This window comes from Vicia villosa, unplaced genomic scaffold, assembly GCF_029867415.1.
Source record: "Vicia villosa cultivar HV-30 ecotype Madison, WI unplaced genomic scaffold, Vvil1.0 ctg.001542F_1_1, whole genome shotgun sequence".
Classification (NCBI taxonomy): Eukaryota; Viridiplantae; Streptophyta; class Magnoliopsida; order Fabales; family Fabaceae; genus Vicia; species Vicia villosa.
In genome coordinates this window covers 95,895-167,983 of record NW_026705659.1, presented here as the reverse complement: position 1 = coordinate 167,983, position 72,089 = coordinate 95,895, and the positions used below count along the sequence as shown (strand labels likewise).

The 72,089-nt window shown below is 31.8% G+C and overlaps 4 protein-coding genes across 5 annotated transcripts in view; 2 read left to right on the top strand and 2 right to left on the bottom strand.

The window, feature by feature from the left end:
* Positions 1–1,470, top strand: part of LOC131635769 (cucumisin-like) — a 4,165-nt gene extending 2,695 nt beyond the window's left edge. Inside the window, exons 7-10 of the mRNA XM_058906408.1 lie at positions 1–128; positions 209–320; positions 420–633; positions 726–1,470. The exon at positions 1–128 is cut by the window's left edge and continues 94 nt beyond it. Of these exons, the coding sequence (XP_058762391.1) occupies positions 1–128; positions 209–320; positions 420–633; positions 726–1,270 (999 nt within the window). The 3' untranslated portion in view covers positions 1,271–1,470. The remainder of the gene's footprint in view (positions 129–208; positions 321–419; positions 634–725) is intronic.
* An 18,140-nt stretch (positions 1,471–19,610) lies between these two features.
* LOC131635767 (uncharacterized) lies at positions 19,611–21,920 on the top strand. Of its 2 annotated transcripts, none has more exons than XM_058906405.1 (6): positions 19,611–19,788; positions 19,907–19,964; positions 20,772–20,911; positions 21,024–21,089; positions 21,188–21,242; positions 21,689–21,920. In XM_058906405.1, the coding sequence occupies exons 1-5, from the start codon at positions 19,651–19,653 to the stop codon at positions 21,230–21,232; spliced, it is 447 nt and encodes a 148-aa protein (XP_058762388.1). In that variant the 5' UTR covers positions 19,611–19,650; the 3' UTR covers positions 21,233–21,242; positions 21,689–21,920. The 2 variants fall into 2 exon arrangements, with proteins under 2 accessions (XP_058762388.1, XP_058762389.1); XM_058906406.1 differs by having other exon boundaries at positions 21,020–21,089; positions 21,689–21,917.
* A 4,044-nt stretch (positions 21,921–25,964) lies between these two features.
* Positions 25,965–28,995, bottom strand: LOC131635753 (rop guanine nucleotide exchange factor 7-like). Its single transcript, XM_058906392.1, has 7 exons — positions 28,673–28,995; positions 28,461–28,583; positions 28,188–28,342; positions 27,973–28,047; positions 27,586–27,876; positions 26,975–27,331; positions 25,965–26,801 (listed from the first exon to the last, which is right to left on the bottom strand). The coding sequence occupies exons 1-7, from the start codon at positions 28,938–28,940 to the stop codon at positions 26,241–26,243; spliced, it is 1,830 nt and encodes a 609-aa protein (XP_058762375.1). The 5' UTR covers positions 28,941–28,995; the 3' UTR covers positions 25,965–26,240.
* A 4,713-nt stretch (positions 28,996–33,708) lies between these two features.
* On the bottom strand, positions 33,709–36,712 carry LOC131635754 (rop guanine nucleotide exchange factor 7-like). Its single transcript, XM_058906393.1, has 7 exons — positions 36,336–36,712; positions 36,124–36,246; positions 35,888–36,042; positions 35,673–35,747; positions 35,283–35,573; positions 34,670–35,026; positions 33,709–34,493 (listed from the first exon to the last, which is right to left on the bottom strand). Exons 1-7 carry the CDS (start codon positions 36,601–36,603, stop codon positions 33,951–33,953), a joined length of 1,812 nt encoding a protein of 603 aa, XP_058762376.1. The 5' UTR covers positions 36,604–36,712; the 3' UTR covers positions 33,709–33,950.
* Between the last annotated feature and the right edge of the window lie 35,377 nt (positions 36,713–72,089).

Here is a 72,089-nt window from a genome sequence, read left to right as displayed (position 1 = left end):
TATGGGGCTGCTGGTGTAATATTTGGATCTCTTTCTGCAAAAGATTTGCCAAATAAAGATGCTTTACCAGCCACATTTATTAGTGTATGGAACCTAAGAGAAATACAATATTACATCAAATCAACAAGGTATAGATTTATATCATATTTATTAACTATATACTGAATCTTTTTCATTACATTTATCTTTCTATCAATTTAATTATCAGAGATCCAACTGCCACAATATTTAAGAGTGAAGAAATTGAAGATTCGTTGTCCCCTTATGTAGCTTCATTTTCTTCAAGAGGTCCAAACCCAGTTACACCGAATATTCTCAAGGTAACATAAAAAAGATACATAGAGTATAGAAATCATGTCAAATTATTTTTTTCGACATGTAAAATGCTAACTAGCTTCTATTATTTCTTGATGTTGTAGCCAGATATTGCTGCCCCGGGAGTTAACGTTATAGCCGCATGGACTCCACTTGACCCGATTTCTGAATTTAAAGATGACAATAGAAGAGTACGATATCAAATTAGCTCAGGAACATCAATGGCATGCCCTCATGCAGTTGCAGCAGCAGCATACGTTAAATCATTTCATCCCAATTGGTCTCCAGCTATGATCAAGTCTGCACTTATGACCACTGGTAATTTCACTCACTGATGAAATATATTTTTATATATAGTCAAATCATACAAAACAAACAAACACATGATGTGTTGTGTATAAAATTAACAGTTACACCAATGAGGCCATCTATAAATCCTGAAGCCGAATTCGCATATGGTGCGGGGCTAATTAGTCCTGTTAAGGCAACAAGTCCAGGTTTAGTATATGATATCAGTGAAGCAGATTATGTTGAGTTCTTGTGCGGAGAAGGATACACAGACAAACAACTACGAATTCTTACTCAAGATAAGAGTAATTGCAAGGGAAAAGATAATGAGAAAGTTGTATACAGCTTGAACCTGCCATCATTTGCACTAAATGTAAACGGAAAATTTTTCGGATATGTTTACCACAGAACGGTAACAAATGTTGGATCAGCAAATTCTACTTATAAAGCAAGAGTAACATCTTCACCTTTGTTGGAAATTCAAGTGAAACCTGATGTTCTGTCTTTCACATCTATAGGACAGAAAAAATCATTTTCACTAACAATAGAAGGGAACATCAACGTGGCAGTAATGTCTGCTTCTTTAATTTGGGATGACGGAAATCATCAAGTTAGAAGCCCAATTGTAGTGTATGCAGCTAAGCATGAGTTATCTCATGGGAGCTAAGCATGATATATATCTATGAGCCTAAGTGCATGTGACGAATTATAATATATGACCTAAATAAAGTTATCACACTATGGCCCTTTATAAATTAGAATGATATCTAAGTTGCTTGAATTTACTATTTTGCAGTGTGCATGTCTTTAATAAATTAAAATAAAAGAACTCAAAGTTATGTTTTTCTTTATTGTTGGAAAACTTAGTGACAGTAAATAATGTTGTAATAATTTATTAAAGGATTTGTCAAAATCCTATTATGGGAATGAATTTGAAACAACAAAATTTAAGTCTCACATTGTTAGAAACACACGTGTATTTGAGTTAATTGAGAAAATTCTATTTCCCACATTGCTTAAGTTAACCAGTATAAAAAAAAAGTTTCCTACATTATATAAGAAAATAAAAAAAAAATTATGTTTTGTTTGATAAAAATAGCAGTTGATTGATAAGTTAGCGGATAGCTTATAACTTATGACTGATGATAAAGCCACTTCGGACCAACACAAGCTAGTTGAAGATAATAAACTCTGGGATTTTAAAACTAACGGATATAGGGGTAAAATTAGGAAGAGATTAAGAATTAAATGCATTGAGACATCCTCTTTAGAGGGTGAGCTTCTTGCAAATTTGCTTATATTTGAGACCGAAGGGAGTAATTATTTTATTTTAAATTAAATTAAATTATAAAGGATAGTAATGAGTTTTAATTAAAATAATAAGCGGTTCATCTAGTTGATAGATTAAAATGACATAAAACACATTTATTATATAATTATTTTATTTTAAATTAAATTATAAAGAATAGTAATGAGTTTTAATTAAAATAATAAGGTCAAATGGAATAAAAATGATAAGCTATAAATTAAAACGCTATTTGAAACAGCTTTGAAAAATAAGATAAAAGTAAGTAAAATAAGCTATAAACTCGTGATGAAAATAATGTTACCAAATAGGTTTTTTATTGTCATATAAATTTATAAGAAATGTGCGGAAAAGGATACACAGACAAACAACTAAAAATTCTTACTCAAGATAAGAGTAATTGCAAGGGAAATAAAATGAGAACGATGTATGCAGCTTGAACCTGCCATCATTTGCACTTTATGCAAACAACACATTTTCCAGATATTTTTTTAGATATGTTTACCATAGAACGGTAACAAATGTGCGATCAGCAAAATCTACTTATAAAGCTAGAGTAATATCTTCTCCTTTGTTGGAAATTCAAGTGAAACCTGATGTTCTGTCTTTTACATATGTGAGATATTGGATCGAACTCTTGTATGGTCGAATGGTAGCTTCTTGGTTCGACAGGATTAAGCATAAAGTCGAAGGTTGTTCACATGCTTGTGTCGAAGATGCTAGGGTTGTTAGCATGTTAAATTAGGTTTTAGTGTTTGAACCCTAATTTGTTAAGTTAGCTTGTTTATTAAGTTGGCTTGTGTAATGGGCCTTGTAGAAAAAGCCCATTAGTTAGTATGTTAGGTTTTATATAAATAGCATACTAGTCTCTCATCATTGCTATGCTGCAAATCCTAATTTAGGGTGAGAGAGGTTATTTGTTATTCTTGTAAACTTGTAATCTTGTTTTAAGAGAAAGTAAAAGAATAGCAGTTATAACCAATTCTTGTGTTCTTCTTATCTTCCCTAATTCCTATTATATTTTGTTCTTGACATCGTTTTTCACAACAAATTGGTGCGGTGAGCGTGGAGAAGATGCCTTCAACAAAGTATGGCGCTTGAAGATGAAAGCCCTACAGGTTCAGCAGGGTTGTTTGGAAGCGTTGAAGGGAGAGGCAGCCATGAATGCTGCATTAACGGCAGCGGAGAAGACGACTATGATCGAGAAGGCACACAGCGCAATTTTGTTGAGCCTTGGTGATAAGGTTCTTAGACAGGTATCAAAGGAGACGACGGCATCAGGGTTATGGGTGAAACTTGAAAGTTTATATATGACCAAATCGCTGGTAAATCGACTCTACCTGAAGCAGGCTTTGTATTCATTCAAGATGGTTGAAAATAAAGTGATGGCTGAGCAGTTGGATATGTTCAACAAGCTGATTCTTGATCTTGAAAATATTGATGTAAAGATCGATGATGAAGATCAAGCGTTGTTACTATTGTGCGCTTTGCCTCGATCACATGCTCACTTCAAAGAAACTCTCCTGTATGGAAGGGAGTCCCTGACCTTTGAAGAAGTTCAATCAGCTCTATATTCAAAGGACCTGAACGAACGAAATGAGCATAAACCTTTGACTGTTGGCGAATTTTTGGTTGTTAAAGGAAAACTCTTACGAAAGGATGGTAAGTTTGACAAGAAAAAGGGCAAAAGCCAGTCGAAGTCTTACAGTGGCGAAGCATCTGGCATTCGATGCTATCATTGTAAGAAGGAGGGTCACACAAGAAAGGTGTGCCCTGAACGCCTGAAAGATCATGGAGGTAAGGATAATGGCAATGCAGCCATTGTTCAAGATGATTTCGAATCATCTGATGTTCTTGTGGTTTCAAGTAGTGACTCGAGAAGAGAGTGGATTATGGATTCAGGTTGCACTTGGCACATGACTCCAAACAAAGACTTGTTCGAGGAATTATGTGATCAAGATGGTGGATCAGTATTGCTGGGAAACAACAAGGCTTGCAAGATTGCAGGTGTTGGATCTGTGAGGTTCAAACTACATGATGAGTCAATAAGGTTGTTGACTGAAGTCAGGTATGTTCCTGATTTGAAGAGAAATCTACTTTCTCTTGGTGAATTCGATAAGAAAGGATATGTTTTCCAAGGAGAGAAAAGTATCCTAAGAGTCATGAAGGGTTTGAAGGAAGTCTTGAGAGGCGTGAAGAAACAAGGCTTGTATATCCTTGAGGCTGAAGTTGTAAGTGGTTCGACAAATGTTGCATCCACGAAACCTTTGTCGAAGACAGAAATCTGGCACATGAGATTAGGCCATGTCCGTGAAAGGGGTCTTGTCGAATTAGGGAAACAAAATCTGCTTGGTGGAGACAAAGTCGAAAAGCTGAAGTTTTGTGAACCCTGTATACTTGGAAAATCTTGCAGAGTAAAGTTCAACAAAGGCAAACAAGAACACATGGATCCCTTGATTACATCCATGCTGATTTTTGAGGGCCTGCAAGGTGTCCATCACATTCAGTAGCAAGGTATTTTCTATCCATAGTAGATGATTATACCAGAAAATTATGAGTATTCATCCAGAAGACTAAGGATGAAACTTTTGAGAATTTCAAAAGTTGGAAGACTCTGGTTGAAAATCAGACTGGCAGAAAGGTCAAGAGGTTGAGAACCGACAATGGCCTTGAATTTTGCAATGAGGCATTCGACAGTTTTTGTGCTTCCTCTGGTATTGCAAGGCACAGAACTACTGCAGGTACTCCACAGCAAAATGGTTTGGCTGAAAGGTTTTATCAAACTATTTTGGAGAGAGTCAGATGCATGTTGACTAGTGCTGGACTAAAGAAGGTGTTCTGGGCTGAGGCTGATTCGACAACAACATATCTGATAAACAGGTGTCCTTCGACAGCGTTAGGTATGAAGACACCTGAAGAAGTTTGGTCGGGACATCCATCAAATCTCGACAAACTGAAAGTATTTGGCTGCGTAGCCTATGCTCACATTAGGCAAGACAAGGTCGAACATAGACCTCTGAAATGCATGTTCATGGGATACCCTGAAGGACTCAAAGCTTATAGGCTATGGTGCCTAGAGCCAGGTCACAGGAGGTCTATCACCAGTCGAGATGAAGTTTTCAATGAAGCTGAAATGGCTTTTAAGAAAATTGATGATGTTGGTCGAAGTACAGAAACATCTGACGAAGAGCTGGAACAGGTAGAGATTCCTGTTGAGGTGGAGCATGTTGATGCTAAATTGCATATCCCTGATGAAGTCGAAGAAGAAGCAAAAGATGCTGAGGAAGTTGAGGAAACTGACGATGACTACCTATTGTCGAGAGAGAGGTCGAGAAGAGTCATCAAGGCACCTCATAGACTTGGGTATGTAGATCTTATAGCTTATGCCTTAATCTCTGCAAGTGAGGTTCTAGACGAAGAACCTAAAGACTACAAGGAAGTTATGAGGAGTCGAAATAAGACTGAATGGCTGAAGGCCATGGATGATGAGATGAAATCTCTTCATGATAATCATACTTGGGAACTGATCAAGAAACCTGTTGGGGCAAGGTTAGTCAACTGTAAATGGATTTTCAAAGTTAAGGAAGGAATTGAAGGAGTGACGTCGAAAAGATACAAGGCAAGGTTAGTTGCAAGGGGTTTCACTCAGAAAGAAGGTGTCGACTTCAATGATGTGTTTTCTCCTGTTGTGAAGCATAGGTCCATTCGAATGTTGCTTTCCATGGTGGCATAGTTCGATATTAAACTGGAACAGATTGATGTGAGGCTGCATTTCGTCAGAGGAGTAATTGAGCATGGAGAAGTCCAAGTGCTGAAGGTTTCGACTGAAGACAATGCTGCTGATATGATCACCAAGACATTGCCGAGTTGCAAGTTTTTCCACTGTATGCAGTTGATAAAGCTGCATGAAGAAAGCTAGTTTGTTCCCTTGACGTTGTAGAGTTAGGTCCAAGGTGGAGATTTGTGAGATATTGGATCGAACTCTAGTATGGTCGAAGGGTAGCTTCTTGGTTCGACAGGATTAAGCATGAAGTCGAAGGTTGTTCACATGCTTGTGTCGAAGATGCTAGGGTTATTAGCATGTTAAATTAGGTTTTAGTGTTTAAACCCTAATTTGTTAAGTTAGCTTGTTTATTTAGTTGGCTTGTGTAATGGGCCTTGTTGAAAAAGCCCATTAGTTAGTATGTTAGGTTTTCTATAAATAGCATACTAGTCTCTCATCATTGCTAAGCTGCAAATCCTAATTTAGGGTGAGAGAGGTTATTTGTTATTCTTGTAAACTTGTAATCTTGTTTTAAGAGAAAGTAAAAGAATAGCAGTTATAACCAATTCTTGTGTTCTTCTTATCTTCCCTAATTCCTATTATATTTTGTTCTTGACATCGTTTTTCACAACAACATCTATAGGACAAAAACAAGCATTCTCGCTCAGAATAGAAGAAGACGTCAATATGGGAATAACGTTTTATTCTTTGATTTGCGATGATGGCAATCATCAATTTGGAAGCCCGATTGTAGGGTATGGGAGTTAAGCATGAGTCGTTAAGCCTAATAAGGTCTGCATGTGTGACACAAGAAATTGTCCTAAGGTTTTAACTTGTAACCTTGTGGGATAGAATTCAAATAACAGATGTAAAATGGAAACTTGTGTTATCCTTAATAATAATAATAATTTATTCTTCTTCCAAGTTGTTGCAAAAAAATACAAGCAAATAATAACTGCTAGCAAGTAAATGAAATTATGTTTAGTAATAGGACTCCTATGTAATTACTTTGGGCTTATATATGGTTTGCCCCTTAATGAGACTGAGACTTGGTGTCTTTTACTCCAACAATTGGTATCTGGCCCTAACCATGATATTGTAGTGACAATAAAAAAATTCGTGCAATTTTGTTATAATTAAAATTAGTTGCAACTAACTTCTGTTTCTTCTTCTTGCTCAAAGCTCAATCTTTTTGCTTCTTAGACTCTCACTCACATGGCTGAAAACATTTCTCTTCCACCTTTTATACCAAGATTTGAAGTTTTTTATGATCAATAGTCGATGCTGATGAGAACTTGCTTCAATCAAATGAATATTGGGCATGGTGGGAAATGGTGTGGGTGTCTCCGTTGGTGAAGCCACTTCAGACCAACACAAGCTAGTTAAAGATAGTAAACTCTAGGATTTTAAAACCAAGAACTTCCTATTTCAAGCTATTATTCGTTTGATTATGAAAAAATTATTGTCAATAACATGGCCAAGGATATTTAGAATTCAATAAACAAGAAGTATTAGAGGTACAGGAAGGTCAAGCACGCTCAGTTTCCATCTTCGATAAGTGAATTTTTAGTTATTGCTATAAAGAATGATGAATCGGTTAATAGGTAATTTAATTAAACTCTTACAATCATGAATCCCATGAAGCATCAATATGATAAGATGGATCAAATCTTGATTATTGATAAGATTATTCATTCTAAGACTTAAATATTTGACTGTGTCATTTGTTCCACATTACTAATTGATGAATTGCAAAGTGTTATTCTAAGAATTATGGTCATACCACACTCATAAAATCCATTTGAAGCACGTCATTTATTTTCATATTTATTCTAAAAATCACTTTGGAAATTAGCCAAAACTTTTTTTAACCTAGTATAATCGATTAAGAAGATTGTACAATCGACTATAAGATGAAATTAACTCAATAATTGATTTAAAAACCTTAGTAATTGATTATGCCTCATATCTATAAAATCGTCCTTATTTGCTAGGCCATAATCTATTATGCATGTGCTTAACATGTTCGTCAGGGTCCTCGGACCCATTGTAGTTGGTTAGCTTTAGAGGCGTTTTTAGGGATCTCTAAATTATGCTATTAGGGATGGACGTAGATAACATGTTTCTTTTCTGTTATGCATTTGGTGCGTCTGTGTCATGCATTTCCTTCCTCTAGGGATGGCGGTCGGGGAGCAATGAGGATTATGAGCTTCGGGTGGAATGTGGCTCCACCTCCTTCTCTCATAACTAGGAAGAGGAGTTGGTTCCTCTCACTTCGGCAGTGGTTTAAAGATCGAGGAGTTTCCTCATGCGGTGTGGTTGTTTTAGAAGGGACGAGCTCTCATGTTACGATGAGATATTTGCGAGAAGTCGTCTCTCGTATAGTGTTGTTTCTTATAGGGGTATATTGTAAGTTTTCTTCAATCCTTAGAATGTAATCTACCAAGAAAAGGGATTATATTGGTGAACCAAGTTGTACGCGCTGCTCAATATGTTAGTGGATCCATTTATGTCTAAATTGGCTTGCAGGTGTTGAAGGCTTGGGAGCATCTCTTGTCCAAATACTTGAGGTTGCAAGGGATGTCTACTCGAAAGTTTGCCTTGGCAAGGTTGTTACAAAGGTATGGATGTTTGAATTTGTTTGAACGCATTTTGACCAACTCTTGGAGGAGCCTGATCTCGCACATTGGATCCTCTACCTCTCAACGAAAAGGGTGCTTTATGCTAGCTTAAGCAGCCGTAGTGGAGAATTTGGAAGATCGAGTGATTTTAGACGTCACAGTCGCTTGAAGAATTTGATATCATATCTATTTAGGAAAGGAAATCAAATATCTAGATCTTTGATGAAGAAATAGTGATTCTTCGTGGCACTTCACGGGAATTAAAAGTCGATTCTCATAGGTGGCGTCACTGTTGTTGGAAATCTACCAAAATCTATGATGAATTTCTATCAATCTTGATGAACAAGATTTTTATCACCAACCGATAACAATGAAAAAAGAAAAGAAATTTAAATAAGAAAAGAGTTTAGGGTTTCTGCTGAGTAACTCTCTTCCCAAAAACTGTGGAAAACTTTATTATTCGCTTGCAACTGCAAATTCTATGAATACAACTCAATTGACTTGATTACAAAATAATGAGGGTTACTCCCTATTTATAGATTTAGGTTAGCTTGCTCCCTAAGCCAAAACCCAAAACTATAAAGCCCAAAATACATATTTTGTAACTAAATCAAATCTAACCTATTTTAAATCTAAATTAAATCTATCTAGTTCTATAACAAATCTGTGTGTAAAAAATTATCTCCACACTTTTAAACAAAATAAATCTTTTTGACACTCCCTTGTCTCTGTCGAACAAATTGCTTCGACACAAGGAATTACTTTCAACAACTGTTATGCTTGGAAGCAGAAATGGTTGATGGAGTGATGGAGTAAATTTTTTAGTGATGGATCGAACAAATGGTACGGTGGCGCGGGGGTGGACTTATAAGGTTATCACTCCAGCACTAAAATTAGTGAAGGAATTAGAGGTAATATGAGAGTGGAGATGAATGTGAATAGTTGAAATCACTACTACAAAATATACTTTTGGTAACACCATATTACTACAGTCATTTAAACTACTGCAGTAATAACTCAATTTCACTCACCAGAATTATTTATTATTTTATTATAAGACATTTAATCATGATCCTTCATATCAACCATTGTGATGGATGAAAGGTTACTTTCTTCATTTCTCAGCGCCAACAAGTTTGTACATTTTCATTACAAAAGAACTTGTCCTTAGAGTCCCATAAATATATTAATATTGAAATACTTCTTACCACAGTTATTACTATAAACCATTGTAAATATTACTTACAAAACTCTGACGTCACTCTGACGTCTCTCTCTCTTCTACATGCAACGAACTCGTCCTCATATACTTCTTAATAATAAAAGGTAATCAAGTTCATACGTTTTATCTTTCTTCTTGTTGTTCATAACCTTTCTTCCATGTTACTCATTCGCTTTCTTCCATTTTTATGTGTATAGGTGCTTTCTTTTATCTTTCTTTTTCATATGTTCTCTTCTTATCGTTCCATTTCGTATTACAAAGAGTATATGTAACAACCCGAGTTTAAATAATTATTTAAATTAGTTTAATGGACTTAATTAAGTGATTATATGGGTGTCTTCCCGATTTATTGTTATTATTTAAATTATTCTATAATATTGAATTATTCATGTGTTTTGTGGGATTTAAGGGTATTTTAGTAATTTAAATAATAATAGAAATGTACAACTATTTGAGAGGGATGAAAAAAATATAATTATTTAAGTTATTAGAAATAATTAAATATTTTAATTATTTAGAAATAATTAGAAGAATTAGGCATATAAATATAAAATAAATATTTTATAGTTAATTTGTAATATAGAATTTTTCTAAATAGTTATTGGTGAAATTTTTGTTTAGTAAAATAAAATTAATTTGTTATTTTAATCAGATGTTAGAGGGGGGTGAGTGAGAGAGGTGTAAGAGCTAATTTTGACTTTTAGGTTTATATATATATATATATATATATATATATATATATATATATATATATATATATATATATATATATATATATATATAGTTAACGTGATGGAACTAAGATGTTAGGTGAAAAAATAGAATTTGGGAAAAGTGGCGGATCTGATTTGGGAAGAGAGCGGTGTCGGAGCGATCGTGAGAAAAGGGGGATAAATCCATCAACCTTCAAAACTTTTAGGTAAGGAGGACTTCTTTACCAATGGGTACTTATAGACATTCAGGATAGTGATGGATTCTTACCCTCTTGTCTCTGTCATTTAATTCTATGTTATTTTTATTCTTGTTTGAGACCAAATGGTTTGGCCAAAACCCTTGAGTTAACCAATTGATAGGTTACTATGTATCTTATGCTTAAGAGTTGTGATGAAAAATTGTATGAATCTATAATTTTTGTATTACGCCCTCTTGGGATTTTTGTGACAAATCGTACTGTATATGTATATATCTATCAATGTTTGTACGATCCCTTTTTGGTTTGTTTTGCCCAGTTGTCGTCAACGTCAGATTAATCAAAAAAGTAAAAAAAAAAAAAGGATTTTTATCGAAAAAATTGGAAATCGAGTCAGGAAGGGGGAGGGAGCTCGGTAGAGTCGGGGCCGGTGGCGCACGGTGAAATATTGCACAAGAAAATTGATGGTGGCGACATGAGTTTAGGAAGCCACAAGGCGGCACACGCATAGCGTTACTGCGCGACGCATGATGTGATTTGGCGCTAGAGAAGGCTGCATGTAAGGGAGTTGCGGTGCGGCGGTTATACGGTTGCAGATTCATGGTAGACCGGCGGCTCGAGTCAGCAGTACGGGCGGGTCGGGGGCGTTTTGGAGTTTCCGAGCAATTTTAGTGGGAGTGACCTTTTTTAGTAACCTTTGAGCTACTTTTGAATCAAGCTGCCAACCCTTAAGAGTTTAGTAGAGTTATCACTTGTGAAATTGTTAGTAGAACATTTTTTAGTACTTTTGAATACTCAAGGTTCATTCTAGAGTTATATGGATTGTTGTTGAGATGTTTAGAGTTCCCTTGAGAACGTTGTTGAATTTTATATATATATATATATATATATATATATATATATATATATATATATATATATATATATATATATATATATATATATATATATGAGCATATCAAGTGAGAGCATTTTTTAAATGAGAGATGAGAGGAAGAAATATCAACCATTGGATTCATCAAGAGAGAGAATGTTAATACATTAATGAGACTATTAATTTCTCTCTCTTGATGAATCCAATGATTAGGGGTGGGAATAGGCTAGGCCGAGCTAGGCTTTGCCAAGCCTGAGCTTGGCCTGCTATAATATTCAAAGCCTAAGTCTGGCCTGTAGCCTATCATAGGCTTATTTTTTTGGCCTGGCCTTTTTGAAGGCCTGATTGGCCTGATAGCCTACTTAAAAGCCTATTACATTTGAAAATTTGTAAATAAGTCATTCAACTCGTCTTTATATAGACTAACAAATTAAAAGATCGGTGAAATTAAATGTTTGTTTGCATTAGTTTATTTGAGTTTACCTAGTAGCATAAATTTTGTGATATTATTTGTTTGAGAGAACTTATCGAAACAACTTATGACATTGTTCATAAGATTCTTTTCATCTTATTTTCATAATTTCTTCAAGATAACTAAAATTTATTTTTATAATTTTAATTCAAAGTAAAAATATAATATAATAATAATAAAATTATTCATATTTATTTAAATAGGCCGGCCTCTTAGGCTTAAAAGGCTTTTTATGTGGCCTGTGGCCTAGCCTTTTTAGCTAAATAGGCTTATAAAAAAGCCCAGGCCTTTTCTATTTATCTAAAAAGCCTGGCCTGACCTAGGCCTATGTAGGCTGGACCGTAGGCCCCTGTTAGTCGGCCTGGCCTATTCCCACCCCTACCAATGATGGACATTTCTTTCTCTCATCTCTCATTTAAAAATGCTCTCACTTGATATGCTCCATATATATATATATATATATATATATATATATATATATATATATATATATATATATATATATATATATATATATATATATATATATATATATATATATATATATATATATTTATATATATATATAATCTTTTGAGAAATTGAGAACATGAATAAATTAATAATTAAATCTGTTGTGATGTTTTGAGTATATTGGTTGCGGTGTTTCGAGCTATTGAGTAATAACACAATTTTACTCTATTGTTGATTATTTTGAGAAATATATAATTATTAAATTTAATTATATATATAATTTGAGTTGAGTAATTCAAAGGAATTACAGTGTGGCCATATATTGGTGAAATTGCATTTCTGAGAATAACATGTTTGAGTATGAGTTTTTTAGAACTTTTTTGTTATTGTTGTTTTAGTATGTGATTGTTGTTACATAATCATGCATACATGTATATTGGAGTTAGGTCTGGTCCAGTAAGGTCAGATTTAGTTAGAAACCATGACGATCCCATGTCCAAAGAGGAACTCGGTTCAGGGAGGAACTAGAGACATGAATAAATCAGTAATACACCTCTGATGCCTAAAAACTTAGTACCACATGCATATTGGAGGAGGAGTATAGTGCATATTTATATTGCATTATAATTATTATTGTTGTTGTTTCTATGTGAGAATGATTTAAATCTTAGGATAATTGTCCTACTGTTTATTTTCACCGCTATCATTTGTAAAGATTTTTCTCAATTTTTTATGTTTGTTTTGTGTGACTTTGTACAATGTGTATAGATACTCAGGAGGAGTAAGTGTTGCTATGAGTTGGAAGAAGGATTTGAAGCTCTCTTCATTTATTTACTATTTTTAATTATTAGATGGTTTTTTCTCTGATCTGTAACATCGGGGAACGAGTCCTTGATTTTTTTATGTTTGATTTGTTAATTTCTTTAAGTTTTCCTTTGAGGAGATATTGGAAGTTTATGTTAATTATTTGAGTTCCGCAACGAGTTTTGAACTATTTGGAAAAGTATGCTTGTATGTTTTAGTAGCATCCTAAAATGACGATTTTATTCCTTTAAATTAAGAGTTGGGGTCTTCGGGTGTTACAATATTCACCTTGCATGATTTTTTCATTTTTTTTTTGTGTTATCTCAGTTTCATGTATGACACTGTTTATATTTATTTTTTAATTTTTTTGCTTGAAGGGTTCATAAATGGTTTGTGTTGCTAAGGATAAACAATTAAAAGAAGAACGACTTCATTTTCCATGAAGCTTTTCAATAAAATATACATACGTGAAACATTTTATATGTTGATATGTTGTTGTTTTTTCTATTGATAAATGTTTCGTAGAACAAGAACAAAATATTTCTAAGTCAGAAAGAATGGGTGTGTTTCAAAAATGGTTTTTGTTGCTATGGAGAAAAATACTATTAGGATGACGTTATGGTGGAAGTTTTATCCGCCTTATATTTTTTCTTTAAAGAAACACAAAGTATATCAACTTTTGTTCATTTTGAGACAAGTAGATAATTTTTTCATCTTTATGTTCCATGAATCCTTTTCAATAAAAGGTATGTTCAGGAAACATTTTATGAGTTGATATGTTTTTGTTGTTGTTGTTTTGTTTACAAGAACAAAACATTGCTAAGTCACATGAAAAAATCTTCTTGCGACTTAGCTACATCAATTTCTTATGTAAATTGACAGAAGATCCAGTTGAGTTTATTGTATCGTATGTAGATTTCTTGTTTCATAAACCCTTAACTGAACATGCATTCATTTAAATTGATTTAGAAAATAATAATATAAAAATTAAGTTATATTTGAAAACCAACTTAGATCATTCAATCTTTTTCGAATTGCATGCATCTCGTAATTCATAATTCGCTCTTAAACATAGATAATTTGGTCCAACGTCCTAAGTTCTTCATAGCAAAGATTTTTCTCTTCTATTTTATTTTAAAAAGCATCAATTTGTTGACTAATTCGGACTCATCGTCATCACTATCATCATCATTATAATTTTTTGATTATTACGATGACAGTGATGATGATGAATTCGAATTATTCAACAAATTGATGCTTTTCAAAATAAACTAGAAGAGAAGGAACCGTTGCTATAAATAACTTAGGTTATAGAATCAAATTCTTTATGTTAAAGAGCGAGAGATGAGTTACGAGATGCATGAAATTCGAAAAATAGTGGTTCGTTTAAGTTACTTTTCAAGAATAATTAAAATTTTCAAATCATTATCTTCTACATCAATTTGAATGGATGTTTAGTGTGGTGTAGGAAAAAACCAGTAGTTCACATATTTTATAATAAACTCACGTATATATACCACAACGGTTATCTTTTATAACGGTGTGAAATGTTAATTTTTTTCTAATTAAACTGCAGTTGTTTGGTTTCAAACTCATAGTAGAAAGAAGCATATATACAAATCACACGCTACCTAACAACGGACATACGACCATCATTATATACATTTCACAACCGTTGAAAAAAAAATGGTTTTCGTAGTAGTGAATGACATGTTTTCTCCTGCACGAGTAGTTAAAACCGTATGTGAGTAATGTGATTCGAGGGCGGATTTGGCTGTCTCTAGTGATTCGAGGAGCCACCTTTTCTGTGTGTGCGTTCACTATTTTGCTTGATGTTTGCTCTTAATCCTCTCGTTATAGGTCTTGTGAACGGTTCAAAACAAAATTGTTAACTCGTTTGGCCATACTCCACATTTATTTAATCTTGCAGTATGAGTTTTTCTTTTTCGCAACAATTTTTTTCATCAATTTCAGTTATTTACAATAATACAAACTAAAAATTAAATATTTTAGGATCATTTTCCAACTAACTATTTTCTAGGTTTAATACATGTTTTAGTCTCTTAACTTAATTTGATATTTCAATTTAGTCCCTTAACGAAAAAAACGTTTCTTAATTTCACTTTTGTTATCCTATTTGACCCACTCCGTCAATTTTTGACAAAAAACTTTAAGTTCTGGTGTCGTGGATGTACAGTAAGACTCAACGTTCAAATGTGTCTCAGCATTTGTACTATAACGTAGGGTTTCTACTTAATGTAGCCTTATTGTGACCATATTTATGGCACCTACTCAAGTGGAAGCCCTACTTTATAGTACAAATACTTAGTCACATTTGAACTTTGAGCCTTGTTGTACATTCACATCACCAAAAATTTAACTTTTTTTTGTCAGAAATTGATTGAGAGACCAAATAAGATAACAGAAATGAAGTTAAAGGACTAACTTATAACGTTTTCTAGTTAAGAGACGAAAGTGGAACATTAAATTAAATTAAGAGACTTAAGGACTAGTTTTCTCTATACCTATCAAATCTATTAATCACATGTAAAATTGTTGCTAGCTTTGTTAAATAGATGGTTAGTTTAGATTTCATTGAAAATTATAAGAGTAATTAATAATTGAATTAGTCATAATTGTATCATAATAAGAATAATCATTCGTTAAGTTCTGCACTTTCATCAAGTCTCACAATCACATTACTTCATCTATTCCATTATTGACTAGAAAGTTACAAGCATAAGCTCAATTATTTGTGGACCAAAGTAAACTATTGTTCTATCCAAAATAGATACAAATGGATAATGTTTAACATATGCAAATTGACCCAACAAATTGCTATTAGATTCTAGACATTCACTAGTGGGACAAAGGATAGAGATACATAACTATAAATTCGTCATACCGTGTTCAAGTTGCATCTCGAATGTTGACAATCTAAGTGTACATATATATATAATCTCTTTTTTAATAACGAATATGATATATAAATCAATGAGTATCGCGGATATTCATATTCATCACAAGATCAAAAGAACAAATATGGCGAATCAAAGAAGAATTTTTTTTTGAAACACAAATAGAACTGATCATAATTACTAAATTGGGCTTGCAAAGTATTTAGCGAGGAATATTATACAATCTGTCACGAATTGCAACAAAACATGATCCTGTTACAAAATATTTAAGTAGTTTATTGCTAACAATAGTCCAATGTGTTTTTTACCCAATAATAGAGAGTGTGTTAGGAAGCTACTTTAGAACCCTAACAATTCAAAAAAAAAAAACTAAGAGAAATAAAAGAGACAAGTAAAATAAACTAAAATAATTAAAGACTTTTCATTTCATTTGATATCTCAAATGTGTGAAAGACACTGCATTATATGACATTCATAATGAATAATAAAACTAAAAGTTCAAATACAATTAGAGCCCAATAATAATAATAATAATAATAATAATAATAATAATAATAATAATAATAATAATAATAATAATAATAATAATAATAATAATAATAATAATAAATAATACTATAAATACTATTATATCCCTCAACCATTGTTAGGAACCTGATTTGAAACCCTAACAAAACTAATAAAACCTGTAAAATAAAAGGCAATAAAAACCAACTAGGAAAATTAAATTTCATTTCATTTCTTTGATATCCCATGTTAGTCAAAGACACTACATTATATAACATTCGTAATGGATAATAAAACTAAAAACCAAATACAATTAGAGCCCAATAATAATAATACTAATAAATAATACTATAAATACTATTATATCCCTCTATCATAGAGTGTGTATTTTAAATAATTTTTACTAAAAATGAATATTTACATATTGTAAATATTAATAGATGAGAATGAGGAAGAATATATTTTTAATAAAAAAATGAAAAAAAAAATCTATATTTTAAATAATTTGTACTAGAGACAAAATGTTAATGTTGTCTCATGAAAGGGATATTGTTAGATTCATGGATTGTGCTATAATGTCTATGTATTTTTTGAAGGAAAAAATTGTTCTATTTTACAATTATAGCAACAATTTATTTAGTGCTAAATGATGTACAAGTGCAAATATGGTATCTTGAATGTATTGTGATAATAATCTTATTAAGGTTTTTTTTTTTTTGTTACAATCTTATCAAGCATTTTATATTTCATAATTATTTTGTCGCAATGAAATGCTATTAATAGAATATAAGCCGCTAGTGGCATATTTTTTAGGAACTCTCATGTTAAGTTCATTAGGAGACAAGCTAATGAAGTTGCTCATGTCTTGACTCGGACGGCTACATCATTCGCTAGTTTTTAGGTTTTCAGTGATGTACCAACATGTATACATACTTTTATTGATAATGAAATGCAGTAATTGTTTTTTCCCTCAAAAAAAAATATTATTTTAAAATATTTACATTTTAGGGTTTAGTGTATTACAATATCTACATTGACATCCGTGTTTTTTAATTAGTTTTTAGTTTTATTTAACATAATTTGTTTTCTCATATACGCAAAATAACTTTAACATTTTCCTACAAATATTATTTATTTTATATATATACAAGCCCGACCCACAACAGGTGCAGCCACTGGGCCTCAAAATCCTGGGGCCCCAAACTTATCATTATTAGTGAACAAAAAAAATTGAAATATGAAACATCAAAGTTTTTCTTCTTCCTCTTTAATTCTTTTCTCTTCTCAGTATCGTTAAACAAGCAAAAGCGGAAAACAAAACATGCCCTATTCCTATTTCTCTCAGCGCTACTTTGTTACTAAGTAACATTAATATTAACACCACTGTAACGAAACACCGTACCACCGTCTACCACAAGTTTACATTACGACAATGTCGGCGGATATACGACAAAACAAAAATAGCGTAAGTCAAGTCATGTGTTGTTTTTCTTTTCTTTGGTTCTTTCAATCACTGTTTGCTCTTTTCTTTATTTCTCCAATCACTATTTTCATAAGTATTAGAGGGCTTTGCTGCCGCTTGCGATCGACATTGAACTCTTCGGTCTTCCCATATGAAAAGTTGTTTTCATAAGTATTAAAAATTGATTTTTGCTGTGATTCATTTGAAGGTAGAAAAAGAGAGTAGTAATAGTTGGAAAACGTTGAATAGTTAGATAAAGTTGTCTGTAGTTTAGTATATAATTTTGAAGGTAGGAAAAAGGACTGTAGTTCATACTGTTTCATGGATAAGGATAAGTAAGCATCATGATTATTGATTAATATTTTTGTGATTATTTAATTTTTGAGTTTAATTGATATACACTGTCAGTGTAAATTTTTTTACACCATTATTAGATCCTGAACATCCAATTGTATTACTTTAAAAGAAGTTAAAATAAAAGTCAAACCTTTTATAATTATCAATGGTTGTGATTGACTGACAGTGTAAAAAATCTTTACACTGTCAGTGCATTTCAATTAAATTCTTAATTTTTTTAGTTGGAAAAGTTCAATAATATATTTTATGGATAAGAAGCATGAATTAGTCATATTAAAATTTAGATGGATAAGTTATTTTTTACTAAAAGAAAAAAGAAAATGATTGAATACGTGGATATTATATAATATATTATTATATTAGTTATGTTTTTTTAGTTTATTCTTAATTTTTATTTTTAATTATTAATTCGATATTATTTTGATTATTAATTCTTAATTTTCTTTATTAATGTAATTGATTTTTCTTACTAATATGTAGGAACACAATCCCACCCCAGGACTATTAATAGATTGTTTGGTGATAAATACTACGAAATTAATCATCAGCTAACACAATAAACATAGGGAGATATTTCAGATTTTTATACTATGCTTCTAAGAATAGAAAGTATAAATGTGAAAATGATAAGTTGTATAAAATGATATTTATAATTTAAATAATATTTTAAACTTTTTAGTGTTTCATTTAGTTAATATATAATTATATTTTCCGTGCATTATTTTTAATTATTAAAATAATATATTTTTTAAAAATTTAGACCCATTTATAAAATTAGAACAGGGCCTCCGAATCGGTTGGGCCGGCCCAATTTATTTAGTAAATATTTCATTTTTTATTTTAACATGATTTGTTTTAATAAATTTTGTATATTATCTTAAATCTTTTTTTTTAAATTGATAATCAACTTTGTATTCAAATATCATATTTTAGGTACAAATTCACTATTACATTAACAAATATTTAATTTTTTTATTAAATTATAATTATATTTAGCATAATTTGTTTAAATAAATTCCTATGTAAATATTATACTTTTTCTATATATCTTAATTACCATATATATTCTTTCTTTTTATCAATGATAATATTCTTATTTTCTAAAAATATTTATATTCTTTAATAAATATTATACATATAATTCGGATAACACTAACAAAATACATTAGTTTCTTTTATGATAGACTAATCAAAAAAATATTTAGTTTTAATGATTATTCTTTTCTCATTAATACCTATGATACAAAAATGGGATCTTTTTTCTTAATTGGAAAATTCTCCGCGTAAAGAGATTGAACATAGTTTTGGCATTATAAATAGCACTCACACCATTTCTGTTTTCTCAAAGACAACAAAGCTTGATAACATATCTACAAACATGGATAACAAAAAACAAACACGTTCTTCTTCATCATCAACCAAGAAATTCGATCAACTTTTCGGCCCGAAAGAGGCTTCGCCGACTTCTTCTTCCTCCGTCTTTGGCTCCATTTTTCCTCCACCACCACCGTCCTATGTATGCATGGCTATTAACTCCGTTTGTTTCCAAGGCTTTATTTTAATATATTTATCATTATATTACATGCATGAGTTTTACATATTATAATGACCATAACATGTTTTTAATTTGTAAGGTTGAGGGAAGAGGATCAAGAGCACAAGAAGTGGGAAGCAAAATTCTTGGAACACCTGGTAAATTATTTAATATATGCATTTATATATAATTTAAAATAACTTCAAACTATATATATCAAATCTTGTCTTACCACTAGTAGTTGGGGTGGCAAAACATACTTGATATGGGATATAGTGTGTTTTGTCTTTATTTTTTTTTGGTAGATCGGAGAAGATTTTAGACTCCCACGCACGGTCATTAAAAAAAAAATTATAAAATTTTTAATAATTTGGGTGTAAGATGTATATGTCTACCCATTCCCTCTTTATTTTCTTTGTTAGACGGAACAAAGATTTTCGGTGCAAGACCTTCAACTATGTTTGTTCCTCTCTATTCTATTTTTTTCAAACTTTTGCAAGACGGATCAGACATGTCTGTTTGTAACTCCTAGTCACTAGAAGCATATATGGCTATAAAATAACTTTAAATATATCTACCTATATTTAGTAAAATGTTGGTTTTAGGAAGTTCTAATAGTAACAAAGAATACTAGTAGCAAACATTAGAATGATTTTTTGATCTACACCTTTTAATATGTCAACCCATCCTACCTTTATTAAAAAGAATTTCATTGAGAAATTCTTTTAGTGTGCAAGGTCAGTATGCCCGCTTATATCTTATCCTCATTTTTTTCATAGATAAAATTTAGGCCACAACAGATAAATTTTAGGCCAATTTATCCGTCTCTTATTTTGAAATTTTACGAGATAGATCTAAACGAAACAGATATGTTTGACATACCGACCATAAGCATATATGGCTTTAAAATAACTTTTAATATGGCTACTTTTATTTAGTAATATTTCTGTTTGGATTCGTTTTAGGAACTTCCAATAGTAACAAAAATACCAGTAGCAATTATCAGAATGTGACAGGAGAACCTAGCTACTTCAGTTCTTCAATCCACTATGGTGGCCAAGAAAATTATTCCTCACGAAACAGGACCACTGAATCCCACCATGTTGTGAGTGCCATCATTTTCATCCTTTTTTTCATTTCAAGTTTATTTGATATTCAAGTATTTATATAATGATTCTGTGGCTAATACTAATTTTGACCTTTGTAATTGAAGAAAGATAAGAATCATGGTGATCTCAATGGCAGCAATTCAAACAGTGCCTCAAGAGGGGACTGGTGGGAAGGTAGGAATAAGAATCATAATCTAAAAACTAATAATTCAAAATGAACTATTACTCATTTTCATGGTTAAATTACATTTATATTATTTGGGTTTTGACAGGTTCCCTTTATTACTAAATCATTGTGGCATGGTGTGAAAACTTAGCACCTTGCAGGTAAATATTTCTTCCCATGGTTAATAAAAAAAATTTAATCTCAAATAGTTAGTGACTAATTATTAATATATATATTTATACATTTTAATCTCAATTCATTTTAATCCTTAACTCAACTGTTTTAAGGCGGTTGATGATAAATTGATCTAAAAAAGAAAGTTCATACTATTTCTCTAACGAAACATAGACACTATATCGGACACAACACAAATTTGTCGATATTAATAATAATTAAAAAATTAATTGATTAAATGTAATCACATGTTTTCATGTCTTGATATGTTATTATCGGAGATCGGCACATATCAAACAACAAGCATATATATTTATTCTAAAGTTTCGTGCTACATTTATATTTAAAATGATTTCTCTGATGAAAGACTTGATTTTGTTTTTTTTTTATATTTAAAATTATAACAAAATGTGATTTTGTTTATATGTTGCAGGATGAAGATCAACCATATAAGCTAGAGTGTGCTCTAATTAGTTCTAAGTTTAAAGAAAGAAATAAATAAATATGTTATAATCGTATGAGTTAGTATCCTTAATTTCATCCAATAGTTGGGTCTTTTTTTTCCTAATATCGGGTATAATTAACTAAAGTGTTAAAGTAGTTTGGGGCCTAAACTACTTGTGGTTTGTAGTTTTTTTTTATATAAATAAAGGTTTTATTTTAGACTTTGTTACGATGATATGTTGATATTTCTTTATGATGTCTTATAATATTTATCATATTTAATTGTTTTACATATGTTGAGAGTATATATAATAAATAAAAAAGAAAATAATGATTTTACTTCATTACTGATATTTAGTATTATTATTATATTTTTATTATCATAAACTCGTAGACGAAAATAATTATTTTAAAATCATAAGCATGACTTTTTTTATTAGCGGATACAATTTAAAAATAACAGTTTAAGTTAATTTTTCTAGTATATATCAATAAGGCTCAAAGTAGTTAAAGTGACTTTAAAACTACTAGTAACAATATTTTTGAGACATAAAAAATCATGTTGAAACATTATCAAATTTGTCTAACAATCCTAAATTTAACTAACTTCATTTTTTTTAATAATCAAATGCATCATTTTGTTACCTCTGTTTTTATTTAATGATATTTTGAATTTTTTGTAATTAAAACTCAAAAAGTAAAAAGAACTGAAATATTATTAAGACAAAACATACAAAACGATCCAATGCATTTGACTTTTTTTTTATTACAATTAAGAAGAATAAAACATATAGGATAATCTAGATAGGCGAACATTCTCTAAACTTTAATTCCTTCACATAGCACTAATCCTATCTATAATGATATTTTCTTTTAAAGATGAGTAAGTGGGTTTTTATTTTTAAAGATGAGTAAGTGAAATTTAGTACTTAGAAAGATAATTGGAAGCTTACTCTATAATAAAATATATTTTTAATGAGATTATGAAAACAAAACGAAATAATTTTTTTGAAATTTTGAACAATAATATAGGATATATCTCTTCGGTTGGCTTGTGGACTGATAGAAAAATGTTTTAACTTTTTCGTACTTTTCAAATTCTTTATCTCGAAATTATATTTTATTTTTACTTAAAAAATTTATATACCTTAGACTATCTCCAACAGAAGGGTCATTTGTATAGTTCGCTAGCCGTACACTAACTTTTTAAGAAAAAGCAAAAATTGCAATTGTGCTAGATGGAGAACGTTGCATTGCAGTGCAACGATTGCATGGAATAAAAAAATATTAAAAATTATAAATGTGGTGTGTTTCAGCTTTAATATGAATAAAATATTAATATATAAAGTAAAATTGTGGGATTCAATAGGTGTCTTTTAGAGTTGCAACATTGGAGTGATAATTGAGTGAATTATTTCAAGATGGTGTGGCTTAATGGGTCACACAAAGAACTTAAAAATGAGTTGCATCATTAGAGATGCTCTTAGTTAGGAGTTGAACTGATAGCAAAACATATAGTTAGGAGTTGAACTGATAGCAAAACATATAGTTATCACTTTGAATGCCACGTGGAGCGACATAAATCCATTTAGCTATCCCCTCGATTTCCACCTGGACCGATAGGAAAAAGGCCTCATTTTATCTTTACTCCATGCATGTTAACCACGGGATCCTCCATGGACTATTTTCTTACGCTTAACTGACGTATAATATTGAGCTTTTATAAGTTATGCCCATGAACCCTTGATACAATTGAATCGAGAGATTTTAAATTGGATTATTTCCCCAACCAAAAGATAGCTTTTCCCTAAGATGAACTCACGAACCGAGTAGAGATTTCACCAGTTGGTCCCAATAACTAAACAAAACTTTTGCAGGATGAGACTTTTAATGGTTGATCTCAATAACCAAAATGAATTCTATAAGAGTATCACAATATTGAAATGGAAATAGCGGAACAACGCCAATATAACTCTTTCCTTACTGGAAGTTTTCACTCACAAGGAACTAAGACAACTTTGGTGAAAAAAATATTTAAAGAGAGAGAATGGAGAGATAAATCGTAAATAATTAGGAAAACTTCAAATTATATATTATGTGAAATAAACTGAAGTCCTCCTTTATATAGAAAACTTTTTGGCTTAAAATGGAAACAATCCATGGGCCAAGTTAATGGTCTAACCGATTAGGCTTATTGATTAGGTGCTTCAAATGATTGATTATTGTTGGCGAATATGGATGGTTTTGATATAGAGTCGTTTTCAATCATTAAGAGTATGTCATTATCGATTAGAGATTCAATTCGGCATCATCTAATCGATTCGACTGCTTGAAAAAGTCTCATAATCAAACAGACAGTTCCCTAATTGATTATCTAGGCCTTAAAAATATTTTCAGGAGACTTTGTCAAGTAAAAAGAGGCTTTAAAAGTATTTTAAGTATGTGTGTGTGTGTTATTTGCCTCAGTATCTTAGGAGTTACTATCCTACTTTCATAAGATACTAGTCACTCAGATAGAAACAACCAAACGAGCTTTTACACTTTCTTTATTTCACAAATCTAAAGCTTTCAAGTTCCTCTGTTAGATATATTGATCATATAATCACTTCACTAGAAATGTATAACAGCATTGGCGTATAACTCTAATGTAGAAGAATTTATTATAATATTCCATACATCCATTATTTTTTCCACTATCATGTCTGCTTTGACCATTTTTACCATCTTCACCCTTAATTTATTTCCTCTCTACCGCAGGTTTATCCCAACTTCTCACATTCTTTGTTATGTAATACCTACAAAGTAATATGTAAGAAGTTCAAAAGACCTTTGCAACCAAACTCATCAAAGCGGTGTCGCGGTCGATGATAATTACTTCGACATGTCTTCTTTGTCCTTCAACATTGTCTGAGACACCTTTAAAGCCCAAGTAACATTTTTCTCTTTTTTGCACTCTAGAAATGCAAAGCTAATTGAATAAGTCTTCTTAGTATAGGTAAAACCAACAATTTCCAATAGTGAAAGAATGTACTGGTTGGTCTTATACGTTAAATCAATGATGAGCATAGTAGGAAACATGTTGAAGAACTTGCTGGAATCTGGATGTGTCCAAAATATATCTCTAACGCTTACTCCATCCTCATGTGTTCGATACCTAGATACATAATTGTTATCATCCATAAATTTCAACAGTTGTTGCATTTCAGTTCTACCCTCCTCAAAACCTTGTTATTAAGGGCTTGAATATTGTAGACTTGCTTGATATTTGAGATATTTTCGGGTCTTTTCCGTTTCCAAGTTGCAAGTATGTTTTTCGGTTGCACCATATTCAATGGCATGTCTGAAACGATTTCCTTCTCTTCTGGCATGAGGCGCATACAATTGGATGTTCGACTAACTTTTTACACATGTCATGGTTATGTAAACCACAAATCACATTAAATCTCCATTTGTTATTTCACGATAAATAATCACTTAACTTAAAGGGACACTCACATTTTCTTGAATCAGTGTCATCTTGTTTGAATTTCCATTGAGGAGTTTTATACTTCCCACTTCTTTTGCATGTTATTGTCATAAGTGCAACTCTTTTATCCGAACTATTACTAGACCTTTCGATTACGACACCAAACCCTAATTTGGATGTCTTCGTATGAATCCATTGAAGCATATGATCGCGAAATTCAAACTATTGTCCATTTATAAATTAGTTATGAACATCAAAAATGGTTATGGAGTTTGACCATGCAAGGTGCTTATTATTGAAAATCACATTTGATATTCCCTAAAATGCATCTCTGAAAATGACTGACATGCAAAGGTAGTAGATTTTCAAATTCTTGTTTCACAAATCCGAAAATACACTTGCGAAAAAGTCATTGAGTTGCTAAATTAGAAATAAATTGATAAGGTTTGTTCGCAAATGCATCTTCGAAATAAATTTTGAAAAATATATGGGCCGATGAATAGTTGGCATGTTTAAGTGAATTTCGAATATACATTTTCAAAACTGAGAGGCACTTTTAGATTTTTTATAGGGTGTTTTTCCAACTACAAGGATGGGATTAGCAATTTCTTTATTGTTTTGCAAATTAAAAATAAATTGATTGGATTTGTTCAAAGATGCATACCCATAACAAATTTTGAAAAATATATGGGGTGAGGATCAGTTGAACGTGTTTAAGTGAGACAAAAAATTCTTTCAAAAATGTATTTCAAAAAATGGAGGACAAATTTAAGTTACTCAAACTGACATAATTGTTACACTTTCTTAGGTAAAATTTCAAATTGATCATGAATGGATCATTTTTTAAGAGTCCACCTTGAATCAATCAATAAATAAATAAAACAAATAAATAAATAATACACAAACCATGTTCTCGACCTATAAACAAGACCATTGAACTCACTCTCAAAGAATTCTACTCATACAATTGGTCCTCTAAATTGAACCTTTCAGATTTCAACCATACTTTTCTCTTCTTTTTTTTTTCATTGGACTCTATAAACTAATGATACAATGAAATAGCACTCTTCACCCATCATTTTGTCTTGCTTTTCATAGCACACGTTTCTCTCTTCCTCTCTTGTTCTTCTGTTTTACTCCAACTTGAATTTGAGCTATTCACCTCATGACTTGTTGAGTTGCTAAACACCTTTGCTGCTTTAACCTCTGCTCCAAGATAATTCGACAACACTCTCTTCACACCGAAACCGCGCCGTTGAGGCTTAACGATTTCGTTTTTGTTGCGTATAAAAGGAGTTATCTCTACCTTTAAAGGACTAATCAGTGACACAGGTGAACTACTAGGTGTGCCAAATTTTGTTTTGTTGTGTTGAGTGTCTGAGACAGACACTAATAATTGTTGTGAAACCTTTTTCTGTCCTCTCCTATGATCCTGGAGCATTTGACGCACGTTGGTGCTCTCGATTTTCCCAGACTCCTCAACAGAAACCATGTTAACCATTGGAGCCAATGGAAACCTATCTGAATGTTTGGTTAAGTCATCAACATATAGTAAATCATCGATACGAGCTACTATGTTAAATGCCATACTCTCCAAAACTCTTGAATAGCTTTCAAGTATTGATTTTCCAACATCCTGAAATGTTTGAAATGAAAACATGTCAATGTGTTGTAACATGAAGATTGCAATTGTAATACTTCCTCTGTTTTATAGATTGTCCAGATACATTAATTATTCAAAATAAATTTTTTCTTATAAATAAGACCAGAGAGAGAAGAGAGCGTATAAGAGAAAGAGAAGCATGGAACCTTGTTGCATTGGATCTTGGTGCTATCCAATGTAGTTTGGCTTAAACCAGGAAACCGCTGTTTCAAAGAAAGTAGAATGTTTTCAGCTCTTTCTGCAAGTAATTCTCTCTTATCTCCATCAACTATGAAGTCCTTGACAATGTCCCAAGACGACTTTGTAGTCGAACGGACAGGATAAAGTGGCGGTCTAGAGTGAGATCTTCGGTGCCATACGAAAATTGCGGCTTCCAAACGGTTAGCAATCTCTAGTGCAACATGTTCATTGGAGATGTCTATGCAATCAAGCAAGCACTCTTGAGAGAATTGGTCTGATGTGATGTATCGGTAAATAAAATCGCCTAAGCAAGTTCTTCCATTCTGAAAGTTCAAACAATGTATCATATAGGATCAACAAAAACAACAACCAAATTAGTTTTTCTCAATAGATGAGATCGGCTACTTAGATTATACGACAAAGAGTCATCTTTAAGGGCATACAAGACAGTCTACCGTACAGATCTAAAAATTGTATAGAATCAATAATGTAACAGTCATTTTCATATACATTTTTTTACTATTTCTTTCAATGATATAAAGATATAGTCGAAATCTATGTATGTGGAAAATCAAACCTTAGGAAGGGATTCCAAATAGGCCTCAGGAACTTCCATATCAGCTAAAGCAATGCTGTTGATAGACATGGCTGCTTTAAGTATTTGGCTAGCGCATTCGCGTGTGTGATTCAACTTCTTTCTTGAATTCTCACTTAGACCGGAAGGCGGGACACGAGGTACAGGGAGCCACCACTTCTCCTCTTGCCTCTGATTTCTTTTGCGAAAAGAAGCCGTTCCATCTGCATCTGGCGCGACAATTCCTTGGTCCACATACCAAAACTCCATGGCTGTGCAACTATCTAAAATTTCCTGTTACAAATGAAAAAATGTGTATGAATGTTTCAGATTGCGATTACTATACCAAGAACTAGCATACAATGGAAGAATCAAATTGAAAAAACTTACAAGAAGCATGTTGTCGAGTTTACGCAGAGCTGGAAGATTCATACAAATATCTGATCTTGGTCTGCAAGTCATTATCTGCATAATGCCACCATGTTAGAAAAACTTCTTAATTCTGACTTCTCTACTAAATATATGAAAATATCACAGTTTCGAACTCGAGCCCTGCACATTCAATGCAGGGTCGGTCGTCTTTGAGAGCGTGCATGACAGACTACCTCAAGCTTACTACCATCCGGAAAAGTTTGCCAAGAAGGCATTAACTCAACAATATGATCACCAACACAAAGAAGCCAATCCATTTCTCTCTGCCACATCTCTTTCTTCTCACAAGGCACAGGCTCTAGTCTCCATAATTGCCCAAATACAGTTCCTACATGTTGCATTAATTCCCAATCAAATAAACAGTCACCAAAATATCAACAGTTCAAACCACATCAAAACATTTAAAGCACTTTCCAATGCAAAAAAAATAAAAATAAATAACATACCACACAAATTAGTAATAGCATTTGAGATAGCCAAAGCAGTGCTAACTCCTTTTCCACAACCTGACATATCTTCACCAAGCAGTAGTTTCGCAAACCTTTCCTTCATCATATCTACTCCCGATCCTTCAATTTTCATAACCATTCAACATCAACAAACAAACTCCAAAAGGGTAATTTATAGAAGCATCATATGAAGAAATTTAACAACTTACCAGAAACTTTTGAACTGATATTAGCAATTTTCTTATCCTCAACTTGAGAAACAGGTTCATTTTCTTTTTCATCTGATTTACTATATTTGAACACAGTAGTAGCTTTCCCAACAGGAAGAGATGTTTTTGCATGTTCTGTCAAATCCGAAGAACATGAACCAGTAGAACTAGTTAACGCCTTGTTCTTAACTACTTTACCAGAAGAAGAACAACACGACCCATCTCTTTTCTTGTGAGAATTTTCACCATTGTTGCTTAAAGTCTCCATCTTTTGAGGATTATATTGAATCTGTTTCAACGTGTGTTGAAAATTAGGAGGAAGAAGGAACGTGTGAAGTGGGTTATATAGTTGATGAATGAGTTGAATATTGAAGTGAAGAGACCGTTGAGATTGCTAAAGTACGGAAAAAATAAAACATCTTGGAAAAAGACAAGATAATGAACAACGTTGTAGCTTTTTTTAAGAAAAAGTTTGTTCAAATACGATTCCTGATGTCACATGGTGTTCCAACGTCTCTTTGGCTTTCGGTATCAGTATAGTTTAACCCAAAAGCTACGTTCAAAATAATAGTAATTTATTTTATTTATTTATTTATTTATTTAAAAAGGGTAATGAATATCTAAGTTATTAATTTTTTGTTATTTAACATTTATTAAGTAGTTAGTTTTTTAATTTAACATATACTCTAATTAACTTATTAACTCTAATTAACTTATCAGTTACAAGATTTTAGTTAAAAAAAATTATTATGAGCAATAAATTATCAACTAGCTTTCATCTATTTATTATTAGAAAGGATTAGAAAAAATATTTTTTTAACTTTTTGAACAACTTTTTAATCTAATTAATGGAGTTTTTAAAACTCGTTTTGAACTTTGTTATATCAAGAACAGGGGGCTAGAGAGATCGGATAAGATTATAGGATCGTAGTTGTAATTGACTTGATACAAACTGATGAATTAATCAGTTAATCAATCAGAACAATAAATCAGCTGCATATTTTTTAAATGGGTCATGCTAACATGTGACCTTAGGGCACATGTTAAGTATACTATAATTAAAAGGGTCATGCTAACATGTGCCCTTAGGGCACATGTTAAGGATACTATAATTAGAAAAAGTTAAATATAATTAAATACAATAAAGTTATATTTAAAGTTTCGATACATTGAATGCACAAGTTCCAAAAAAAATTTCTGTAAATATCTCATTAACTTGTGCCCTTGGGGCACACGTTAGCTTTTCCCTAATTAAAAACGTAAATTTCTCTTTCCAAAAATTATACCTTTCTCCATTAAAGGATGTGGGTTTGTTTAGCAAATAACTTGAAGTCATTTTCTTCCTGGGATGATTAGTCTTTAACGAGATTTAATTTCTATTGCCACTTGTTGGACAAGTCACTCTAAGAACGAGAAAGGGTGTGAATTGTGTTATTCAAAATTTATGATTAATTTATTGGTTTTATTACTTAAAAAACCAATTGTACCAGTATCCTCAAGATCAGAAAGAAAAGTAGTGGAAAGAAAATAAAACACTAAGATAAATAACAAAATGTAATGAGATAAGGGTTATAGAGATTACTTTAGAAAATTATCCAGGTTTGGTCGAGATAAGGTAACAAAAATTTTGCAGACTCAGTTTTATAACCAAGCAGAGACTTTTAATGGTTGATCTCAATAACAAAACTCAATTCTATAAGAGTATCACAATCTTTAAAATAGCAACAAGGGAACAACACAAATACAACTCTTTCCTTACAAGAAGTTTTCACTCACAATGCACTAAGACAACTTTGGTAAAAAAATTATTTAAAGAGAGAGATAAATCGTAAATAATTAGGAAAACTCTGAATTCTGATGTGAAATAAAGTGTGGAAAGTCCTCCTTTATATTAAAAAAAAGGCTTAAAATGGAAATAATCCACGGGCCAAGTTAATGGTCTAATTGAATAGGCTAATTGGTTATGTGCATCAAATAATCGATTATTATGGCCGAATATGGATGGTTTTGATATAGAGTCATTACTAATCATTAAGAGTCTGTCATTATCGATTATAGACTCAATTCGGCATCATCTAATCGATTCGACCGCTTGAAAAAGTCTCATAATCAAACAGACAGTTTCGTAATTAATTGTTTAGACCTTAAAAAAAATTTAGGTGACTTTGTTAAGTAAAAAGAGGCTTTAAAGTATTTTAAATATGTGTGTGTGTGTGTGTGAGAGAGAGCGAGAGAGAGAGAGAGAGAGAGAGAGAGAGAGAGAGAGAGAGAGAGAGAGAGAGAGTGTGTGTGTGTGTGCGTGTGTGTGTGTGTGATGTGCCTTAGTATCTTAGAAGTTACTATCCTAATTTCACAAGATACCGGTCACTCAAACAAACACAACAATGAGCTTTCACACTTTTTTTATTTCACAACTCTAAAGCTTTCAGGTTCCTCTATTAGATATACTGATTATATAATCACTTCACTAGAAATGTATAACAACATCGGCGTATAACTCTTTTGTAGAAGAATTTATTATAATATTCCATACATCCATTATTCTTTCCACTATCATGTCTGCTTTGACCATTTTACCGTCTTCACCCTTAATTTGTTTCCTCCCTACCGCAAGTTTAACTCAACTTCTTACATTCTTTGTTATGTGATACCTACAAAGTAATACATAAGAAGCAGGAAAGATCTTTGCAACCAAACTCATCAAAGCGGTATCGCGGTTGGTGATAATTACTTTCGACATGTCTTCTTTGTCCTTCAACATTGACCGACACACCTTTAAATCCCAAGTACATTTTCCTCTTGTTCGCACTCTAGAAATGAAAAGCTAATAGAATAAGTCTTCTTAATATAGGTAAAACCAACAATTTCCAATATTGAAAGTTTGTACTTCTTAGTCGTATACGTTAAATTAATGATGAACACAGTAGGAAACATGTTAAACAAATTGATGGAATATGGATGAGTCCAAAATATATCTCTCATGGTTACTCAATCCTCATACGTTTGGTACCTAGATACATAATTGTTATCATCCAGAAATTTCGACAGTTCTTGCATTTTAGTTATCCCCCCCCCCCTCATCGCCTTGTTATTAAGGACTTGAATATTGTAGACTTGTTTGATATTTGAGATATTTTCGGGTCTTTTCTGTTTCAAAGTTACAAGTATGTTTTTTGGTTGTACCATATTCAATGTCATGTCTGAAATGATTTCCTTCTCTTCCGGCATGAGGCGACATGCAATTGGATGCCCGCCTAACTTTTCACACATGTCATGGTTATGTAAACCACAGGCACATTCAATCTCCATTTGTTATTTGACAATAAATAACCACGCAACTTAAAGGAACCCTCACATTTTCTTGAACTAGTGTCATCTTGTTTGAATTTTCGTAGATGAGTTATATACTTCCCACTTCTTTTGCATGTTATTGTCACAAATGTAACTTTTTTATCCGAACCATTATCAGACCTTATGATTACAACACCAAACCTCAATTTGGATGCCTTTATATGAATCCTTGAAGTATATGATCACGAAATTCAAACTCTTGTCCATTTGTTAATTGGTTACCAACATTAAAAATGGTTATGGAATTTGACCATGCAGGGTGTTGTTTTATTGAAAATCACATTTGATATTTCCTAAAATGCATCTCCAAAAATGACTGCGATGCAAAGTAGCAGGTTTTCAAATTCCTGTTTCACGAATCCGGAAATGCACTTTCAAAAAAGTCACTGAGTTGCTAAATTAGAAATAAATTGATAAGGTTTATTCGGAGATGCATCTCCAAAATAAATTTTAAAAAATATATTGGTTGATGCTCTGTTGGGGCAGGTTTAACTGAGATAAAAGGTGCGTCCGGAGATGAATTTTTAAAAACTGGGATTTTTTGGATTTTTTATAGAGTGTTTTTCCACCTCTAAGGATAGGATTAACAATTCCGTTATTGTTTTACAAATTAGAAATAAATTGATAGATTTTTTCTCAGAGATACATATCCAGAATAAATTTTTAAAAATATAAGAGGCGAGGCTCAGTTGGACGTGTTTAAATGAGATAAAAGGTGTCGTCCAAAAATACATTTCTAAGGGTGTTTTTAAATGTATTTTTGGATTTCAAAGATGTTTCTCCACCTCTTTGGGTGGAATTAGCAATTCTCTTAAAGTATGTTTGGATTAAGCATTTTAATGAGGTAATGTATTGTATTGAGGGAATTTAAAATGATTTGCACATAATTTATTGTTTTGATACAAAAATAAAGAATTGTTAAAATAATGGAAATTTATTGAGTATTTTATATAAATTAAATTTAATCATTTTGAAATAACACCAAAAACTAAAGAATTTGAAATTCCTCTCATACTCCCTAGAATGTATTTGTTACAATTATTTCTTCAAATTTTGCTAATTAGTCCTCATATTTTTCAAAATTACAAAATTGACCCCAAAAATTTTCAAAAAATTGTAAATTGGTCCTTCATAATTTTAAAAATTTACAATTTGGTCCTTCAAATTTTTAAAAATTACAAATTGGTCCTTACTTTTCAATTTTTTAATTTTGTCCAAAAAATTTAAATTTTAGAAAAAATTACCCCAAAAATCTAACAATGAATTATCTTAATACTCCATTCAAACAAAATAATTTAAAAATAAATTTCAATTGAATCATTTGAATTGCTTTGAATTCTAAATTTTTTTAAAATTTCCAATTACCTCGTCCAAACAGACTCTAATTATAGTTTTCCAATTTTAATTTAATTAAACTGACACAATTGATAGAATTTATTTCGGATATGCATATCCAGAATAAATTTTAAGAAAATATGAGACAGACTCAGTTGAATATGTTTAAATGAGATAAAAGATATCGTCCAAAAATACATTTACGAGGGTAGCATTTTTAGATTTCCAACATACTTCTCCCACTCTTAGGGGGAATTAGCAATTTTGCAAATTTAACTTACTCAAACTGATCTTGTAAAAAAAAAAAAAAAAAAAACTTACTCAAACTGAAACAATTGTTATACTTTCTAAGGTAAAATTTCAAATTGATCTTGAATGGATATTTTTAAGAGTACACATTGAATCAATAAATAAATAAATAAATAATACACAAGACCATTGAACTCACTCTCAAACAATTCTACTCATACAATTGATCCTCTGAATTGAACCTTTCAGATTTCAACCATACTTTTCTCTCTCTTTTTTCATTGGACTCAATAAACAATACTATATACTAATAATGATACAATAAAATAGCACTCTTCACCCATCATTTTGTCTTGCTTTTCATGGCACACGTTTCTCTCCTACTCTCTTGTTCTTCTGTTCTATTGCAACTTGAATTTGAGTTATTCACCTCATGAGTTGTTGCTGCTTTAACCTCTGCTCCAAGATAATTCGACAACACTCTCTTCACACCGAAACCGCGTCGTTGAGGCTTAACGATTTCGTTTTTGTTGCGTATAAAAGGAGTTATCTCTCCCTTTACAGGACTAATCAGTGACACAGGTGAACAACTAGGTGTGCCAAATTTTGTTTTGTTGTGTTGAGTGTCTGAGACAGACACTAATAATTGTTGTGAAACCTTTTTCTCTCCTCTCTTGTAATCCTGGAGCATTTGACGCACGTTGGTGCTCTCGATTTCCCTAGACTCCTCAACAGAAACCATGTTAACCATTGGAGCCAATGGAAACCTGTCTGAATGTTTGGTTAAGTCATCAACATATAGTAAATCATCGATACGAGCTACTATGTTAAATGCCATACTCTCCAAAACTCTTGAATAGCTTTCAAGTATTGATTTTCCAACATCCTGAAATGTTTGAAATGAAAACATGTCAATGTGTTGTAACGTGAAGATTGCAATTGTAATACTTCCTCTTTTTTTATATATTGTCCAGATACATCCGTTATTCAATATATTTAAAAAGTAAATTTTTTCTTATAAATAGGATCAGATGGAGTATAAGAGAAAGAGAAGCATGGAACCTTGTTGCATTGGATTTTGGTGCTATCCAATGTAGTTTGGCTTAAACCAGGAAACCGCTGCTTCAAAGAAAGTAGAATGTTTTCAGCCCTCTCTGCAAGTAATTCTCTCTTATCTCCATCAACTATGAAGTCCTTGACAATGTCCCAAGACGACTTTGTAGTCGAACGGACAGGATAAAGTGGCGGTCTAGAGTGAGATCTTCGGTGCCATACGAAAATTGCGGCTTCCAATCGGTTAGCAATCTCTAATGCAACATGTTCATTGGAGATGTCTATGCAATCAAGCAAGCACTCTTGAGAGAATTGGTCCGATGTGATGTATCGGTAAATAAAATCGCCTAAGCAAGTTCTTCCATTCTGAAAGTTCAAAACAATGTATCATGTAGGATGAACAAAAACAAAAACCAGAGTAGTTTTTCTCAATAGATGAGATCAGCTACTAGATTATACGACACAGAGTCATCTTTAAAGGCATACAAGTCAGGCTACCGCACAGACCAAAAATTTTGTATAGAATAAATAATGAAATAGTCATTTTCATATAATTTTTTTTTACTATTTCTTTCAATGATATAAAGATATAGTTGAAATCTATGTATGTGGAAAATCAAACCTTAGGAAGGGATTCCAAATAGGACTCAGGAACTTCCATATCAGCTAAAGCAATGCTGTTGATAGACATGGCTGCTTTAAGTATTTGGCTAGCGCATTCGCGTGTGTGATTCAACTTCTTTCTTGAATTCTCACTTAGACCGGAAGGCGGGACACGAGGTACAGGGAGCCACCACTTCTCCTCTTGCCTCTGATTTCTTTTGCGAAAAGAGGCCGATCCTTCTGCATCTGGTGCCACAATTCCTTGGTCCACATACCAAAACTCCATGGCTGTGCAACTATCTAAAATTTCCTGTTAAAAAAGAAAAATGTGTATGAAAATCTCAGATTGTGATTCCTATACCAAGAACTAACTAGCATACAATGGAAGAATCAAATAGAAAATGCTTACAAGAAGCATGTTGTCGAGTTTTCGCAGAGCTGGAAGATTCATACAAATATCTGATCTTGGTCTGCAAGTCATTATCTGCATAATACCACCATGTTAGAAAAACTTCTTAATTCTGACTTCTCTACTAACTATATGAAAATGTCACAATTTCGAACTCAAGCCCTGCACATTCAATGCAGGGCCGGCCGTCTTTGAGAGCGTGCATGACAGACTACCTCAAGCTTACTACCATCCGGAAAAGTTTGCCAAGAAGGCATTAACTCAACAATATGATCACCAACACAAAGAAGCCAATCCATTTCTCTCTGCCACATCTCTTTCTTCTCACAAGGCACAGGTTCTAGTCTCCATAATTGCCCAAATACAGTTCCTACATGTTGCATTAAAGCCCAATTAACTAAACTGTCACCAAAATATCAGCACTTTCCAATGCAGAAAAAAAAAAACATACCACACAAATTAGTAATAGCATTTGAGATAGCCAAAGCAGTGCTAACTCCTTTTCCACAACCTGACATATCTTCACCTAGCAGTAGTTTCGCAAACCTCTCCTTCATCATATCAACTCCTGATCCTTCAATTTTCATAACCATTAAACATCAACAAACAAACTCCAAAAGGGTCATTTATAGAAGCATGATATGAAGAAATTTAACAACTTACCAGAAACTCTTGAACTGATACCAGCAATTTTCTTATCCTCAACTTGAGAAACAGGTTCATTTTCTTTTTCATCTGATTTACTATATTTGAACACAGTAGTAGCTTTCCCAACAGGAAGAGATGTTTTTGCATGTTCTGTCAAATCTGAAGAACATGAACCAGTAGAACTAGCTAACGGCTTGTTCTTAACTACTTTACCAGAAGAAGAACAACACGACCCATCTCTTTTCTTCTGAGAACTTTCACCATTGTTGCTTAAAGTCTCCATTTTTGAGGATTATATTGAATCTGTTTCAACGTGTGTTGAAAATTAGGAGGAAGAAGGAACGTGTGAAGTGGGTTATATAGTTGATGATGGAGTTGAATATTGAAGAGACCGTTGAGATTGCTAAAGTACGGAAAAAATAAAACATCTTGGAAAAAGACAAGATAATGAACAACGTTGTAGCTTTTTTTGAGGAAAAGTTTGTTCAAATACGATTCCTGATGTCACATGGTGTTCCAACGTCTCTTTGGCTTTCGGTATCAGTATTGTTTAACCCAAAAGCTACGTTCAAAATAATAATAATAATTTCATTTTATTTATTTATTTAATCATGTTGACTCTAGTATTCTCATTGTTGGTTTTCAATTAACTTGATTTATTTCTCATTACCCCAAAAATTCAGTAAATGTATTTATTTTATTGGAATATTGTTTTATGCAAGTGTACCCATAAATTTTTGACAATATCTCAATTCACCCAAATTACTTTCAGGTACACAAAATTTTATTTTCGTCCCTGCTTCCGGAGGTATATCTCCGAAAATATTTTTTTAATTTAACATTGAATTGCTCCGCCGTTTAAACAACGTTAAAAAAAAGTTTCTTAGATGTATTCATGGAACAATTCAACGTTAAATTAAAAAAATGTGTTTACGTAGATACACCTTCAAAAATAGGGGATATTTTTGGAAACACGCATGGTGCATGAGAAACTCTATGGGGTGGGGTGAGAGATTCTCTAAATTTTCTCTATATTTATTATATTTAATTTTTCAAATAAATTTTAATTGACAAACTCTCTATAAGAGATTTAGCACTGCTGCGTTCGTAGGGTTGGATTCAAACTCATGATCTCTTGTTAAGCTGAAAGAGACTCTCACCATCTCATCGAAGTGTTCTTGGGTTAAAATTTATTTTTTTGTTAAAAATTAAAAGGGTAATGAATATGCTGAGTTATTAAATTTTGGTTACTTAATATTTATTAACTAGTTAGTTTTTTAATTTAACATATACTCTAATTAACTTATTAGTTATAAAATTTTAGTTATCATCAATAAATTATTAACTAGCTTTCATCTATTTATTATTAGAAAGGATTAGAAAAAAAAATATTTTTTTAGCTTTTTGAACAACTTTTTAATCTAATTAATGGAGTGTTTTAAAACTCGTTTTGAACTTTGTTATATCAAGAACGGGGGCTAGAGAGGTCGGATAAGATTATAGAATCGCAGTTGCAATTGACTCGATGAAAACTGATGACTTAATCAGTTCATCGATCAGAACAATGAATCGGCTGCATATTTTTTAAAGGGTTAGTACCTATTTTCACCCCTGCCATATGGGCTTGGTTTGAAAACCCCCTGCCAAAAAAAAGTTGCAAGAATGGCCTCAACAAATTTCAAGAGTTTCATTTTGGCCCTTTATCAGGCCACATCATCAAAAAGTCTGATGTGATAGTGTTTTTTCAACTTTTTAATGAATGGAATTTCCACATCATAAATTCAGCTAGTGCAATGACATTAATACCCTTATTAGGGTTTTTAATCTATTCATCTTTCTTCCTTCTCAACGTGCATTCGTAAGAACAAATTTAAGTGCCTCTTTCCTTTGTAAGACAACAACATTCAATGAATTTATTTTTCAAAAAACAAATTAAACAACCAAGAAATTCGATTCAGAATCTTATGACTCATCACCACCAACCAATCACTATCACCACACCATTTCCATTGCAAACAAACAATGTTGTGTTTGAAAACACACCTCTCTTTTCCATTCCGCACCCCTTCATCACCGTCTCCAAAACACCTCACACACCACCTCCGTTCCCCGTCGTTCAGATCCACGATCAAGATGTCATCATCACATGCTTCACAGTCGGTACAAATCGGAAGAGGATCTCGAAGCTTACTCTGCGCATTCGAGTCATATTGGTGTCGTTAGAGGAAGCGTTTCCCGACTATTGATGATCTAATGGCGGTGGATTGGGTGGCGGAGGATGTTGACGGTGGTGAATTGGTTCCGAATCCGGGGTCGGCGATTTGTGTGACGTTTTTGAAGTTGAAGGAGGGGGTTGTTAGCGATGAGGTTGTGGTTTTAGGGTTCTTAATCTCTTCATCTTCCTTCCTTTTCAAGTGGTTTTAGGGGCTTGATAAGGAAACTCATTTAAATGGAGAATGGTTGCCTACATGGAGCAGTGGTGATTTGTGGCAAGTCCATCACCCATATAATGGGTTGCAGTGGTGATTTGAAATGAAACTACTCCAAATGCACAAAATTCTGAGTTTTTGTTGATATAATAACTAAGGGTATTAATGTCATTGCACTGGTTGAATATATGAGGTGGAAAATCCATTCATTAAAAAGTTAAAAAAAACACTCTCACATCAAACTTTTTGATGATGTGGCATGATAAATGGCCAAAATAAAACTTTTAAAATTTGTTGAGGCCATTCTTGCGATTTTTTTTTTTGCACGAGGTTTTTCAAACCAAGCCCATATGGTAGGGGTGAAAATAGGTATTAACCCTTTTTTAAATTTATAATTACGAAATTCATGTCAAGAATTTTATTTCATTAATATTTTTTATTTTTTAATTTGTATAAATTCGATGAAAAGTCATTTGGTCTGGCCATTTGTTAGCTGGAGATTTCGACAATCAGAGACAAAGTATTTTAGATGATATGTTTCGAAGAGAAAATATGAAATGGTCATGCAAAGCTATTTCTCAAAGTTTCTTCGTATGAGAGCTTTTTCTCTATGTTGAGTTGGAGCTTACACTGAAAAAGTCTTCGAAGTCTTAAAAAGTAAGGATCGAAGATAGTTCAAGATATTTTGAAAGATATATATTTCGATAAGTCACGTTGGTTGCGTTCCAGAGCTTCGAGCGGGAATATTTGAATTTTGAAGTAATTCTTTTTAGCCAAAGGGACGCGTGGAAGCCTCAGAAAATTAAAATACATGCAAAGGGGCAACGTGGCATTTTGTTAGGAAAAGATCGTTAGGGTCGAATTAGTATAAATAGGAGTCTTAATGTTAGGATTCAGTGGTGTTCAATTTGTTTAGAAATTACTCAAAAATACTCAAGTACCAATCGTAAGAGAAAGAGTTTGCTGAGAATGTACGTGTAACACCAGTATCATTTTCAATGTTATTTTCATTTTATTAATACAAGTCATTTATATACCTTCATCGAATTCTTTCATATTACAGTCGAAGCTTTTAACGTTTTTACTTCCCTTTCATATGTTCTTTTACTTTCCTTTTCTTTTATGTCCTTTTCCTTTAAACTTAAATACTTTTGTCAAATCAAGTAGATACTCAGTATGAGTTTAATCACAAATATAACATCACCTAGACACATGTTCTAGGATCAATCTAGTTGGTCCTGTAAGTTACCAAACATATAAAAATTTGGAGGACTATCGGTTATTTACCAGAAATCACCGTAAATACCAGTGATTCATTGACCATATCAGTAATCCAATAACACAATAGCTTGACCGAGTCGATGAACTATTCAATTTATAAAACATTAAATAAATGACCAAGTTTTTCAAATGAATTTCTGGTTGTTTCTGGTTGTGCATTACTATTAGAGGTTACTAGTCGAGGTCAATCTTGAAGAAGATTTAGAGGGAGACTTAAAAAGGTATTTGAATCACTTACGGAAAGAAAAAGTGCCTCCTGAAATTCAAACTTGTGGATGGAGGTTGTTTTTAAGATAGATTGTCAATTAGGGAGCGGCTTAGTCACCAGGAGATTATCCAAGGGGAGAGAAACAATGATTGTGTGTTTTGTTTTGAAGAAGACTCTACTACAAAATATATCTTCATTAATACTATATTACCACAGTCAATTAGTCAACCATAGTAATATCTAATTTTTAACGTGCATGATTTTTTATTTTATTAAAAAAACTTTGCATCACGGTTGTTAAAAACAAATGTGCTCATATAATTTAAGTAACAAGTTTCAAATCCCAGCATCAACATTTTTCCATTTTTTTCAGTTAAAATAAGCGCGTGTCCCTTAATATTTATTGTTATTTAAAAATTGAAAGTAAAATAACTACAGTTTTTACATTCAACCAAGGTTATATGTTTCATATTTCACTACTTTTGATATAAATTTCTGAATTTGTTATGAATCGTAGTTGGATGAAAGTTGACAGATTAGGTCTTATGTATGAGAAATGAGCTATTGAATTCCTTAAATTTTCCAAACAAAATCTTCCTAACAATATTGGTGTATTTTATTGTCCATGTGTTAATTGCGGGAATATAAAAAAATCGGTCAAAGAAAGAAATATTGCATCACCTATGTTGTGGTGGAATGTGTCAAAATTATACATAGATGTGGCATGGAGAAGTGGTTAAAAATGAAAATGCAGCGTCACAAGTGAATGAAGTTGATGAAGATATGAATGATCGACTAGAGGATATGATTCGTGATATTTTAGAATCATCTTATATGAAAGCCCATATTTATGATACTTTGTGTAGTGACAAAGATCCGCATTTATATAAGGGATGCACAAGTTTTACACGATTGTCTATGTTTTTAAAATTGTTTAGTTTGAAGGTAAAAAGTGGATGGTCGGATAAAAATTTCACAGAATTGCTTGATTTGTTGAAACAAATGCTACCAAAAGATAACAATTTGTTGGATCATTGTTATGAGGCCGAGAAGATATTGTGTCCAATGGGTTTATAGAATATCAAAATACATGCATGCCCTAATAATTGCATATTATACAGGAATGAGTATGAAAATTTGGATCAATATTCATAATGTGGCGGGTCGCTCTACATGTTGAGGGAAAATAATGGTGATGAAAATGACAATGTTAGTAAGAAGCGTTCCCCTACTAAAGTGTTATGATACTTTCCAATAATTTCAAGTTTCAAGAGACTTTTTACTAATGCAAATGATGCAAAGAATATTATATGGCATGCAGATGAAAGAAAATGTGATGGAAACATTTTCCATGTAGCTGGATTTTGACCTTGAGCCAAGAAACCTTAGGCTTGGGCTTGCCACAGATGGAATGAACCCCTTTGGTAATATGATTACTAACCATTCTTTGTGGCTTGTTCTTCTCACGATTTATTACATGTCTCCTTGGTGAGCATGAAGCGCGAGTATATGATGTTAAATATGATGATTTTCGGACTAAGACAACCTGGAAACAACAAAGATTTTTATCTAAGTACATTAATTGAAGATTTAAAACTTTTGTGGGATAAAGGTGTAGACATTGATGATGCATATTCTAGTGAAAAGTTTGAGATGTGTGCAATGTTATTTTGCACAATCAATGATTTCCTGGCATATGTTACTTTGGCTGCATACAGTTTCAAAGGACATAAAGCGTGTCATATATGTGAATCTAATACCTGTTTTCACCAAATTGAGTTTGGAAAAAAAGAAGATTTACTTTCGGCATCGGAAATTTTTAAAACCCAATCATCCTTAGCATGGATTGCGGAAGGCTTTTAACGAATAACAGGAGTTTGAAATTACTCCTAAACCTTTAACTGGTGATGAAGTTTATCAATGACAAGATTACCAAATGAGCCCTTATATTTTTATCCCTATTCACAAAATGAATCGATCCATTCCTAAAAGAGATTAGGGTTTTACAAATTCGGTCAATAATCTTCCCCGTCTTTGTTATATCCATTTCCCCTACATCATTCTAGAATTTCTTAACCGATGTTTCAACCACCTTGCTGTTTGTGTAAAATTCTACCTTGTTTGTTCCCAAATAATTTGCAATATCAAGAGCATTGGCTATGGCTTGAGCTTCGGTAGATGTGGGATTTTGGTATCCCATCTGATTCCAGATTGCTTCAGCTTCAGTCTCTCTGTTTTTATTTCAAAGAGTTACTCCAAGGTTCCACTCACCGCTAATAGCTAGACTAATATATGTATTAATGTAGATTTTCATATCTTTCCATACATCCTTTTGTTGATCCTTCAGCGTTTGGTGTGTATCTTCCTTCGCTGCATTGTTCCTGTGGTTGTCGCTATGTTGATAATGGTACTTTTGATGTAGGTACTTTTCCTGATAATCCTTTACATCATGAATGTTCTGATGCTTGTGGTTGCTCACACTTTATCTGGAATATGTTTCTGCTATCATCTTCGTCTCTTCATTCTGTAAGTTATAGTCTTTTAATTTTCCCATGTTGTTGACTATTTCACTCTTCTTATTTTCTCATTACTTTTGTTTTTATGCTGATTTTCTTCCAAATTGGTGTGATCCCTGTCGTAGTGACTCATTATCTGCTGCAAGGGTCTCCCCTACTTCTTATTTGGGTCATCCATATCGTCATTGACATTGATGTTTCTTTCCATGTGCTTGTAGACACTAGAGGATTCTCACACTTACCAATCTCCTTTATTAATGAAGATACAGTCTTTATTACCTTCACTTTTACCTTGACTTGTGATTGTTACATTCTGGCATTTCGTAATCACAATGCTTTGATAATCATTCATTTTCAGGTACTTCCATATTTTTTTGAATTGCCAATTGTCATCATCATAGTTATCTAAGTTAAGCTTTACCTTCCCTCTATTTGTGTGCTTTTGATGCTCTATAATCTTGTCTTCATTCATATTATTTATGGACTTGATCTGTTTCCTTTAGGTGTTGTCATTATTCAGATTACCCTCTATCTCAGGTATTCTAATATTTTTCGTTGTTTCATTCTCTTTTGAATTACTTATTTTAGTGCTAAAAATATTTGTGATGTATCTGTTATGTGTTTTATCTTCAAGGTTATTCATCACCTTGTTTTGGTTGCTTATCCACTTAATAGGGTTAGTGGACTTAACCTTCTTACTAGTAGAATTCTGGTACTCGGTTGTTTGTCTGTGATAATATATGTTAGCTTCATTTTTTTTTAATTATGAGTTCATGATAATTCTGACTTGTGTCACTCTACTGACCATTTTCCATTGAGTTGGTACCCATTTACTTGGCTTTACCATGCATGTTGTTATCCTGACTGACGATATTCTCTGCTAATCTAATAGTGTCTGCTATAAGGGTTTGCACATTGTCTATATTGGCACATAATCTACACCATTTATTTTAAAAGTCTAATGGTTCAGATTCGTTCTCATGTTCTCATATAAAAATGACATTCTCATAAGATACGTCCCATATATGGTTACTCAAAGAGTAAATTTTTTTAACTTCTTCCAAATTATAGCCTTTAAATTGAATCTAATCTAATGTTTAATTAGCATCGTTATATAATTAACCATTAGCCTATATATATATATATATATATATATATATATATATATATATGATCAACTTACTCTAAGACTAAGTTTTTTTTATATGTTTATTATTATTATATATTTATTTTAAATTTTGAATTAAAATATAAATTATTTACTTTTTAGTAATTAAAACTTATTAATTTCTATTTATTTTTTGCACTTTTAAATTTATTATTATATATTAGAATTGAAATATAATATGCTATATATAAAATATTTTATATATATATATATATATATATATATATATATATATATATATATATATATATATATATATATATATATATATATATATATATATATATATATATATATATATATATATATATATATATATATATAAATGTAATATGTTATATAGTTAAATTTTATAGAATGTTAAAAGTTAAATTCAAAATTAGAATTTAATTATTTTAAAAAATTTACGAAAATAAATTAAAAATACTTTATCAAGAATGTTATTTTATTTGTTAGTTTATTTCAACACCAGTTGAATTTCTTATTTATATATGATCAGATAAATTAGAGTTTTGACTTTTGAATAGTCTAAGACATTATTAACCAATTCTTTCAACAGACGAAACTTTATTCCAAAAATAAACCTATGACAAATTATGGATAAAGTTTAGGCCTTGACATTTTTTTGTTAATCAGACTTATGTTTGACCATGTTTAACTAGCCTAAGCTTATTCTCACCCCTTTAATATTGGAGGTTTTCTAACAAATACATATAGATATTTAATCCTCTCTTTTATTTTGTTTAATTTGTGAAGAATGAAAAAAATAATCGATGATACACTACAAAAAATTGTCTATAGTCACGTGATTTTCACGACACAACGTGACAAATTAAGTCACAACAAGTAATAAGCGACGTGGAAATTCACGCGGCAGGAACGATGGTGGCAACTATGTTGCGACGTGAAATTCACGCCACAAATTTGCCACATGATATTCACGTCACAATAGTTTACCATGTGATTTTCACGTCACAAAATTTGCCATGTGAATATTACGGCACAAGATTGAAAAGTTTTCACATATTTGCCACGTGATTTTCACATCACAAAATTTAAAGGTTTTCCTTTTTTTGGCGCGTGATTTTCACTTGGCATTAATTTTTTTAAATAAAAAATAATTACTTATTAATAAAGAAATGAATAATTATTAATAATTATTTTATTTTAAATAATAATTTAATAATATATTAAAATGAATAATTAATAAATATATTTTATAAAATTCTAAAATATTAATTAAAAAGGTTTAATATCTTACAAAATTAAAATCTAAACATAACATAAAAATAAAATGAATCACTTTGGGTCGGGAAACTCGTCACTGTCCTCCTCATCCATCGGTTCTTGACCACCAACTCCTTCATTTCCACCAAACTCTTGATTACCGCTCCTTTGTGATTGCATAAATTGTCGCATTTGCTCCTTCATCCCAGATTGCCTCTTCGCCATTGCCTCACGTTGCGCCGACTCGTATCTCACCTCAGTTAGTGTCGGTTGTCTTATTGTTTCTAACATTTCTGGTGTCAATTATGGTGGCCTTCCCCATTTTCAACTCTTTGAAATAAAGTTCTATCCCCTTTTCTCAAACTGCCGACAAATAAACCAACACCAGAAAATACTCATTAGGTCCCTTTCCGCCATTTACTAAACCCCAAATATAAACATTCACAAGTGAATTTTTAAATAATAATTTAATAATATGCTAAAATGAATAATTAGTAAAAAAATTATAAAATTATAAAACATTAATTAAAAAGGTTTAATATCTTACAAAAATTAAAATCTAAAAGTGACATAAAAATAAAATAAATCACTTTGGGTCGGGAAACTCGTCACTGTCCTCCTCATCATCATCGGTTCTTGACCACCAACTCCTCCATTTCTATCAAACTCTGGATTACCACTCCTTTGTAATTGCATAAATTGCCACATTTTCTTCTCGATTTCAAATTACCTCTTCGCCATTGCCTCCATTTATCACATTTGTTCCTCAATCCCAGATTGCCTCTTTGTTATTGCTTCCATTTGAGCATTTAGCGCCGCCTCAAGTTGCGTCGACTCGCGTCTCGCCTCTGTTAGTGCTTGTTGTCTTACTGTTTCTAACATTTCGGGTGTCAATTATGGTGGACGTGATGTTCCTTCCCCATCAGTAACACTTTGAAATAAAGTTCTACCCCGTTTACTCAAACTGCCGGCCAATGGACCAACACCAAAAATATACCCATTAAGTCTCTTTCCGCCATTTACTAAACCCCAAATATAAAAATCCACACGTGAATTTTTAAATAATAATTTAATAATATACTAAAATGAATAATTAATAATATTTTTATAAAATTACAAAATATTAATTAAAAAGGTTTAATATTTTACAAAAATTAAAATCTAAAAGTAACATAAAAATAAAATAAATCACTTTGGGTCAGGAAACTCGTCATTGTCCTCCTCCTCCTCATCCATCGGTTCTTGACCACCAACTTCTTCATTTCCACCAAACTCAAACTCTTGATTACTGCTCCTTTGTGATTGAATAAATTGCCGCATTTTCTTCTCCATCTTAGATTGCCTCTTCGCCATGGCCTCCATTTGCTTCTCCATCTCAGATTGCCTATTTGTCATTGCCTCCATTTGGACCTTAAGCGTCGTCTCATGTTGCGCCGACTCGTATCTCGCCTCGGTTAGTGCTAGTTGTCTTACTATTTCTAACATTTCGGGTGTCAATTGTGGTGAACGTGACATTCCTTCCCCATCTGCAACTTTTTGAAATAAAGTTTTATCCCTTTTTCTCAAGCTTCCGTTAGTAAACTCATTAGGTCCCTTTCTGCCATTTACTAAACCCCAAATATAAAAATCCACACGTGGATCAAGCGGATCTGAACCTCTCGGAGTATATTGAGGATTTTCAGCAAAATATTGTGCAAGCAATGTCTGATAATCCTCCTACACATACAAAAGAAAATAAGTTAAATATATAGTTTAAACAACTTAGTTATATACAAGAATTAAATTAAATTAAATATCGAATGAAATATAGCCACATAATTCACGCCACAAACAACAATATCTCAGTTGCAACGTGAAAATCACGCCACAAGTTTGCCATTAAATTAAAAATATATAAACAATTTAAATAAAAAAACTTACCAAAGCATGTGTAGTAAATCGACGCTTGAAGCATGCGCATTACTAATCTTTGGTACGCTACTCGGCAGTTTTTCTCCATTTTATGTCCAAACCCAATAACTTCCAATGAAACCCCTTCTCTTCAAATGACGTTCCACTTTCTCTGGGTCACTAATTAAATATCTACATTCACATTTAAAACAAGGACATCTTACTCCTCCTTCGCTTCTACAACACTCTTGAGCAAATGCCCACGTGATAAACCCTTTAACTCCTTCCTCAAAATTTGGTTTAAGTCCACGTCTTCCTGAATACAACCTATCGTACATCCAACTACGATAGTACCAATAATATTTCATACTGCATATTTATACAATAAATTTTAAACGTAAAATTATATTAACTACAAAGTGCTTCTCATACAAATAAATTTTATAATATTTAATATATAATATATACTCAATTAATATATTAATTACAAATAAATTTTATAACTAATCTTAAAATATATACTAATATATAATACATACGAGTAGTGCTCTCTCTCTCTCTCTCTCTCTCTCTCTCTCTCTCTCTCTATATATATATATATATATATATATATATATATATATATATATATATATATATATATATATATATATATATATATATATATATATATATATATATATATATATATATATATATATATATATATATATATATATATATATATATATATATATATATAAAGGATCAAATTACACCCTAAAGACTTACACTACGAGTTACACTCGCTCATAATTTTATTTTTAATAAATATTTTTTAAAATCAATTGTTGGATTGAAATATAATAATATATATCATACCTATAAAGTTTGAGATTAATCTACAATGATTTACTATACCATCAAGATATCTAAAGATTATCATCAAAATGAATGTTCATATAATGTTAATTTTGATGTAGTTCGTTGACATAGTAAATCATCATAGATTAATGTCAAACTTTATAGTTATGATTTATATGATAGTATATTTCAATCCAACGGTTAATTTAAAAAAGTATATATATATATATATATATATATATATATATATATATATATATATATATATATATATATATATATATTAACAAGAAAGAGGTGAAATTATACATTTGAATTGAAGATGGAATGAAATAGAAGAGTAAATTGAGATAATGAATGGAAGAAGAGAGATTGTTAAATATGGGTGAGGAAGAAGAGAGATTGATGTTTTTTTTTTAAAATAATTGGTTATTATAGATGAACAAAAATTGAAAAATATATAAAGAATGTAGCGACGTGAAAATCATGTCACAAAGTTGTGACGTGAAAATCACGTCACAACCCTCCAAAGGTAACAAAGTTGTCACATGGTAATCAAGTTACTAATTAAAGTTGTCAGTGGACTGCGCCCCATTTCTTCCTTGTCAGTCAACTTTACCACTTAATTTCTTAAAATTTGAAATTTTCAAAATTTCCCCCATGTGAACGTTACGGGCTTTTTATTTTTTCGTTGCGACGTGATTCCCAAGTCGCAATTTTATTCGCATGCAAAATTTTTGCCACGTGATTTTCATGTCACTTATTTGTGACGTGAAAATCATGTCACTAAATAATGTCACAGCTCTGTGACATGAAATAACCAAATCATTTATTTTTATCGAACAAACCAAATCTATAAAATAACCAACTTTTTTTCAATATTATATATATATATATATATATATATATATATATATATATATATATTATGTTATATTTTTATTTAATTTATATATTATAAAAAATAAATTTCAAATTTTATTATATATTTATTTTGATAATATACATAAAATCTTAAAAAATTAACTTTTAAACTATTATAAAATTTGTTTTTATCAATTTTGTATATAAAAACACAACAATGAATTAACAACCAACAACTCAATAAAAATTTGAGAAGATAAATAAATGAAATTGCAAAAATACTTCAATGATACTTGATTAATACCTTTGAGTTGGGATTTTGAAGCTTGAAAAAATTCACCTTCAAAAACAGAAATTAGTGACTAAATTAAGAAATAGGTGAAATTATAACTTTGAATTGAAGATGGAATGAAATTGGAGAGTGAATTGAGATAATGAATGGAAGTTATCACGTCGCAAAGTTGTGACGTAAAAATCACGTCGCAACCATCCAAAGGTAATAGAGTTGGGATGTGGTATGCTGTCACTAATTAAAGTTATCAGGTGACTACGCCCCATTACTTACTAGTCAGTTAACTTTCCCACTTAATTTTTCAAAATTTTCCACTTAGAGTTGCGACGTGACATACACGATCCAACTTAAAATTTGAAAATTTCAAATTTCCCCCATGTGAACGTTACGTGCTTTTTATTTTTTTTTCCGTTGCGATGTGATTCCCATGTTGCAACTTTTTTTTTTTGAAAATAAAGTCGGACTTTTCATGTGCTAATATTAGTTGTATTATTTTAATATTAAAAACATGTAGTGGCATTATTATCACGTCGCAACCACACTTTTTTGCCACATGATAATCATGTCACAAAATCACTTCGCATGACAGAGTTTTTCTTGTAACATTTCACGCCACAACTTAAATTTTGAAAAATTCAAACTACTTCATATGCAAATCTGACACCTTTTTTATTTTAGCTTTTTAAATTGCGACATATTTTTCACACCACAATATGTTCTTTAAAAAAATTTCTGACTCCCCCCATTTCCTAATGTTACTTTTTTTTTTAATAATTTAAACATGTTACGACGTGATAAACACGTCGCAACTCCCTTTTTTTGTCACGTGTTTATCACGTTGCTAATTTCGAGCGATGTGACTTTTTTTCTTGTAATGATAATTATGGTTAGTAGGTGGAGTTTAAAAAATTTATAAAATTAGTAGTTAATCTAAGTTGATAATCATATTATTTTTTTCAAAAATAAATTATTTTTTATAAAATGTATTTAATGACCATTTTACATTTGTTTAGAACATATTGTTAAATTTTGGCCGATTCTAACCGGGTCTGGGGCCAATCGAAATCCAAATCAATTAATATTGTTTTTTCTCTAAAAATATGGATCATCCTCCTGACTGGTAGCACCCCTAATAATAAGTGTTTAGGTTCCATTTTAAACTCCTTTAAACTGTGGAATTATTATTAGCATTATTAGTTTATATATCAATGTATATAATGCCTTGGGAAAAAGAAAGTAAAAACACTTCCTCTTTTTTCAACATGGATCTAACTTTCCCACCAACAACGGCTAGAACATTGTGTTCTGAATATTTTACGCGAGAATAAAAGTTCAAACTTCAAATCTGTGCAAGAAAAGCTTCATTATATCCGTTTGGTGAAAGTGAAGGCACCGTTGAACTTTTGCATGCCTCATCTTTTTCAAATCGTTCCTTTTTACTGACTTCACTCACAGTACAATTTGCAACAAAATAATCTATCATCATTGATATGGCATTAGTATGCATGGACTAGTCAATCATTATTCACTTTAGGATACAACTTAATTTTATTAACAAAGTTTGCAATGGCTTATAAAAAATATATAAACAAAGTTTGCAATGACTTTAGGATACAAATTAATTTTATTAACAAAGTTTGCAATGGCTTATAAAAATAAAATATAAACAAAGTTTGCAATGATACAGTGTATATGACCAATCTCATTGTTCAATTAGCGGTGACTCATTTAAAATCAAAGTTTTAATCTATAAAAATTATCTCAATACGAAATTATTAACATCTAATATAAAATCTAAAAAAAATTTAATTTTAAGTCTCAGATTTTCACCATTAGTATCATGTGAAAAGTTATTAGTGAGAAGTGAGAACTCTTCTATCTTTAAATATAATTTTTTTTCTTCATTTTTTTCCTTTAATATTAAGAATTTGTTTGATGAGACTAGCCTTTTAGTAACTTTTTCGTTTAATCGTAATTTTTATCTTTTTTGAATTTTTGTTCCTTCATTTCAAAATTCTATTTTTTCGATCTCTCTATTTCGTGTTTTGAGGAATTTAATCCCCTTCTAATTTGAGGTCATTACTGTGCTTGTTTGGAGGAATCATCATAAATGAGAAAATTTTCTAATTGTTCTTTAGCAACTCAAGATGAGTGCTTTCCTATTCCGACTTACCCAGAGTCTCCGCCGGATCTAGTGTATCGTAATGGATTCTCTTCGAACCGAGATGCTCTAGCACTGCTTCCTAAGAGCAGCGTGTCTACCAAAAATCATAATAACCAATTCTTTAGTCAATCGTCGAGCTACTACATACTTGACACAATTAATCGTATCATAATAGATAAATATCTTTTCAACATAGGTCCAACAATGCACTTTTCGGACCGAGAAAGAGGCTGATGACATGTTATTGCCACATATACACATATTAGTTACATGTTATTTTAAGTTACTAATTAAAGTTGTCAGTGGACTGCGCCCCATTTCTTCCTTGTCAGTCAACTTTACCACTTAATTTCTTAAAATTTGAAATTTTCAAAATTTCCCCCATGTGAACGTTACGGGCTTTTTATTTTTTCGTTGCGACGTGATTCCCAAGTCGCAATTTTATTCGCATGCAAAATTTTTGCCACGTGATTTTCATGTCACTTATTTGTGACGTGAAAATCATGTCACTAAATAATGTCACAGCTCTGTGACATGAAATAACCAAATCATTTATTTTTATCGAACAAACCAAATCTATAAAATAACCAACTTTTTTTCAATATTATATATATATATATATATATATATATATATATATATATATATATATATATATATATATATATATATATATATATATATATATATATATATTATGTTATATTTTTATTTAATTTATATATTATAAAAAATAAATTTCAAATTTTATTATATATTTATTTTGATAATATACATAAAATCTTAAAAAATTAACTTTTAAACTATTATAAAATTTGTTTTTATCAATTTTGTATATAAAAACACAACAATGAATTAACAACCAACAACTCAATAAAAATTTGAGAAGATAAATAAATGAAATTGCAAAAATACTTCAATGATACTTGATTAATACCTTTGAGTTGGGATTTTGAAGCTTGAAAAAATTCACCTTCAAAAACAGAAATTAGTGACTAAATTAAGAAATAGGTGAAATTATAACTTTGAATTGAAGATGGAATGAAATTGGAGAGTGAATTGAGATAATGAATGGAAGTTATCACGTCGCAAAGTTGTGACGTAAAAATCACGTCGCAACCATCCAAAGGTAATAGAGTTGGGATGTGGTATGCTGTCACTAATTAAAGTTATCAGGTGACTACGCCCCATTACTTACTAGTCAGTTAACTTTCCCACTTAATTTTTCAAAATTTTCCACTTAGAGTTGCGACGTGACATACACGATCCAACTTAAAATTTGAAAATTTCAAATTTCCCCCATGTGAACGTTACGTGCTTTTTATTTTTTTTTCCGTTGCGATGTGATTCCCATGTTGCAACTTTTTTTTTTTGAAAATAAAGTCGGACTTTTCATGTGCTAATATTAGTTGTATTATTTTAATATTAAAAACATGTAGTGGCATTATTATCACGTCGCAACCACACTTTTTTGCCACATGATAATCATGTCACAAAATCACTTCGCATGACAGAGTTTTTCTTGTAACATTTCACGCCACAACTTAAATTTTGAAAAATTCAAACTACTTCATATGCAAATCTGACACCTTTTTTATTTTAGCTTTTTAAATTGCGACATATTTTTCACACCACAATATGTTCTTTAAAAAAATTTCTGACTCCCCCCATTTCCTAATGTTACTTTTTTTTTTAATAATTTAAACATGTTACGACGTGATAAACACGTCGCAACTCCCTTTTTTTGTCACGTGTTTATCACGTTGCTAATTTCGAGCGATGTGACCTTTTTTTCTTGTAATGATAATTATGGTTAGTAGGTGGAGTTTAAAAAATTTATAAAATTAGTAGTTAATCTAAGTTGATAATCATATTATTTTTTTCAAAAATAAATTATTTTTTATAAAATGTATTTAATGACCATTTTACATTTGTTTAGAACATATTGTTAAATTTTGGCCGATTCTAACCGGGTCTGGGGCCAATCGAAATCCAAATCAATTAATATTGTTTTTTCTCTAAAAATATGGATCATCCTCCTGACTGGTAGCACCCCTAATAATAAGTGTTTAGGTTCCATTTTAAACTCCTTTAAACTGTGGAATTATTATTAGCATTATTAGTTTATATATCAATGTATATAATGCCTTGGGAAAAAGAAAGTAAAAACACTTCCTCTTTTTTCAACATGGATCTAACTTTCCCACCAACAACGGCTAGCACATTGTGTTCTGAATATTTTACGTGAGAATAAAAGTTCAAACTTCAAATCTGTGCAGAAAAGCTTCATTATATCCGTTTGGTAAAGGTGAAGGCACCGTTGAACTTTTGCATGCCTCATCTTTTTCAAATCGTTCCTTTTTACTGACTTCACTCACAGTACAATTTGCAACAAAATAATCTATCATCATTGATATGGCATTAGTATGCATGGACTAGTCAATCATTATTCACTTTAGGATACAACTTAATTTTATTAACAAAGTTTGCAATGGCTTATAAAAAATATATAAACAAAGTTTGCAATGACTTTGGGATACAAATTAATTTTATTAACAAAGTTTGCAATGGCTTATAAAAATAAAATATAAACAAAGTTTGCAATGATACAGTGTATATGACCAATCTCATTGTTCAATTAGCGGTGACTCATTTAAAATCAAAGTTTTAATCTATAAAAATTATCTCAATACGAAATTATTAACATCTAATATAAAATCTAAAAAAAAATTAATTTTAAGTCTCAGATTTTCACCATTAGTATCATGTGAAAAGTTATTAGTGAGAAGTGAGAACTCTTCTATCTTTAATTATAATTTTTTTTCATTTTTTTCCTTTAATATTAAGAATTTGTTTGATGAGACTAGCCTTTTAGTAACTTTTTCGTTTAATCGTAATTTTTATCTTTTTTGAATTTTTGTTCCTTCATTTCAAAATTCTATTTTATCGATCTCTCTATTTCGTGTTTTGAGGAATTTAATCCCCTTCTAATTTGAGGTCATTACTGTGCTTGTTTGGAGGGATCATCATAAATGAGAAAATTTCCTAATTGTTCTCTAGCAACTCAAGATGAGTGCTCTCCTATTCCGACTTACCCAGAGTCTCCGCCGGATCTAGTGTATCGTAATGGATTCTCTTCGAATTGAGATGCTCTAGCACTGCTTCCTAAGAGCAGCGTGTCTACCAATTTCACCATAGCGGCTTACTCAAAATCATAATAACCAATTCTTTAGTCAATCGTCGAGCTACTACATGCTTGACACAATTAATCGTATCATAATAGATAGATATCTTTTCAACATAGGTCCAACAATGCACTTTTCGGACCGAGAAAGAGGCTGATGACATGTTATTGCCACATATACACATATTAGTTACATGTTATTTTTTTATTTAATGACTTATAATTAATTTTTATTTTAATATAATAATATCAATTATTATATTAAAATAAAATAAAAATAAAAAACGTAAATTAAATTATTATGAACTTATAATAGTTTTTTATATGTTTTTATAATTATATTTTTTTTTTTAAGATTCATAGAATTAATTAACTAAAATTTGCAAAAATAAAAATTTGTAGCTTGTAGGGGTTGAATGTCTGACCTCACTAAAGTATGCCTAATGCACCATATCTACAATCTGAATTCACCATAATTTCATCTATATTGCAGTCAACAACACTAATATATAAGTCGCATTTTAGATTCTACATTAACATACTTTGGTAATAGGTATCAATATCATCCATTGGCAGTTTATGCAAGAAGATTCTACATCCTACTGATAGATTTGAAATAAAAACCAGAAAAACCAACCATACCAGCACTAAGTTAAAACATACGGTTAATGTTTTAAAAATCGGATCAGTTATTAAACTAGTGAGAATACTAGGTTATTAGTTTATTGGTCGAATTACTGGATTACTGGTTGAACCGCAGCATTAAATTGAGTTAAATCGAATAACTCGATTGAATAAATCAGTCTCTATGACAAAACTATATAGTATTACAAGTCGAACCAGTTAACTCAGTCTCTAAAAAAAATCAAGACATCTATAAAATACCATAAAATTTGAACAAAGTCTAATTGCAACATAAATTGAATTACAAAATAACTCTATTGTCTAATAAATTTAATTTCAATAAGGGAAAGATGTTCCAAATAAGTTTTGAACAAATTCTACTTATATTTTAATTTTATTTAAAAAAAATTATCAAAACAGCGTCGTTTTGTCCGAGAAAAAGAGCAAGCATTTAACTCGCCGATATTTCAAAACCGCAAGTTCATTATTTTTTATCGATTTTGGTCGGTTCTAGTCAGTTTCCACAATTTCAATTCACTCTTCTTCCTCGCATACTAACTTCAGCGTTAGAGAGTTAACCTTGCAAGTCACCCCCACTTCACTGCACCGGAAGCTCAGATCCACCATCACTTTTGATCCTCACTCCGTTCGTGGTTCTAGAACGGAACAACTTGTATAAAAATTAGGAAGTTTGTGTGTCAAATTGAATGCCTACAAGATAAGATTTGGTAAAGGATGACTCCAAATTTTAAAATTCGGACAAACCGTATTCATTTTTGTGTTACTTTTTCATACGTAAAAAGGTCACTCCATAATTCAATATCTAGACAAACCATAAATTGTACCTAATTGACTCCAAATTTTACAATCCGGAATGACACCTGAGACAATATCGCTTTTGTATGGTCCTTATTTCTCTAAAACTTGTATAAATATGCCTCTTTTATATACGTAACTATAAAAAACACCACATAATGTCTCAATATTGGTATCTCACATTTGTTTATTTCAACAGTGTGAGTCCTCCTCTTAAATTTAGGGTATCAAAGGACACATCTCTTAAAGTTCTGAAATCAAAACGGGATAATCTCTTAAGATATCTAGACAATTGAGGATGGTTAAGATCGAGTATCGTTCATCCTAGATTGATAACAAAGGAAAGTTGAAGTTTAGAAACTTTGACTTGAAGACGAATGAAGATTTAAGATTTATGTGGAGTAAGTTTCCTTGTTACAAAATAAAGGGTGAGGTCAAAGTAGTTGCGACAGTGGCAAGATCGATCGATGATATTCTAAAGATGTTGAAACTGTTGAATAATTATTGAGATTGATATTTTATTCAGATATTAGATACAATATCAAATATAATTCAATCTAATAATATCAAATATAGTCCAAGTTGTGTAAGCTCAAGCCCAATTAGGATTGTATATAAATATTCATAGTTTGTATTATTATTTATACACACCATTACAATTCAAGTGAATATAAATCCTTATTTCCTTATTTTCTCTCCTTCTCTCCTCTCACTAACAGTGTTTCACGTACTAACAAACTGATATTCAGAGCTTCCGATTATTATTCTTGATCGAGTTTTGAAGAACTTCAAGTCAGAGATCGTATTTCCAGGGCAAGTGAATCAACCGTTGTGAAGATGACAGGTGATAAGAGAATTTTGGCTTCTCTTCCAAAGCTTGACGGAAAAAATTGGATCTAATGAAAAAATAAATGCAACCTTTGTTTAGATTCAATGATACCCTAGAAGTGACTACCTACGGCGTTCCTTCACTAGCTGCAAATGCAATCGAAGCACAGAAAACTTCCCGTAACAAAGTCAAGAAGAAAGATCGCATTCAAACGGCGATCGATATTGTTAGCTTCGATAGAATCTATCATGCTCAAATGACGAATGAGTCATGGGATATTCTAGTCAAGTATTATGAAGGAGGTGAGAAAGTCAAGGTTGTCAAGTTGCAGACCTTGCATCGACAATATGAATTGTTGTCGATGGGAGAAGACAGAAAAGTTACAGAATATGTGTTAAAGATCCATAAACTTGTCCATCTCATGAAGGGTTATGCTGAAACCGTAACTAATAAGATGATAGTTGAGAAGGTAATGCGAACATTGACCTCTCACTTTAATCACGTTATCGTAGCTATTGAAGAATCCAATCATCTTGAAACCCTAAAATTGGAAGATTTGGTTGGTTTGTTGAAAGTACGTGAGATATGGATTGTCAAAAGGAAAGGAGCTCAAGACTCGATACAAGCTTTGAAGGCTCAGTCATAGAAAAAGAATGTTAGTCCCAACAAATTCAAAGGTAAGTTCGACAAGACTCTAGACAAGAAGCCTTGGTCGAGTCCCCACAAGCATCAGGTTGAAGATAGAGCTTCTGAATCCTCGAAAAGAGGATGAGGAAACTTTCGAAAGGACAAAGAAGATAAGAAAGGTATGCAGTGTTATAACTATGAAAAATAAGGTCATTTGGCTAAACAGTGTTGGTATAGGAAAGAAAATGGATCGACAAAAGTCAAGGACGAAGGAGAGAACCTTGCACACCAAAATTCATATGATTCTTAAAGTGGTATTGTGGTTATGGCTGCAATCACAAATAACCATGTCGAATCCAAGATCTGGTTCCTCAAATCACCTGGCTGGTCAAAAGGTGTGGTTGGAAGATTTTGAAGAGTCGGAGAAGAGAAAAGGTAAAACTTGTTGATAATAGTTTATTGCAATCAGAATGAACTAGCAACATAGTTTTTCAAATGAAGAATGGAAGGAAAGCCATGATCAAAGATGTGCTCTATGTACCTGGAATAAAGTGCAACCTGCTAAGTGTTGGACAACTAGTCGAGAAAGGTTTCTCAGTTGTCATGAAAGATGGAGTTTTAAAATTGTTCGACATCCAAAATAATTTGATCTTGAAACCTTCTCTGTCGAAGAACAGTAAGTTTAAGACCATGATCAGTTTAACTAAAGTACAATGTCTAAAAACTGTTGCCGACCACAAGCATAGTTGGTGATGACATTTAAGGTTTGGACATTTTAATTTTTTATTACCCAATCAATTGATTACTCAAAATATGGTTATTGATATTCCAAGTCTTGAGATTCTTGACAAATTCTGTGAAGTTTGTTTAGGTGGAAAGCAATCCCGAAATTCTTTTGCTTCGACTATGCCAATGAGATCAGCCTGCATACTCGAAATAGTACACTCAAATGTATGTGGTCCATTCAAATAACATACCATTGGTGGAAACGGATATTTTGTTTCGTTTTTCCATGAGTTTAGTCGAAATATATGGATCTATGTAATCAAGAGAAAGGACAAAGTATTTGAAATCTTTAAGAGATTCAAGATACTTGTCAAAAACCGGGGTGAGAAGAAGATCAAATTTTTGTGAACAGATGGAGGCGCGAATACACTTCCAAGATGTTTGGAGAATTCGGTGTAGTACATGGTATTAATCATGAGAAAACTGCTCCTTATATGCATCAACATAATGGAATTGCATAAAAAAAAGGAACAGAGCCATATTAGATATAGCGTGATGCATGCTTAAGAAGAAGAATATGCCAAAATCCTTATGGGGTGAAGTTGTTTAGACTGCACTTTATATCCTGAACAGGGGCCTTACCAAGATATCTAAGAACAAGGTTCCTAAAGAAGTATGGAGTGGCAAACGACCATCAGTGAGTTATTTGAAGGTGTTTGGCTTTATGTGTTACAAGCATGTTCCTCATGCAAGAAGAAAGAAGCTTGATGACAAGAGTGAACCTATGATTCTGGAAGGATATCAAAGGACTGGTGCATACAAGCTATTCAATCCAGTTAATGAGAATATTGTGGTAAGTCGAGATATTGTCATTGATGAAAATTCTGCCAGGGATTGGAATTTTGGTGATGCAATCAACAAACCATTCATGAGCTATGGTTTCGATAAAGAAAATGAAGAAGTCGAAGTCAAAGTAGAAGCAGTTGCTGACATTCCCGAAAATGTCGAAGTCGAAGAGGGTGTGGCTAACACAAGCCAAAGACCTCAAAGAACTCAAATTCTTCCAGCAAGACTTCGAGACTATAAAGTGGCTGGTGATGTGAAGTTACACCAGATGGGGAATTAGTTCATTTTTATTTACTTGCAAGTGTTGAACCAATCAACTATAGTGAGGCTTTAAATATTAAACAATGGAAGTATGCTTTGGTAGAAAAGTTACAGGCAATCGAAAGAAAGAACACATGGGAATTAGTCGAATTTCCAGCACATACAAAAGCTATCAAAGTAAAGTGGGTATTTAATTTGAAACACAATGCTAATGGTTCGATAGCAATACATAAAGAAAGATTAGTAGCTCGAGGTTTTCTTTAAAGAGAAGGACTCGACTACTCTAAAATATTTGCTCCAGTAGCAAGATTGGAGATTGTTCGACTAGTGGTATCCTTGGCATGCAACAAAGGTTGGTCGACATTTCATTTAGATGTGAAATCAACATTTCCGAATAGTCCTTTAGACGGAGAGGTCTATGTCACACAACCTCTAGGGTTTCTGATTCGGGAGGAAGTGAGTAAAGCATATAAATTGCACAAAGCGCTTTATGGTCTCAAGCAGGCACCTAGGGCATGGAACAAGAAGATCGATTCAGACTTAGTCGAATTGGGATTTGTAATATGAAAATATGAGTATGGTGTCAATATTCAAGTTGTGCAACAAGATATAACAATTATCTGCTTATATGTCGATGACTTGTTGGTAACTAGAAATAGCTTTGAGAATTTGTCGAAGTTCAAAGAGCTGAGATGAGAGAATTTGAAATATCGGATCAGGGAAAATTGTCTTATTTCTTAGGCATAGAATTTCAAATTTCAAAGAAAGGTATTGTGTTACATCAAAGGAAGTATGTCAAAGAGATACTCAAGATATTTAGGATGGATGATTCGACTTCAGCATCTTCACCTGTCGAACCAAATTTGAAGTCGAAGAAGCATGAAGAGGGAAAAAAGTCGATGTAAATTTGTTTAAACAAATAGTTGGATCTCTGATGTATATGTGCAACAGTCGACCTGATATAGGTTTCGCGGTCGGATTAGTGAGCAGATACATGAGTGAACCAAGGGTGTCACACATAAAGGCTGCAAGAAAAATCGTAAGATACTTAAAAGGATCAATAAACTGTGGAATCCTATTTCGAAGAGACTCTAAGAAAAAAGAAGCTACTATTACTTGCTACTTATATGCTGATTGGTGTAAAAACAAGGAAGATCAAAGAAGCACAACTTGATATTTTTTTTATGGTTTTCATGGTTTTCGAAGAAACAACCTGTGGTAGCATTATCGTCGTGTGTATATAAATCTATAGCAGGATCTTATGTTGAATGTCAAGTAATTTGGATCATATCAGTCAAGGTTGTTAAAATCTCGATTTAAAACCTAAACTCTATAGGTTTCGCGTTTCTAGGTCAGCATTTCGTGTTAAATCGCAGGTAAAAACCTTTTAAGGTAAAATCGTATTCTAGAACGATTTTAAGTGATTTAAATCATTCTGAAATCGGTAAAATCGTGTAAAATCATGTAAAATCGTTCGATTTTACTCTTTGACGTGATTTTACTTTTTTTTTGTCAAAATTTATAAATCACATTTTATATTTTACCCCATAAAATTTTCTCTACTGATTTTTAATTTTATTGACATTTTATAATATTAAAGAATCTTTAACATTTGGAGATAGATTAAATCAAGTCGAATATGAATGTTCTAATGAAGATGACGTTGTACAAGGATTGAACTTTTGATTAACTTGAAGATGAAGATTAAAATATTTATTTTTTTGAACTTGAAAAACTTATGAAACTATTGTTTTTTAATAATCTTTTGGATGTTACTTTTTATGATTTGGTGGATAATTTATGCATTTTAGTACAAGTTTGTGAATATTACACTTTATTATGATGATATAGTATATTTTTGCTTTATAATTAAGTTAAAATTTTAAATAATTAATGCATTTAGAATATTATATAAGTATATATATGTCGTATATATAAATTTAATATAATCTTAATATGAGATAAACTCTATGATTTTACGTTTCGATTTTACCTAGGTAAAACGATTCAAGGTAAAAACTCGATTCTGACAACCTTGATATCAGTACTTGAAGAAATGAAGGTCAAAGTGAAAAAACCCTTGTGTTGCAAATCGACAACATGTTAGCTATAAACCTGGCGACGAATCCAGTTCTGCATGGAAGAAGTAAGCATGTCGAGGCTAGATTTCACTTCTTGATGGAAAAGGTAAATCAATGTGAACTTAAAGTAAGGCATTGCTCAAGCGAAGCACAATTGACTGACATTTTCACCAAAGGGTTGAAGATCGACAAATTCCTGAATTTGAGAAAGAATTTAGGAATAGTTTAGATCGACTATGATTAGTGTAGGATCAAGAACTTGGATTATAGAGGGGTATGTTGAGATATTATTGAGATTGATATATTATTGAGATATTAGATATTATATCTAATCTAATCTGATAATATCACATATCATCCAAGTTGTGTAAGTCCAAGTCCAATCATGGTTGTATATAGATAGTCATAGTTCAGTATCATTATTTGTACCCATCATTACAATTCAAGTGAATATAAATCATTATTTCCTTACTTTCTCTCTTTCTCTCCTCACACTAAAAATGTCTCACGCACTAATAGAAACGTCATCAACCATCTTTAGATCATGAAATTTATGATGTTAGATTTTATGTTAGCAAAGATCTATGCAATGTTACATATTTTATGTATGTAATAACAAATATTATATTAATTTGTGTTTTCTTCTTCTTGTATGAAATTGCTTTCGTTTTATGATAATATAGGGTATATTTCGGATTTCTCAATTTAGAGAATCTCAAGGCATGGTTTTGTTTTTATTTTTGAAATTAATTTTGATTTTTTAATAACATGATATATTATGGATTTCAAAATCTGGAAACCTTCTTGGATAAATTTATGACATGGTTAACTAATAATATCAGAGAAGAATCCGAATTTTAAAAACACTGTCTTTAACGAGTTTTAGAATATGATGTGTATTTCATACGAGTACGAATTTAAAAATCCATGATATAAAATTAATTTTAGAATTTTGTTAGAGTGCGCCAGTAATCCATGAGATGTCTTGGATAAACTTCATTTGTTTATATTGAGCAAGGGATGGTAACCCCGTTTGGTTCGGATTTTTTCACCCAAATTTAAATCCGCAGCAAAATATATTTTTCCAACAACTTTCATATATATATATATATATATATATATATATATATATATATATATATATATATATATATATATATATATATATATATATATATATATATATATATATATATATATATATATAAGCGGGTGTGATTTTGGGTGCGAGTTTCACACTACTGAAACTCGCACCCAAAATATCGGGTAGCACCCAAACACAAATTCAAACTTAGTCAACTCAGATCGGATGCGGATGAGCCCCGCAGGTTTGAGTTTGTTTGTCATCCCTACATTGAGCAGGAACCATTCCCCGAAGAAAAACAAGCCGAATGACAATTTTGTTAAATTGTTGTATTCTTATGTAAATCATACTTCATTTATGTGTTCTAAATTAAAAATCTTTTTTATTTTGTCCGACTAATAAAAACTGTTTCATTGTAAATACAAAAATTAAATTGATAAAAAAATATTTTGGTGATACTTTTATTGAATTAAGTAGAATAAAATTATTTAAAATTCATTCAGGAAAAGTTATTTCACATGGGCCTTTGTAGAGAATAGGGCTTAATAATAGTAGCCCACAAAGCTGACTAACCCGTCAACTTAGCTGTACTCAGGTTATTCGATTTGATGGCACTCATAACTAAACTAGGACTAGAAAATTGGATTTCTTACCCTACTCTTTGATTTCATACACCTCTCGTTTTAAATTTTGTATTTCTGTTTACTAGAATATAATACTCTCTAAAATATAATAATCTCAAAAAACTTTCCGGTTATTTTAAAAAAATTGTTTCTTTCACAATTTATTACAAAATTCACCTTTTCTATTAATGATTTATGTTAGAGTTAAATCAACAATGATAAATTATGTATTATTATACATGTTCATAAAGTACGATATATATAATTTTGTGCGGAGTTATACACATGTTTAAAATGAAAGGATTTACAAATTAATTTTAAGAATATCTTAATCTATTTAGAAAATTTTTGTTGGCTCTAAACACGGTCGTCTTTGAGAGAGTGCAAAGTAGGTTATCGCACAGGGCCTCCAAATTTTTACAATTTGTGCCTAAATAGACCTCATAAATGTTTATAATGGTTCAACTGTGATTAAAGAGGACCTCTATTTTTTCCATAATTAAACTATAATTAATCTACATAGGGTCCCTAAAAAATTGAGAAGACTCTGGCGGTAGGGTTAAGGGTTTTCGTTCTTCTTCCTCCTGTTGGAAAGAGATATCTCTCCTTAGAATAAAAGAGATATGTAGCTCTGATTGGTTTTCTAATGACATTGTTAGGAACGTGAGATCGGGTCTTCAGACTTCTTGTTGGGAGGATCTTTGGTTAGGGATTATCCCATTAGGCTTTGTTTAGGAGTTTGGAGGGGGAGAGGACTGAAAGACTTCGAAAAGTAATTTTTGTTTTAAAATATAAATAAATCCTTAACATTTTTGAAGACTTTGACGGTAGGGTTAAGGGTTTTCATTCTTCTTCCTCCTGTTGGAAAAAGATATCTCTCCTTAGTATATAAGAGGAATGTAGCTCTGATTGGTTTTCTAATGACATTGTTAGGAACGTGGGATCGAGCCTTCAGACTTCCTGTTGAGAGGATATTTGATTAGGGAACATCCCCTTAGGCTTTGTTTAGGAGTTTGGAGGGGAGAGGATCCAAAGACTTCGAAAAATAATTTTTGTTTTAAAACATAGATAAATCCTTAACATTTTTGAAAAAAAAATTATTTAGAATGATAAAAGATTGATTATCATTTAGATATTTTTAATTTTTGGAATACTATAACAACATAAATTATATTTGATCAATTTGCCCAAGTCCTCCAAAACCGTCCAAATCCCTCATCCAATACAAATTTTTTACTTCCCAAAATTCGGGAGTTTTTTGTTTTGAATAAAATTAAATCTTCTAAAACTCTCTCCACCTAAATCCTTCTATTCTTTTCACCATTTAATTTTTTTCAAAGCCATCCCCTCTCTTCCCCTCCAAACTCCCAAACAAGCTTAAAGCCTTAAAGAGAAGGGTTGAGAGAAAAGAATAGAAGGATTTAGTTGGGAAGCATTTATGGGAGATTTATTTATATTCAAAAACCAAAATCCTCCTAATTTTGGAGAATTAAAAAATTGTATCGGAGAAGGGGCTTGAATAATTTTGGAGGACTTAGACAAATTATTCAAATATAATTTATGTTGTTATAGTATTCCAAAAATTAAATAAACGTTAATAATAAGTATTATTTTATGACTCTATACAAGCAAAATTAAAAAAACTATGAAAGATTTATCTTTTTCTTTTTAATTAAAAAAATTCATTTTTCGAATCCCTCACTTCCCTTCCTCTATTAAATCCTAAACAAATCCTAAGTATATTGGTTTATTATCCAATTCTCTCCGACCACAAGGATTGGTGGGTGAGATAGGGGAGATTATCAATGGTGTCTTAACACGAGACTTTAAATGGAGGAGATTCTTCTTTCTTAGAGAGTTTTCAGTTGTTGAGAAGTTGCATATCTTGCTTAGAGATTTTATTCTAACCTTGGATAAAGATAAGTGAATTTGGAAGCATTCTAGGGACTATGCTTTGTATGACATGATCAATATAGTAACAATTAAAATGTAGATAAAGTAAATAGAACACAAGGAATTGGTAATCCATATTAGTGCAATGTCACCTACATTTGGAGGGTGTTAACCCAAGAAATAAAATAAACTCATAATAGTAAAAGTACAAATTTGTCTTAGATGAACTCATATAGTTCAATGCCTATTTTTTTAATACTATCCGTGAATTTCTAATTAGGACTCCCCATAAATGTGAGACCCCTCACACTTTCTCTCAACAATTATCCCTAGTGTTGGAATGATTACAAAAAGTTAGAAGGATGAAACTATTACGACTCAACAAACCAAATTGTATTCCTTTGTATAGGAATAATTCAAATTAAAGAGTTTCATAAGGTAAAAACACGAAAACAGAAAGATTCAACAAATACAAAATGCCTTGCAATATCTCTTAAGGTCCAAGTCTTGTGTATGGAGAACTTCTCTTTAAATAGTTAAACAAGCAGTCACAATTAACGTTAGTGTTTCAGACTGCTTGCAGCTGAAGAAAGAACAAAAAGTGCAACTTGAATATATGATTTGATTTGATTTGTAATTTGTCATAAATTAAATTTCTATCAACCTTGTTTTTCTCAATAATTGATATCTAGATGATTATTTCCTTAATCCAAAAAGCACATAAAAAACACCAAATAAGGAAACAAATCAAGTGTGTGATTCTATTACAACGCAGCTGGTTTCTGAAGAAGAATGTCCCATGATGTGTGGGACATCTTGCTCCACATATTTGCCTCCTGTTTTGAGCGCATAGGGACCAAATATGCCAACATAAAGTCATGGCATCTTGCATTACATATTATATGTAAAAATGTGTCAACCACTTATAATAACAATTTCCCTTTAGGCCAATTTTAAGGTGAATACAACATGCAAGATCTGCAACCAAAGGATAAGAACAATCTTTGTGACATGATCCATAAAAACATCAGAGTGCGGTAAAAAATACATAATGCTAAAGATCTTAATTGTTCTCCCCTATTTTCCTCAAAATGGGAAAGGGACCAAAATCAGTCATTCAAAAAACAAAAAACATCCCAGGAGGGGAAGAAATCCAAAATAGAAGCCAAAAGAAATAAAAAATGGACTCAACCCAGGAGGGTTCTTGGAGCCATTATCCTGTCCAAAGGGCTATTAATCAAACATAAGAAGAACACCCACACAAGGGTACAAAAACAGATCATTAATCAAATAGAACTTTAATCTTTAGGAAACTATCCATATTTAGAACCGCCTGCACTCTCATTAGAATCATCCTCAATGTCATTGACAACCTGCTCTTCAACTGTCATGACATTTTCCTATTCAGCAGGTTGAGATGTAGACGCATCAACATTCTTGGGGACCATCATCTTAATCAGCCCATCCACTTTGTTCTTATGGAGTAATGGATGTCACGGTCACTTCTTGGAGAGACTTTAAAACCCGCATTAATTCTAACAAAACAACGCCTCTACAGCAACAGACAATGGAGGAACTTCAGGGAGTTCATCTTCATTTGTTAGAAAAAAGTGAATGTTGGGCATATAGATGTATGGAACATGAGTCCCAGTAAATAAAGGATAACTAAAGGTTAATGGACTAGCACTAACACCAATAATATCCTCACAGTTGAAAATATCAGGTTTTTGGCTAATCAAAATTCTAGATATAAGAGCAGGAAAACTGATAGGTAACTTGACAACATAAAAATTAGCTTGCTTAATAAATTGATGAAAAACATATTATCTGTAGACATGCAATGTCTAGGAGTACATGCGAGTTACGTTGTACTACACACTCTCGTTAGACGCTACCTACGTCGATATATATGATACATGACAAACATCCAAACACAAATTCTATCTAAACCTCTAAACCATAATTAATACACTGGTTCTTATCAAACCTCCAACTAAATTCAACACTGGTTCTATCGAACTTACCACATAATCAACACTGGTTCTATCAAACCTACAACATAATTCATTATTGGTTCTTTTCGAACATACAACATAATTAACACTGGTTCTTATCAAACCTCTAACACAATGAAACATTGGTTCTTGTCGAACCTTCAACATAATTTCCACAGTAGGGCTTCACAATTATTTTACAAAATGTTGGACTCATGTTCTAAGTAGATTCACATAATTCATTCATAGTTCACAATTTGTATTTTATCAAAACTTTGGACTCAGGTCCTAAAACATTCACAATTTTATTAATAACGTCATTCACGCAAATAAACTTCATGAAACCATTATCAAAATCACAAATATAAACATCGTGAATTACGTAGAATTACCACGTCAAAATTATGTAATTTTTCAAACAAGACATAATATGGATAGAATCAGTCATGCAACATGAATTCAAGAATAACAATAAATTCACATAGCATGCATTTAGTCTTTCATCTTATGTAATAACATTCTTATCAAAACATCCCTAAAATCATGTTTTCTACTATTCGTATCTCAAATTTTAATAATTATTTAAAATATCAAACGGAGTCGGAATCAAGTGAATAAACATGTTTTTGAAATCTTAGAATATATATTTTAAGACTCTACCTTTTATTTTATGATTTAAGATCCCACTTGGTACAGTTTAATCAAACAATAGGAACTAGTGAAAAAACATAACAGAATATTTTGTCCAATTCGTAACTAGTATTTCTCCTACCATACTTAATGAAATGGGACACCTATTAAGCCGAACACGTATGGATTTTTGTCTATTTTCTTATGTTATAAGGTTCACTCTTAAAGGACTTGTCTAGAATGAGTTCACTACTGCAAATAATATATTTTATGACAAAGTTTTTACCTCGACCCACCAATAACTGAGGTATATGTCATGGCATCGCCATCATTTATTTATTTTTCAAAATATATACAACCTATACCCTCAGTTATTCATAAAACCGAGGAAATATAACTACGAGAGAGTTCACTTCGAATCCCAAATACTCCATTTCATGTTTTATTTTTATTTTTAATTGGTTTAATGTCACATGACACTTTTCTTTTTTCCTTTATTTATTTTTTATTTGTATTTCCCCTAGGTTATTTTGGCCAACTGAGGGGTAATATCTTCTGCATTATCATTTTCAAATACTCTATCTATTTCAAACTTTTTTATATTATATTAATTATTATAAAACTTATTACCTTCATTTTTTTCTAAAAATCGACGTGAAAGTTATTTTTAATTAATTCTTAGGCTATGGCGCTATATGGGGCTTTTTATTTTTTTAATTTGTATTGCTATATTCCCTCATTTTTTTCCTAAAAACCGGCATGTTTATTCTTTTGCATGAATATTTCAGATAAATATACTCTAACTTTTCATTTACCTATCAACAAAAACTATAACTTCATAGTCATTCTATTCACAAAAACCTAGGCGATTTTCGTCAATTCTTCAACATTAACTCGAACATCATCTCTTTTTAACTTTAACTCTTCAACATCAACTCGAAAATCATCTCATTTCCAAAACTCGTTGAAGCTTCATCATCATGTTTGAGGTATGTGATTCATTGTTCATAGAAATGGTATATCACTTAAAAATATTGTTAGAAATGTAATACCACTGAAATGTTTCAATGTTAACTCTTCCATATATGTTTCATCATAACTTGTTGTGTATTTCGATTGTAGCTTAGTTGTGTTTCTTTTCCTTGAGTAAGACATTTAAACTTCTTTTTTTGTTTAAGCATCATAATTTGTTGTGTATTCCGAATGTGGTTTAGTTTTTGTTTAATAGTCAATAGAAACTAGAGGGCAAGATGTTTTATTTAAATGGCTTGGGAGAAGAAAAACTATGAAAAATGAGACATATGATAGCATATTTATTCTAGTTAGGATGAAATGTTGTGTGATGTTTATGTGATATTCATGTTGGTGTCTCTGTTATCTGTTGTTATTTCTCTTAATTTACATAGACATGGGTGATTTCAAAAGTACATTGCATACAACTTCTGCTGCAAACTCTCTTAATACAAAAATTAAAGAAAATCTAGAGGTTCCAGGATGTGTACCAAGGTTAAAAAAGACCACAAAAACGGTGTTCACTCCCCAGTTAATTTTGATCAGAGAATCGAGAAAAGCTTATGGTGAAAATGATGATGATTTTAAGGGTTACATGGCATTACATTGTAAAAGCAACGTGTATATTTTGATAAATAATTGACATGAGGTTGATAGTGAATTGAAAGATAGCATATGGATCGATATTGCGGTATTTAATATGATTTTTTTTACAAGAATATTAGACCTTTTTTGTTTAATATTACTATCAACTCTATTATGTAAACATGGGAAGTGTTTATTGTTTCAGTGAAAAAATGCTGAAAAAAGAGATGGCTTGGATATGATGGTGAGTCTTGGAGGGGCTTTAAGATACAACTCACAGAAGAATATATTAAAAATATAAAAGATAAAGAAATGCCTTCAAACGTGAAGTATTCATATATTGATAAGAAAATTTGGGAGGGTTTTGTAAAGTCCCGAGCTAGAAGTCAAAAAGAAAGGAGAATCGGGCTAGAAATATCTATTCACATAGATTGTCTCGTGGAGGATATGATAAACTTGAACAGAAAATGATTAATGAAAAAATAAAACAAAGGGAACTAGAGTTGGGAGAACCTTCTAAAAGTCTTGCTAGCAGTCCATCTCCATCATCACACCATGAGAAATGGAAGAGGGCACGTCAAAGACCAGATGGCTCATTCACATCAGAGGCTACACACAGAATTTTCTTATGATATAAAGTTTATTCTTAAAGGACTTGTCTAGAATGAGTAATATAAAAAGTACTAACAATATGTTGATTGATTGTGTTGCAGAATTTTAAGACAATAACTAAACTTGCAGTTCGATTTATCACCATTGCCACAACAAAAATGATCAAAATAAAATTCTATGTTGTGCTAAATCTTGTCTAATTTCTAACGGTTTTAGTTTCACTCATAAAAGAACTCTGTAACTAAAGTTATACGCAAATAACTAACAAGATATACTAATCGCAAGTTGCAGAAATTTAATCTTAACTATTTCTTACTAATTTTAGATAATTACTTCTCCACACAAATATTAACTATTTACAATATTGTTCATACATATCACTATCATGAGTCATTTACCATAATATAGGTTTTTGCATGACTATACCAAGTATCACATAGTTAACAAGACTCATTAGTTATTAAGTGTTATCACATGCACTAGAAGGATTACATGGAAGATTAAAATATTTTGACATAAATATGGCATACGAGTACAATTTTAATTCACTATTAAATAGATCTTTGAATTAGCTTTTCAACGCGTTCGGCCGCGTCTCAATCTGAGTTTCCAAACCAAAATTATGACGAAAAAATGGTCTAAACAAAATCTACCTAGGGTCGCAGTTTGAAAGAGGTGGAACTATGCGAGTGTGTAATGAGAGTTGTGCATGAGGGTAACCTAGGGTTGCATTTATATTGAGGAAAATGAATAGAATCGTTCATGATTGATCGGACGTGGATTGCAGGAGACCGTTAGGTGCAAATCAACAATAGATATGAAGACGAGAGTCATACTTGTTTGGGAGTCCGAGAAAGTCGGGAGTACTAATGAGACCAATGCTCCAGGACCACAAGAGTGAGACTTTAGCCACTCACACTTGCACCAAACATTTCACCCATTCACAGGCAATGTGAGACTTTAACCACTCACACTTGCACCAAACATTCTCCCCTACGAGTGCGAGTCCCCCACATCCTATAACAGAATCCAACACCGGATCCAGCTCCTGCTTCCCCACCCAGCCAAACCACGACTCTGATACCACTATTGGAGAGTCCGAGAAAGTCGAAAACACCAATGAGACCAATGCTCCAAGACCACGAGAGAGGGAGACGCCACATCTCAACCTAAAACCGTGCAAGTGTGAGTGGTTAAAGTCCAACATTGTCTGTGAATGAGTGGAATATTGGATTTATAAGATAGATGAATCATTGTCTACCCGGAAATTTGGTAAACAAACGCTAGTTTCTTTTTAAATGTTACTTTGCGGAATCAACTAGTAAATCCCAGAATTTATTGCTATGTTCTTGTTTCGTGTAACTTTGACTTGTATTAAATGCGGAAAATTTGAAAGTAAATGAAGGAAATAATACAGAATTTAAAGTTTGACTGAAATAAAGGCACTAAAAGAGAGCAATAAATGTATGTGAAAAACAAACTGGAATATTAAAATGATTGCATAATAATTAATCTAGTACGCATACGTACATTCCTAGAAAATTACACTCGTTTCTCATTTTGTGTGCAGAGATTGAGTTTTGTCTTTTGTGATGTAGAAATGCGGACCCCTGAACTACTGACATTAATTTGCTTAAATAGAAATTCTAAAACAAACTGTCCTAACGGTCGACTAATAATACGTCACCACGTGTCCTAACCATGCATCACTTTCTTTAAGAAGACTCCACGTATTCTGACGAGAAAACTGTCCAAAACCGTCTCTTTTAACCTCTTAAGCTTTCGACTTCGACCCATTATTCTGACAAAATTCTTAATTCTTTTATATCGCTAAGTCCCCTTCGGAACAAGAAGAAGTGCTTCCTCAGTCGAGAACCCTTTTAGTTTAATGTCTTCTACTAAACTTGTACCTTCCTTCTCCTATCATTTAAATGCCAATCCAAAAATAGAAAGTCAAAATCTTAGGGTAACACTCATTTACCTAACACCTTAAGGTTTTGGGTTGAGATGTGGCGTCTCCCTCTCTTGTGGTCTTGGAGCACTAATCCCATTGGTGCTCCTGACTTCTTCCGGACTCCCCAACAGTGATACCAGAGTTGTGGTTCGGCTTGATGGGGGAGCGGGAATTGGATCCGGTGTAGGATCCTGGGAGACTCACACTTGTGGGGGGGGGGGGGGAGAATGTTGAGTGCAAGTGGAACTGATTAAAGTTCCACATTGCCTATGAATGAGTCAAATGTTAAATTTATAAGAGAGAGAATCATTTATCTAACACCTTAAGATTTTGGGTTGAGATGTGACGTCTCTCTCTTGTAGTTAGAACATTAGTCTCATTGATACTCTCGACTTTTCCGAACTCCCCACCAATTTTACTGAGTTCTTTACTATTCCAGAGCCTTTAAATCACGCTGATTTTATTGAGTTCTTCACTAGCTCGGAAGAGATCTATCTCCTAGTCATA

What these genes read in the sequence shown, in the direction of transcription:
- LOC131635767 (XM_058906405.1), top strand. Translation starts at nt 19,651, where the DNA reads ATGGATAACAAAAAACAAACACGTTCTTCTTCATCATCAACCAAGAAA. An exon ending in CAAAATTCTTGGAACACCTG is followed by an intron (nt 19,965 to 20,771) that starts GTAAATTATTTA and finishes GATTCGTTTTAG; the next exon opens with GAACTTCCAATAGTAACAAA. An exon ending in CCACTGAATCCCACCATGTT is followed by an intron (nt 20,912 to 21,023) that starts GTGAGTGCCATC and finishes AATTGAAGAAAG; the next exon opens with ATAAGAATCATGGTGATCTC.
- LOC131635753 (XM_058906392.1), bottom strand. Translation starts at nt 28,940, where the DNA reads ATGGAGACTTTAAGCAACAATGGTGAAAATTCTCACAAGAAAAGAGAT. An exon ending in TATCAGTTCAAAAGTTTCTG is followed by an intron (nt 28,584 to 28,672) that starts GTAAGTTGTTAA and finishes TGAAAATTGAAG; the next exon opens with GATCGGGAGTAGATATGATG. An exon ending in TGCTATTACTAATTTGTGTG is followed by an intron (nt 28,343 to 28,460) that starts GTATGTTATTTA and finishes TGCAACATGTAG; the next exon opens with GAACTGTATTTGGGCAATTA.
- LOC131635754 (XM_058906393.1), bottom strand. Translation starts at nt 36,603, where the DNA reads ATGGAGACTTTAAGCAACAATGGTGAAAGTTCTCAGAAGAAAAGAGAT. An exon ending in TATCAGTTCAAGAGTTTCTG is followed by an intron (nt 36,247 to 36,335) that starts GTAAGTTGTTAA and finishes TGAAAATTGAAG; the next exon opens with GATCAGGAGTTGATATGATG. An exon ending in ATTTGGAATCCCTTCCTAAG is followed by an intron (nt 35,027 to 35,282) that starts GTTTGATTTTCC and finishes TTGAACTTTCAG; the next exon opens with AATGGAAGAACTTGCTTAGG.